This window comes from Homarus americanus, unplaced genomic scaffold (genome assembly GCF_018991925.1).
Source record: "Homarus americanus isolate GMGI-L3 unplaced genomic scaffold, GMGI_Hamer_2.0 scaffold56009, whole genome shotgun sequence".
In the NCBI taxonomy this organism is placed as follows: Eukaryota; Metazoa; Arthropoda; class Malacostraca; order Decapoda; family Nephropidae; genus Homarus; species Homarus americanus.
Window position 1 is genome coordinate 3,253,352 of NW_024739542.1, and position 72,089 is coordinate 3,325,440.

Here is a 72,089-nt window from a genome sequence, read left to right on the forward strand (position 1 = left end):
TTACCATGTGATACTGTAGCTGTTAATGAAGCTTGGTTAGTCAAATGACATGACATCATCTTGCTCGCCTTACCTTAATCCTATTTACGACACTAACTAGGTGGAGGATGGGACACTCCCTCTGTCTCCTGTATGACAAGGTTTATATATATATCTCTTAATTATCGTTCATGTTTCCTATCTTAACACGGATCATGACACTATATTGATAGGGATTATGCCGAAGCTTAACCCAGATTATATTATTTTCACACGTGTTATGTTATTACCTTGATAAAAAATAAAAATAACTCTTGATAATGAAAGTGACTCTACTTTATGAAGGACAGATATGATCAGATGAGAGGGAAGCTGGGCTGGTAAGATGAGTGGGATATTGACATGATAAAATAGGTTCTTACCAGATGAGTGTGATCATAAGAGGAGGGACCGAATATTTCGAGTCTTCCTCTACACATTCTGAAGTGAAACTCGCCGTCAAAAGATCAATACGTGATACAAGTCTTGCCCTCCCGTCCCTTTCCCTTCTTCCACTTTCCCCCTTCACCTTCTTCCCACGTCCACCGGCAAAATAACCTTCAAGTAAGATCCCCCTTTACTCCTCCTCTACAAGAATCACTACACCTCCTCCCAACCCCAGAGGAAAGTCCCATCTGGTGGATTTTTCTCCAGAAGAAATGCCACTGGACAATACTCGTAACTGGATTTATGAAACAAACCCCCCAAAAAATCTGGAGAGATACGGCAGTGAACCTTTTTGCTTCGTCTAGGGTATTGTTGTTCTTGCTGGTCAGTACTCTCTCTCTCTCTCTCTCTCTTTCTCTCTCTCTCTCTCTCTCTGCTTCATAAGAAAGCGTTCATTACAGGAGGATGAGCCAGGATCTACCGGGACGAAATTTAATTAAAGATAACTGAGTTTCATCCCCGCTCTGCTGAATAATTTCACTTCCTTCATGACACAAAAATATCCAGTTCATCTCGCATTACACCTGAACCAAATAAGGTATTATGATGGTTCTTAATACTAAAGCCTTCAATAACAACAGTGGTTTTTCTCTTCATAAGACTTAAGGAATTATGTTTTTAGAAAAAAAAATTGTTACAATAGGTGATAAAAGTTTGAGATCTTGTGACTGTTACCACGAAGAGGTAGAAATAATACCCTGACGACATCGCTATCAGAGGTAAGCACAAACAGCCGGCATTCACCTTTACCTCACTCAGGTATGCTGATGTAAACTATTATTGAGGCTGAATCATAAAAATAAGCCAACACGGGCAGTTATAATCGCCTCCATCAAGTATTTCTAGGAACCTAACTGTGTAATGTCGGTGAAGCGTTAACATTAAAGAGAATATCACAAACCACGAATGTCACTTTCTGCATTTATCTGATGACTACACACAATACCGAAGAGAGGTAATTTAATTAACTCAAGTTCCTTTTTACCTTAATATCTTGAGTATTATTAGAGTTTAGAGGAGCAACACCGAGAGCCTGTGTGCGTGTCTCGCCTGCCATGATGACAAATGCTTCCTGGTGATTACGTCATCACAATAAGATTTCATAACAAGTCACTAACGTCGCTTGGTACACTATCTGCTTGACGCTTATAGAAGTTACGCCAGGCTGACGTTCGCCAGTTCTTCCAGAAATGTACAATAATAATGTTACGACTCATTATAATGATCCATCATCCTAAAGCTGATAGATGACCTATGACAGTGACTGTTAAGCTGATCGGTGAGTTTAAGCTTAAATATTGAGTGAGAAAGATTATTACGGTATCCAAATAAGCAACAATATAAATGAATTCAATATAAACATATAAAATATTTATTGGATAAAGAATGACCTAAAAATATTGACAAGCAGAGGAAAAATATAAATCATTTAAAGACTGAGCAAGTTCGATGTTGTTGGTTCCACACCTGCGTGGCGTGGCTTAGGGGTGATACACCTGGGATTTACCTGTGAAAGGTTATGAATGAAGGTCTCATTAACATCGAGTATCTTGATACACTGTAAGACAAGACATTAATGAAGCTCTCTGTCGTAATGACCGACATTAGTACATGGTAAGATCAGGTAATTAATCTTAACACACAATAATTCCAGGTGATATAGAGACGACCATCCCAATTATGACCACTTTAGTGTAGTGATGTAAGTGCGTGCGTGCATGTGTGTGTGTGTGTGTGTGTGTGTGTGTGTGTGAGATAGATTTGGTCGCTACAATGTAGTGAACGACTTGTCTTTGCTGTCTGATTGTTCCTCAGATATGAACTCAAATTTAGGTCCTTCGTGTTTGTGTTGTTAAAAACCAAATTTATTTCGTCAAAGTATTTTCTAATAGGGACCACATCATAACAGCCTTCCTTTAGACACACGTCCGCTTAATGCCAAGAATATTCTCGTTGTTTGTCATGTTTCTCATTAATTATTTCATATATAAATTTATATCATATAGCGTTAAGTGTTTTCCAGTTGCAACAATCAGTTACCAGCAAGAAAACTACAGCTCTTTTTATTCTGTTTAAAAGACCAATTAGTTGTGTGATACATGGCGAGTTATGTCACACCCACAAAGAACACATCTACACGCTGAATGAATATCCTATCTAAATGGAAAGTATTCAAGTTATCTGACGCATGGAAATAAATTGAGGCAATTTTACCATTTAAACCGAAGCTAGATTGAATTCTGAGCATTATATCCAACATGAAAGTGTGAAGTAATTTTAGTGTTGCATCTTTTATGTCAGAGCTTCACAGAGCCTGCAGTTCAACACCTGAAAGTCGTGGGATGATCGATGTGCTGTTGTGCTGTGAGTGATGTGTGTGTGTGTGTCTACCTCGTGTGTGTGTACAGTAAGCTGCTACGGTAATGTATATCAATCACGATGGGTTTATTAACTATTCTAATCATCGTGGAATTTTTGTACATATGATTGTAGTTGTTCCTTTGTTGGCATCTATACTTTTCCCTACACTGGATAGATGCAATGAAATTTAAATGGTTTTGGGATCTCGTTTTAATTCACACACATTTATAGTGCATTAACATCTGTAGTGACCAAGAGTTAGACTAGAGTACTTTTTTTTTACTCTACAGTTAAGGATGAGTTATAGAAGAGCTAGCCAGAGAGGCAGCTTAGTGCAGGTGTAAGGGACGCTGCTCCATGATAACCCTTGTAGTGATGAAGTATAATCCTAAACATTGGTTCACTCTTATCACATGCAATATTCAACAAAGCTTCCCTCCGCTCACACAACAAAATCTGAAGCTCCCCCCCCCCCCCCAAACCCTCCTATACCAATCCTTTTACAATTCCGAAAATTGTAAAGGATTTAAGGAAAAAAAAGTTTGTGCAAAGACAATTCTGGCCTTGTTATAGAACTAGCAAAGCTGAGAAAGAGCGGGGAACGTTGCGGATTTCTGAACTTTACGATCTGGCCTGGTTACCTCAGTCCTACTTTGGCACCGCTAGTAACACATGACTTCACACGGGTATAACATTATCTGTCACAGTTTGCTCTTCCTGACACGGGTAACCTCCTCAACCTAATCTAACCTAACCTAACCATCTTCCATTATCGCCGTGGTAATATCTCAGTCGGGGAAGATTTTTGGTTCTTGCCTGGACCACCCGGGGGTCCGTGGTCAATAGTAATACCAAGGTGCACAGCCTTGGCACCCATGTAATATGTGTGTAAAGTTTAAGGTCTCTAACTGCTTCCGTTTCAGGAGCTGTGTCTGGAACAGATAGAGAGACACGTCCTTTTATTATTATAGATATATAACAAGACCACAAAGGAATGTTATTCATGAAAATCAAACACGAGATGTATGGTGCCATTAGTCCATACAGCAAGGTATTAAGCTTACAGTGTATATAGTCCTACACTACTTACGAAAGTTGCCTATGGGAGAATAACGACCGCTAATTTACCGATCTTAATCACATCGTGACCATTAATCTGTTAGTTCAAACTCTTGAGGCCACCAATGTTCTTGTCGGATTTCCAGAAAGTCTATACCGCATCAAGAGTTACTGCGTTCACACTTGTCATAAGAGAAGCCTATATAGACAATACCAGAGAGCAGCATTATAAGGCCACAGGTCAACACTGTGGACAGGTGAATGACTGAACACACACACACACACACAAAGAGACAACACTGCGGCCTTTGCATTTAACACAAACTACAGTGACGGGGGCTATTGTTGACGGCCACCTGCACTGCGGTCTGTGAATCATTTAATCGACGCTTCATTGTTCTGTTACATAAGGACTCCGACCAAACATAATGAGGTTCCCTTGTGGGTTACTGTTGTTATTTTACGTTTATATACTTTAATATATTTTTAAATGTATTGGTCGCTCCTGTAGCTCTCTATATATCACGATATATCCCGCCACAGTTGGTTTAGTTATGTTAATAGTTTATTTTGTATCGCTTCACGTGCTATATTATACATCACCTTGTTGACTATGCTGACTGGTTTTTTTCATAACTTGATGAATATGAATCACCATCATGTTATAACACACACACACACACACACACCTACCTACCACTACCGCCATCAGCCACTACTACGATTCCATATGTACTCCCGTTGTGGGCCACACTGCCACAAACAAGCATATGGTGGGCCACATTACTACACACACACACACACACTCTCTCAGGGGCCATATTATACACTCTTGGTTGGTCACATTGCTACACCTACACTTATTGTAGACCAGGCGTAAATTCTGGTTGGTTAGGTTAGGTTAAAATAGTTCACGCAGCTACATGTATACACTTCTTGGGCAAAAATATCACATGTACACCCTTTTGTGGACCCTACATACTTGTTGGTGACATATACACTCTTGTTGGTGACACATACACTCTTGTTGGTGACACATACACTCTTGTTGGTGACATATACACTCTTGTTGGTGACACATACACTCTTGTTGGTGGCATATACACTCTTGTTGGTGACATATACGCCCTTGTTGGTGACACATACACCCTTGTTGGTGACATATACACGCTTGTTGGTCACACATACACTCTTGTTGGTGACATATACACTCTTGTTGGTGACATATACACTCTTGTTGGTGACATGTACACTCTTGTTGGTGACACAGACACTCTTGTTGGTGACATATACACTATTTGTGGATCACACTATCCCACATACACTCTTGTTGGACCACCACAAATGTCATTGAAAAATACAGGATGTGTCGGATGGCGCGGAAGTTTTAATTAAACGTTGATCACACGCCCAGCCTCCCTCCCTCACCTGACCCTCCACCCCTACACTCTCTAATACCTAGTTTACACACACACACACACACACACACACACACACACGCGCGCGAACTCTAAAGATTCCAGGATATAAAATAAATATACACGAATCATAGAAGAAATATTTCATATGAGAGTTTGAAATAAAATAAAATAAAAAAATGTTAGGAATAAAGTAACACTTATCTAAAAGAGCTCATATCCAAAATTTTCTGGGAAAAACGTCAGCTTTTTATTCCATTAATGATGTAAAAATTCCATCCACTCTTAATAACCAAACCTTTTGATCACATTAACTCTGGTAAGTAAAATTTGCGTTTTCATCGAACAGAAGGATTAGATTTAATATTTAAATTAGGATTAGAACCTAAGCTTATTATGTTGCTTATGAAGCCCTAGACCCTACTGGGGTGGGGGGGGTTGAGAGTACGGAGTTTTCCCCGTCTTAAATCTCTCAACCAATGAAAACTCTCTTTAATGATTTTAGGGCGGTATAAATGGGTTAAGGTACGAATTGGGGAAGTCCATGGGGTTGTTTTCAAATAGATCTCTCTCTCTCTCTCTCTCTCTCTCAAATTTGCAATGTTATTTTAAGGTAACAAGAATACTCAATATCTGCTGGGCATAAGTTCTATTTTGGCAATCAGTCAGTCAACCACTCAGTCAGTCGGTCATCAAGTCAGTCAGTCAGAAAATCAGTCAGTCAGTCATTCATTCATTCAGTCAGTCAGTCCGTCATCAAGTCAGTCAGTCAGTCCGTCATCAAGTCAGTCAGTCAGTCAGTCAACAATAGTACTTATTAAACTAGTTGAAGCTGCAATAAACTTCGGTCTTAGGCAACGTCAGTGAATGGCCACTGAGGCTCTGAATTCTTGGGGTAGAGAGAGACCGAGAGAAATAAATAGTAAGAAAGATACAAAGATAGAAGGCTGAGAGAGAGAGAGAGAGAGAGAGAGAGAGAGAGAGAGAGTCTGAAAAACGAGAGAGAAAGAGGAAAACAGAGAGTAACAGAGAGAGAGAAAGATAAATACAATGTTTTTATTGAATTACAAGTAGACAGTAGCCATCTGCCGAGTCGAGAATGCATTCAAACATACATACATTGATGTTCACGAACCATGAATCGTTGCCTTTAATGTGCCGCACGAATTACTATATTAATAGGAATCTAAATTAATTATTCGACATGAGATTAAAATATAATTTAATTATGTGTGAATTTAACTGTAATGGACACAACAAGGTTTTTCGGTCTCTCTCTCTCTCTCTCTCTCTCTCTCTCTCTCTCTCTCTCTCCCACGATTTGATGTCACTGCTGTCACTAATTGCAACTTAAAGGGTATTTTAGACAACGATATACCCTACCATGTCCGAGAAAGGGTAATTTTTAAATATCAAGGTGGTAGATATTGTAGTGAAAGAAACCGTTCAGTGAAAGTAAACTTGACAAAAATTAATTATAAAAGAGCAAGAATAAAACTTGAACCATCAGCTTTTATTATCAGTGAATATTTCCACATACAACTATACATAAAATTTATCTTAAAGCTATTGTTTGTTTTTCAGGATTAACTTTTGTGGGAATCAAGAGCGAGAGAGAGAGCTTTTTTTTCCGGTGTGTGTGTTTAACTAGATAATTATTATGTTATTAAAGCCAATGTTGCTCTTATCTTTGGGTGAGAGCGGTGGGCAGGACAACCTCACATGACACAACATGACACTGAACAACGGGGAATATGACACATCTATCCAACCTTAATAATCGTCCATGGAAACTTATAAACGATATCTACATATATTTCTACATATTATTAACTCTCATGTTTAGATAATCCGAGTAAGACACACACAGATACACATACACCATCCTAAACATTGATATTTTATTATATATACTGTGAACATTGTTTACTTACTAAAATACAGGGCGGGCGAGAAATAACTGACACATGACACGAAGCAAACTCACTCACTACAAACTGTGTGTGTGTGTGTGTGTGTCTGTCTGTCTGTCTGTCTGTCTGTCTGTCTGTCTGTCTGTCTGTCTGTCTGTCTGTCTGTCTGTATGCGTGCGTGTGTGTGTGTGTGTGTGTCTTCACTATAAATATATTTTACATGTGTATGTTCGTTGTAAATGGTGTATGAAATATAATAACAATGACAAAACTATGCAGAGAGAGAGAGAGAGAGAAAGAGATCTGTATGTGTGTATTCTATTCCCAAGTCAGATAAAGAAAGAGAGGGGGAGCGTGTAGAAAAAAAAATGAGAGAGGGAGAGAGAAGGGAAGGGAGAGAGGTCTGTTAGCTTGCGTGACTTACCTCACCCACCACCTGGCTCACTCTCGTCACACGCTCACGTAACAGAATTCATCACAAGGTTACCTACCCACACATTATGTCCTTATGTTTACTTCTCTGCCCACTGGCGTCATCAGGAGACACACTGCCTCTATATTGAGAAATTTTAGACTATTAAATATTGTCTTAATGGAAAAAAAAATAGTATTAAAGTTGATTATATTAACGAAAAGTGCTATTGATGGTGTTAGTGATGGTGTTAGTTATGGTGTTGATTGTGGTGTTAGTGATGGTGTTGATTATGGTATTAGTGATGGTGTTAGTTATGGTGTTAGTTATGGTGTTAGATAGGGTGTTAGTGTTGGTGCTGTTTATGGTTTAGTGATGGTGTTAGTGATGGTGTCAGTGATGGTGTCAGTGATGTTGTCAATGAGGGTGTCAGTGATGGTGCCCAAATAGTGCCAGTAGGGTGCCAGAGTTTCGTTCATTATTCACCATCTGCCGGGTGATGACACCTCATTAATCACGATGGCTCTCATAAACACCTCCATTTGTTTCCGCTGCTGAGTCAGTCTCTCTCTCTCTCTCTCTCTCTCTCTCTCTCTCTCTCTCTCTCTCTCTCTGCCAAGTTGGAGTAGTAACTCACTAACTGTTGAAAAATAAAGATCAGATCTCTATATACACGAAGGTCATTCACTTATACATTATATCTCTCTCAGCTGAAATACTTGGAATTGTAAGTGTGTCTTCTAACAGGGTAACACATGTATGGGTGACGTAATAACCTCGTCAGTAGGAAAAGTTTCAGGCATAAACACTCGTCTTAACATGTTGTTCTGGTATATTTTTCTTCCTTATAATATGAGTTTGAGTTTCTACCACCTGTCATAAATTTAAGGTGCGTCTGCCAATGAGTTCAACATAATTAAAACATCTTTCAATGATCAAATTTCACAGAAAAAGACAAACTATCATGCGATATTACAGGCTCTTGAGGTGAATAGTTTACGCGGCCAGGGAATCTATTCGAGGTGATCCACACTCCCGTCGATCAGGTGAAGCCTCCAGAAATTTGTGTAAAAGACGAGAGTAAAACATTTTTCTTTCGGTTTGGAAGTGGAAGTTTCGGAAGGTTAGTTATTTAACATCTTACGAGATAATCTAGTCATGTGCAGAGTTTGTTTTACGGTGGAGCGTGAGAGAGTAGAAGTGGATTATGTGAAGTAAATCTAGCCTTTAGTGAGTATTACTGGAACACTGAAATATATATATAGTGAAAGTATAAGTTGTGTTAAGTGACCAAAAAAAAGAGAAGGGAGTCATGCTCTAGGAAGAGATATTGAGAGAGTGAAGGTTAGCTGCTGCTGGAAGGTTAGCCATTAAATAGAAACGCTAGCAGAAATTGTTTGGAGGCAATCTTCTCTTTGGTGGAACACTCTAGTCTACAACTTAAGGCTGCCGGAAGTGTGTGTGTTTGAGGAAGTGAACCAGCCAATGTACACCCAATAACGAGTCTCTTAAAAGGAAATTTGCATGGAGGGTAATTTTGTCTAAGGCTGTTGTGTCCGTGTGATTACCAAAGGAAGTTGCTGACTTCTGTTCTCCACGACTACACACACACACACACACACACACACACACACACACACACACACACACAGCGCATAATGGTGGATGAGGACCAATCAGCACGCGTCATATCAACTAAATGTGATGATTCGGCTGTAAAATCCCCTTTTGGTGACGTAAGGATGTCGTAATTATGAGGTAATTTATTTTGCCTTGAATTAAAGGATGATATGATCAAAGATCTCAACGAGAGAGGAAAAGTGAATGAAGGGAAGGGGAGATAGATGGACTGGAGGTGATGAACGAGTGCTGGAGAGAAGCGGCATGTTTTCAACCTCCGACACACACACACACACACTCAAAAGATTAAGTAAAATTCTCTTTTTCTCCTTCTCTTTTTCTCTACATTTCTCTCTCTTTATCTCTTTAAGTTATACGTTTTTATTTTATTTTTTCTAAGTCGTAAATCTTTTCAAAATTCCATAACGTCAGTAAAGGATTCAATTAAAAAAATATTCTCTGGTGTCCCCTTCCCGTGTTGCAAATATCTTCCCTCCCTTTCTCCCTATCTGTCTGTTTGTCTGTCTGTGCTGTATGCAATCAGTTATAAACTATCGGTCCAGATTTTGTTGCTTGCACCAAAAATCTGCATCACACTGGCCATATATTAATCGCTTACAGTGTACGTCCTCTCTATTACACCAGCAAGTCTCGTTGTTGACCTTCCGCCTGTGTCACACTGCCCTGAGGCTTTGTTGGCTATTCCCGACCTGCGTAGAGTCACCAGAGTACTACACACGGGTTTCAGTAGGCGTTCATCCGTTCACCAAAAAACCTACTATGAACGCCTATTTCATGCCACCACAGAGCCTATATTGTCCTGTATTTTACGTTCCTTTAAATTATGTGAGTTAGTCTGAACTTCACACGTTCACCAAAAGCATCACACATACACACACACACACACACACACACACACACACACACACACACACACACTTACACACTCATGTTGAAAAATCACTGTTAGTTGCAGCACACCTTCCCCCGTACACCCCCAACAAGTGTTTTCGTGATCGTCTATTTCACGCTAGCCCAAGTAGAGTAAATAGGACTTCATCAAGGCACTCCGGGTAAACAATCTCCCATTCACGTGTTGATTGACTTTCCCTTCGCCCCCACATACTCCTCTTTCACCTCCCTGTTATTTTTTCACTCGTTCCCACAAAACATCGTTCGGGGAGGCTTGTTGATTCCGGGACGACATAGAGAGCTGCGTTTTACACTTGAAAGGCTGGCTGGCTGGTAGGATGCTGGGGGAGGGGAGGAAGGAAGGGGAATTACCATGACAACAGGTAAACAAAGGTGAAAGAGTAAATTTCAAGTCCTCTTTTGTGTATTTTCCTCGTTTATTTTATTTATTTATTTTTTCATTGGAGTTTATGATTTTTCTTATTCATGTAATTAACTTTTTTTTCTTTTATTCATTGTTCGTTATCGTTTGTGATATTTTTTGTGTGTGTGTATTTTAAAGGTTTAATTCCCTCCAAACGACAAATAAACAGAAAAAACAAATTTTTTCCCTCTCTCTTCATCTTGTGTGTGTGTGTGTGTGTGTGTGTTTGTGTTTTAGTACTAGCTTATTTCTTTTCTTTGTCTCTCCCTTTGAAGTCCATTATTTGTTTTACCATCAATCTCTCTCGTAAACAACCAAGAAAAATTTATTTATTTATTTATTTATTCATTTAATTATTTCCAGTGAGACAAATTTCATATATATTTGATTTGTATTTTCGTTTATTTGGTTTTGTATGATTTTGTTATTTTCTATTCGTCAATCTTTTGTCTTTCTATATATCACTATTTTTTTCATTGTGTATGAGTGTTTTTCTGTTCTTTATTTCATTGGTTTTTTTTTAAATTTGTTTATGTATTGTAACATAGAAGAGTCACTCTTCCCTGTATATACACCGCACATTGACCTCTACCTGTACGGCTCACACCACAACCACCCAAACTACTCGTTATTAACAAGGTAACGAAGTAAACAAAGAGACAGGAGTTGGTTCCTGATTGACAGAAAACCTTGCCGGCTTTTGAGGGGCAGGTGAAGTCTCTCCTGGGCACCCAGGCCCAGCCAGTTCTGCTCTCAACACCACCAGCGGCTACTTGTCTCTCCCTGTTTCTCTGTCGTGGAATGAGCCACTGTTCCAGCACTAACCTGTACACGAGGTATCTACTGGCCATCTAGTATAACGTGTGTTAGTACAGCTGAGTATGTTCTTTTTTTAACTCTTGTATATATGTTTTTTTTGTTTGTTTAGGATAAGTTTATTATATTTAAAAATCACTTGCATATTTTTCCTGTCCTATTACTTATAATGTGTTGGGTAATGTCCTGTTAACCATGAGTGTGGTATCTGCTATTAAATTAAGCCCAGTAATGCTGTATAACTAACCCTTCAGTAAAAAGTCACTAGTAAAGTTTGCAATACAAACAGATTGTCACTTGTTACGTAATTGACCGTGAGTTACAAGGTATTATAACTAAATTATTTCAACCATAAAGCCCTAGACACACACACAGGTAAATAAATTACTTAAATTTTGAGATTAAAATAAACGTAAACGATAAAGTAAAGTAACTTGAGACATTTGCCTTCTTGATTGCTCAGTTTCCGTAACAGTACTTACTTATTTATTTTTTGCTTCTATGTTAGTTTATACTCTTATTTTATATTATTTTCTTTATTTCACAGTTTGTTTGTTCTTATTGTTTATTATTTCTAGTCTTGTTTATCTTCTTATTTGTTTATTTGATTTATTTGGGTTATGCTTGTTTACGTCCATGTATTTTTATTGTTTGTTATGCTCACGATTTTCCTCACAATAATTACTTCTTTAATGGACTATAAGGAGATGAAAGTCCGTTATATCAAGGGTTCATTAAATGTGAAACCTCCATCCAATGAACTATATAGAGATGAAAGTCCGTTATATCAAGGGTTCATTAAATGTGAAACCTCCGCGTAGATGTGAAACCTCCATCTAAAGAACTATATCGAGATGTTAAGTCCGTTATATCAAGGGTCCTTTAACTGTGAAACCTCCATCTAACAGATTATATGGCAAGAGAAATCTATGGAGGTTTAACTGTGTTACATTAAAACTATTACATGACGTCACAGTGAAACAAGTACAGTATATGATATCACAATGAGATAACCACATAATGAAACAATACCATGATGTCAGAGTTGAACAATACAAGACGTCATTGAAACGATTCTAACATTAACATGACGCTACAGTAGACCAGGATGTAGCTACCATCTGTGTGTTGTTGTTGTGTTTCTGAACTGGTTAAGGAGCTCAATTAAGAGCTGTCAGAGCCAGCATGATTGACCAATCAACCGCCGATTTACCCAGCAGTTAGGTTGTGTTTATCAGGACATGTGATTGGTTCTGGCTCGTGACGCAGGAGGCAGTAGTTCTCTCTCTCTCTCTCTCTCTCTCTCTCTCTCTCTCTCTCTCTCTCTCTCTCTCTCTCTCTCTCTCTCTCTCTCTCTCTCTCTCTCTCTCCTTTCACATGACCTTACGTTTGATCAACTCCCAGAAGACGAGAAAGAACTTGTTACCATGTTAAGAGTTCGGCCGGAGTTTGGTGTTGTTCGCCCGTGTCCGAAACTTACTTATGGACAAATATCGGGGGAAGACTTGCCGAAGTTAACAGCTTAAACAAGAACATCACCTCACGACCCTCCTCCCACACACGTCACCTCACCTCCCCCTCCCCCCCCCCCATGCACGTCACCTTACCTCCGTCCGAAAGTTATCCATATGTTACCCTCACCTCAACATCCATGATACATCACTTCATCTCCAATACACGTCACCGTAACTGTTACCTCCACCAACAGCGTCACACTTCCACCAATACCTCACATCCAACGTCACAACCTCTATACAGTACTTCTCCTCCACCAACAGCACCTCACCTCCACCAACAACATCTCCACCAGCACCTCCATTCGTTACCTCTTTTTCCAACAACTCCACATGCCATCACGACTCACTACCTCCTTATATTACTTCAACCCCCCTTCCACACACACACACACACATACACTCTCACTCCCGTTAACAAGACTCATCAGACTCCACGTCGAATTACCGCGGAGGAGTAGGAAAAGGAGAAGGAGGAGGAGGCGTGAACGACGTTGCTCGACGGATCCCTTTTGCCGTCCTTATCAAGTCGATCAAGCGGGGGGAATCGACCCCCGAGTCTATTGTTCCAGCCTAGCCCGCTATTGTTACCACCAGATTGGCTGGCGTCCTCTAGTGACATAATTCTTGGTTTTATTGGCAGCTCGCGGGCCTCGCTCACCCAGGGAATAGGGAATCACCACTCTCATTCTCCAACAATCGTACGGTATTTTTTCCTCGTAACTGGTGATGGTGAGACAACGCTATTATATGTGATAGTCTCTAGATGTTTTTTCGACGACATTTTAATGACTGTTTTCACTAAAGCTCAAGTGAACCGGTTAGAAGGTATTTTACACCTCCAGGAAAGAGAGAGGAAATTTCTTGTACGAATCTTTGCGAAAATCCATACATGTGCCGTTGCTTCAGTGAGTCAGTCAGATGAGGTCCTTTATCTCCTCTTATTGGAGTAAAAGTAAATGTATGAACCTTTGAGATCGAGCGAAATTCGGAAACCATCGGGATTTAGGAAGTAACAATTCGTTTATCGCGTGAGATATGTTGAACAATCTGCTGTGTATTCCAGTTTCATACTCGAGACTGCAATAATTGTGTCGTAGTACTGGATTTGTCTGTAAGTCAATATCAAGTGTAAACGTGTCTAGTGGATGGGAGAGTGTGGTGTAGCGCGAAGCATGGGAGCGAAGTGATGGAGGAAGGTTGGACGCAAATACTCAATATAAAAGAATAGCATTTACTGACATCATTTTCAAAGTGTGTGTGTGTCTGTGTGTGTGTGTGTGTGTGTGTGTGTGTGTGTGTGTGTGTGTGCTTTCTATCATATTATGTGCATCAGATGTAATAGATTAGCGACAATAGATCACTTAGTTGAAACCATTACGTAATGTTTTATAATATTTTTTGAACTTGAAAAAAAAATTAGTTGTAGAAAGTTTAGTAAAAGGTGCAGAGAAGCAGGAGCTGTAGAGAGGATGAAGTGAGGTGGGGAGATATTTCCACCTGTAGCTTCCACTTGGTGTTATGATATATTGTACTCATGCACCTCGTCATCCGCTCGGGTTAGGTTAGGTTAAGTTCCTTCAACAGCAACCCAAATTCCCACAAGGCAGAGCGTGGCCAGATATATCCTCCACTCTAACAATACGACCAAAAATCCACTTTACTTTCCTGTCCGGACGTCGTGTTGATGGACGACCTGTCGCTGCACAAAGTCCCGGGTGTCAGTGATTCTGAGACGGCAAGAGGCTGGAGTCGTTCACCATGATGCTTCTCCCTGATCGTCGCCTCTCTCGAGAATTGTCGTTTTGATATAGTTATTTTTTTATTTACCGGAGTCGTGTCTCTCTCTCTCTCTCTCTCTCTCTCTCTCTCTCTCTCTCTCTCTCTCTCTCTCTCTCTCTCTCTCTCTTGCACTTCCCAAACACCCTAATACCCTGACTCTGATGTCAACAATACATTGTTTACTTACGCGACACATTTGCTCCACTTCGCCGCTAATTAGAGAGAGAAAAACTGCGGCCATTACCCTAAGCCGGCTCTCACCTGGTTAAAGTCCTCTCCTGATGTCGTTAGTCTCTTGAGGAACTCTCATTAACGAGGTAAAATGTTACAATCTCTTCCCATTTAATGTTTTAGTGTAATGTCCCAGTGTCGTCTATTATCATGGTGCCTCCAGGACCTGTGGAAGTGAGAGAGAGAGAGAGAGAGAGAGAGAGAGAGAGAGAGAGAGAGAGAGAGTTGCAAAGACAGACAGACAGACAGACAGACAGAGAGAGAAATGCCCTCGCTGGTGTGCGTGTTGAGGGGTCAGAGATAAAACAAGGTGATATTACCTACTCGCTTTATTTACTCTCATGTGAGCATATAGCTAATGGCTCCACTACCCGCTAGTTACACCACACTTTTCTCATCACTGTAATTACGTTGAGAAAAAAACATGTATTACGCTACCTCTTGTGTGTGTGTGTGTGTGTGTGTGTGTGTGTGTGTGTGTGTCTGTGTGTGTGTGTGTGTGTGTGTGTGTGTGTGTGTGTCCACTATTGTTTAATATATATAAATGTGATCATTGGAGTAGCACATGCGTTGAGATATCTAAAAATAAATTTAATGTCTAGAGTGTAGGAACATAGGAACAATCATTTCTAAAGAGACAACTACTCTCCCCAAATTTTATCTTCATCAGTGACTAGGAACCACTATCACCATCATCACCACCACCACCACCGCTACTAGGAACCACTATCACCATCATCACCACCACCACCACTACCGCTACTAGGAACCACATTCACCACTACCACCGCGCTACTAGGAACCACTATCACCATCATCACCACCACCACCGCCGCTGCGGAACCACTATCGCACCATCATCACCATCACCACCGCTACTAGGAACCCTTCTATCACCATCATCACCACCACCACCACCACCGCTACTAGGAACCACTATCACCATCATCACCACCACCACCACCGCTACTAGGAACCACTATCACCATCATCACCACCACCACCACTACCGCTACTAGGAACCACATTCACCACTACCACCATCATCGTCACCATCACAACCACCACCACCCATTGCTAGACTCCTTTCTCACTCTCCACACCACACGAAGCCAAGGCAGAGAAGACCCACCGTAGTTTTAAACTCCCCTTTCCATCGGCTGGGGGCCATCGTGTTGATAACCAGAGTTTAAAAATAATATATAGGAACGAAAGACACCGTACTACACCGCTCGAAGGGAAGGTATGGCTAAATAACTAACTTATAATTATGGAATTACAGTAGTTCATTTTACCACCACACCTCATCAAGGGCTGTAGTGGGGTGTTTATCAACTCGAAGGAAAGGGGTGTTTTAAACTAAACTGGAGACGTTCTGCATGGAGTCTCCACTCACAACAGCACGAAAATGAAACGACCTCCAAATAAGAACAGTCACTTGAACTCTTGTGTAAGTGTAGTAGCCTCGCTGTGACCCTAACATTTCATAATCCTTGGTTGTGTATACTAATGACTGACTGTTGTATGTCGTTGTTATAATTGGCGCCGTAGTTCAACCTTTTTTCTGAACATGATTAGTATAACGTCATTGTATTTGTTGTTTGTTTTAAAACATATATGTTGTTAATATACTATTACATAATTTTGTTTTGTATATTATTGTTTCATGTGTGTGTGTGTGTGTGTGTGTGTGTGTAATGAGTGAAAACTCGCTTAGAAATATAGGTAAGAGTTATTAGCTGTAGGATTGTAAAGTGAGCGTAGCCGATTAGTTATCTAACCTTTATTATATTCCAAGGGGAAATCTTCTAGAAGCCTCTTCTAAGTACAGCTATTTATTAGTTAACTTAATGACACGGACACATTAATAAATATATCGACGTTACTAGACAATGACTCCCGTACACAAACATGAACGGATACACTTCCCACCGTAAGTAACTCACCCTATGGATCGCTCTGACAATGACTCTCGTGTGCCCTGAGGGGGGCCCAGCGGCTGGGTAATCGTCTACATGTGCTGCTGAAGAGAGTGGTCCCGGCGAGTGCTGGACTCTGTCTCCTGTGCAAGACTGCTGGAGACTTGGTGCTGGAGAGGGAAGTCCTCCCTCCCGACCTTGACTTATGACGAGTGTGTCTCCGTCTGTCTCTGAGTTCTGACTCTCCCTGTGTGTCTGCAGGTGCTGGGGAGAGAAGTCCCCCTCCTGACCTCGACTTGTGACGAGTGTGACTCCGTCTGCCTCTGAGTTCTGACTCTCCCTGCCTGTCTCTGGGATGATGATGATGAGATGGAGAGAGAGCTTTTTGCTCTAAAGATGGAAGACGGTGTAGGAGGAAGGTAAAGTTAGGAAGTGGGAAATAAAGTGGGAGATTTGATAGCAGGTGGGCTATCCACCTTGCGGGGACGGGGTTATGTTTGCCACGACAGCATTTCCGCAGGTTTGGATTTCCCTGGGTATTGTATGATTTGAGTGACGTCGTCTGCGTGTGCTATGAACTCTGAGTTTCTTGATTTGGGCATGTCCGCTGCATAAATGGCGTATAGTGTTGGCGATATGTTGCTGCCTTGGGGTACTTCACTAAGAAGAATGATATTTTGTCCTATGTACTTGTCGATGATGAGTTTGGCGTGTCTGTTGTCGAGAAAGTTGCAGAGGAGCGCCGTGATGCTTGGCGGCATGTTAAGTTGGATGATCTTATATTTAAGTCCTTCATGCCATACTTTATCGAAGGCATTGCTGACAACTCTAAGTACTATGTTGCATTGGTGTCTTTTGCTGGCTGCTTTTGCGATGGTTTCGTATATTAAGGCCATTGCGGTGTTGGTGCCTCGGTTTTTCCTAAAGCCTTGTTGTCTGTGGTTGTATTTATCTTCATACTCTAGGTTGTTTCTTAGTCTCTGGTTTATTAATTTTTCCAGGATTTTGCCAGGTGTTTCGAGGAGTGATATGGGTCTGTAGTTTTCTGCCTGTGTTTGGTTCTTTCCTTGTTTGGGAATGGGTCTTAATTTGTCCAATTAAAATTTTGTCTGGAAGAATCCAGCTGCTATTGATGTATTGTAGATATCTGCGAGCTGTTTGGTCATTGGTGGAGGTATGTTATTGCAGTATGGTTTTGTTTATTTGACTTATTCCGTGTGATTTATTCTTAAAGCCGGCAATTTTTTTTTGATGTCGTGTGTGGTTATTGGGGCATTTAGTAGGTTGTTGTTGTTGTCTAGCGTGTTGAGGTTGATTGTCCTGGATTGTTGTCATTTGTCTGTTTTGGTTCAAGTGTTTTCACCATCTTTTCTGTTTCTCTTCAGAAGTTTCGGTTGTCCTCATCCGTAATTTGGTAAATGCCGGCCCAAAATCTTCTAAATATTGGTTCTTTGAGTTTTTATTCTTAATTTTTTTTTTGCCGTTGTTGTCTTTAAGGTAGCTGTTTTCTGCTGAGTTCGTTCTCATGAGATTTTTAACTTTGGTCCAGAAGGCTTTTGGATCTTTGTAGTTCTGCTTGTGTGTTAGTAATTAGGTGATTCCAATTCTCATTGTACTTTATTTTGCATCTTGTAATTCCTCTTTGAGGTTTCTATATAATACTGTGGTGTGTGGGCCCCAGCAGTGTGTTTATATGAATTCATATGTTTTAGTGAATCTAGTTTGAATGATCTTTTCCTCGTGCGTTAGTTGTGCATATGGAAGTGTGTGATATGTTGTTTTGGGGATGTTGATTTTCACGGCTGTTGTGATTTTTGTATACCTGGTTTCTAAGGCAATATCGATTTCTGGGAAGGAGCTGTCGGCCCCTTATATTGGCGGTGTCAGTCAGGCAGATGTCGTCACTAATTAACAATAATCTGGGTGAGTCGAGACAGCTGTGTTTGATCAGGTGCGTGGCACAGGCTGGAGGGTAGCTTCTTGAGTTAACACGGTAATAATGCCGGTTTGATTAATCACGCAACGGTGAGAACTATGTTTCATTGTGACTGTGACCTCTGCTGGGTCAGGTCTTAATCTCACTTTAATTACGAAGGGTGGGTCAACTTACGTGGGTGTACACCTGCGCTTCCGGTCACTGCTATATGTGTTGTTTTCTCTGGGCTATAAGCTATGATCTGATAAACAATCATTACATATGTGTGTGTATGTGTGAGAGAGAGAGAGAGCCGAGTACGTCCAGCTTGACTGGGGGAGGGGGGTGGGGTGGGGGTGGAGCTATATATGAGTTATTTTAGTGGAAATTCAATCTCTCTTGATGTGACATTTTCATCTTGGCGGGAAGAGTTATGTGACGGAGCGATAATGGATCTTGAGCCCTCCCAGAGAGAGAGAGAGAGAGACTAAATAAAGGTGGACTAAAACATAGTTATACAAATATGTTAAACAAATAGAAAAGAACAGAAAAGGATAGACAGATACAGACAGAAACTGTGTTGGTGAGAATATTAAAACAACACTGAACTTAAAAACACTATCTGGTCCTATAAATTAAACAAACCTCAAGCAGTGTGTGTGTGTGCGCGCGCGCGCGTGTGTGTGTGTGTGTGTGTGTGTGTGTGTGTGTGTGTGTGTGTGTGTGTGTGTTCACTAGTACTTGAACCAAGGAGCTAAGACGCCCTCACTCACCTCTCAAAGCAAGGGGCTCACTGAAGCTGAATTAAATGCCTTCCTTTTAGAGGGATGGAAGTGTGGGGAGTGTTAGTGTGCTGAGAGAGAGAGAGAGAGATCCTCCCCCCTCTTGCCGTGACATCAAAGCGAAATTCTTGATTCATTCCCAGGCAGGATGATGGCGTTGGTGGGAAAGATTAATTCTGATTTTAGTTCCCAGTGAATTCTTTACAGGTAAACTATACAGGTAGAGAGAGAAAGGTGTGAGTATAGTTATAGTGATGTTCATCTTTGCATTTAACATTACAAATAAACTTGCCATATTCCAAAGTAAGACGTAAAGGTGATATAGGTAAACAAATAAGTATGAAAACAACATCAGATCGCCGTTTAAAGTGAAGAGATAAATTATGATAGGAAGCAAATAGTGATAAGTGAATTTATGGTGGTAAGGCGATGATGATGACGATGATGTTGATGATGATGATGTTGATGATGATGATGATGATGATGAAAGAGAGAGAGAGAGGTTATAGGTGACCTGGGAGATAACAAGATGCTAAGTTAATCTCTTTAAAAGCTATGTCAAACGAGTCCTTCTCTTTATCGTTGACCCTCCACTTGGTCACCCAGGGGAGTGGAGCGACACACACACAGGAACAAAAGGACCAAAAAAATTATCTCCGTAATGGAAGGTAAACATGTCCCCCTTCCCTTCTTAAGAGAGTCAAAGAGAAGGACGAGGAAGACGGATTCTAAAGGTTGGTTTGGCTTGAATTCCTCGACTACTCTCAGGTATTACAGTGGAAGTGTCTCTTCATCACACAGAAATCTTCATATAATAATAATCATCATCATCATCATCATCATCATCATCATCATCATCATCATCATCATCATCACGGTGGTCCTCTAAGCCTAAGGATAGTGACGATGGTAAAATATATTGTATACATATAGTGAAGGTGGTATACACGACGTCGTACACCCACTGAACCAAGGTAACTGATCACTATTGGGTATTGGAGGACAAGAAGTATAGGTCACCTGAACAACTTTCTCTACTTTTCCCCACCCCAAACTAGCGTATACAACATTAAGAATCTATTTCCCATTCACATATATTCTACGTCTTTTTTTTTTATAATGTTGTGAATAAAAACTAAAAACAAACTGTGTGTTCCCGTGGACGTGTTGAAAAGTGCCTCTTGTTATTATGGATGGAATGTAAACTGTGCAAAGTTGGAGGAACAGCTAATATTATACTAACCTTTATTTAGCTCAGTTGTTTGCTTGTTATGTGACAACTATGCCTAACATTGCTCCCAACTTTTGTTATAATGTTCTGTACAGTTTATACCTGCCACACAAAGGGAAGAGTCATTGTCTGTTTCGTGTGGATTTCATTTCGATTCATTTTCTTCATTTCATTTCAATAGGATTTCTTTGGGGGCTTAAATTTCAGTCTGGCAAATGTTTGCCCAGTCTTTCCATTCCATTGAGGTTTATATTTAGGTTTATTCTCAGTTTATTCAGTCGTTTCTCACTGAATGGCTTAGACTGAGTAAATTGAATACAATGGATCTTTGTTTGATAACTTATAGAAAACTTTGTACCTTATGGGAGTATTAAAACTTAACCACATACAATACGCCATTATCTTTTTTTTTGTCATTCTCATTTATTTTTTATACATGGTGTTGATCCATATGGATTTATAACGTATTATGTGGTATAATGAATGGGTTTTTTTCGGGTATTTGTCTTAAAATCCGGAATTTCGATTTGGGTAAATTTTATAAAAGGAATTTATTATTGGCAGATAAGAATTTGTTTGAGATATTTGGTTACTGGTGAACCATTTTAATATTTGTTCTATTCACAGACCATTAAAGGCTTACGGGGAGTAAAGTGCGTGAAACGAGGAGGATTGCGAAACGTTGAATGAATATTGAAAGGGTGAATGCATGACTGAAGAACTTTAAGAGGCTGACATTATTCCTTCCTGGTTGGGATTGTTATGTTGACAACATATTCAATATATTCCTGTAATATTTGGTTTACAGTATCCTATTGTTAGAGATCATTGTAAAGAAAGAATAATTACTTGTGTCCTATTTGTTCGTATGTATCATAATACTTTTTGGGATATGTATAACTAGAAAGAGAAACTTTTCAGTCGTATTTATACAAGTGGCTGAAATACTTCGCTTATTATAGTTCACATCTATATCTCAAAACATCTTCACCGCTATACTGTCCTTTTAGTGGATGCTAAGTCCTTCATTCACAACACAAATTTTATTCTTTGGTGAAAAGGTTGAATTCTATTCTCATATTGGAACATGAAAGTCCGTCATTAAATTTATAATTCAATAGACTCCCTCCAGTTCAATGTAATTACTTATCTAAAAAGGTTTTTTAAATGTTATTCACATACGTGAATTTAAAGGGGACTTATATGGAAATACCTATAATCTATTCATTAAAACATAACATTTTGAAATATTTTTTAGTTGAAAAAATTATACTCGAACTTTAAGAAATTAACACTTTCTTTAATGAGGGGGGGGGGTTGACTGCTTCAATAATATCAAGGGCAGTACTGGGTCGGTCACCCCAAACAAGGTCATGACCGAAGAGTAATGCAAGGAACTGTTATTGCCCTTTAATACTGGAGATGAGATAAGTTCTTCCTATTTCTAGTTTCTCGCCTTTAAAAATAAACGTGTGTTGCGCTGCTCCTGACCAGTGAGGTGAGCGACCTCTCTCCTCCTTGACAACTCTACAGGTTTAGTTAGCGAAAATATTTTTAAAATAAAGTAATAAAACCATCAAGCGAGTGGAAGGAATTACATTTGAACAAAGATTTAATGATCAGAAAGATGAAACAAATAATTTTACGTTCTACAGTATATAAATAAAGCCTACCATGTCATGATATGAACAAAAATACGAAACAAACAAAAACAGCATTGGTTACCATTGTCTCAAAATTTTAGTTTTCCAGTCAAAAAAGTGCCTGAGATATTGACCAAATAAGTAAACAAGAAAGAAAACAAACAAACGGAGCAACCGCATAATATTCAGCTCTGTACGTCTTTTCGCCCGGCACCTGGAGACGTGATAAGGTAGTGGGGTGATAGGCTAAGCTGACCTACTTCCCTTACCCAGTGTGACAATAAGCCCTACTAATAAGAACGTCTCCACAGGGATACCATAAGCATACTCGTATATGACTCTGCAATGTGTATTTTCTTATATCGAATAATTTTTACTCCTCCGAAGACACAAACTAACAAGTAGTTTAGAAAATACACAGATTGTTTGTTTACAACCAGCAGATCAGTTGCTAAGGCGCTGTGACGTCAATACTTTGCCATTCTGTTGACTAGAATGCGAGTCTGTTTTCAAGGAAGATTAGTAAGTGTGCTATGTACTCACATTGCACACAAACAAATACACGCAAACAATGACACATAATAACCACGCAACCACACGCAGAACACACACACACACAACACGAAAACCCACTCACATTAACACACACACTCACAGTCATAACCGCATATACAGACATTAGAACAGGGGGTAAGCCTTTGTTGCCTGCCATTCCCTCATGAATCAGAGAAAGCAAACACGCCTCACTCTGCATTAATGTTATTCATCGCTCTCTGGAAATGGAAGAAGATCGCAGACAAGTAAACACCGAAGGCATTATCTCGTAAATTCCGAGTGTAATTTCCGTAAGTACACGTTGGATATAGATAACACAAAATGCATCCGCTATCTTTTTTTTTGTGGGGGTATTTTCGGCTATCAGTGGCTATAACTCTCACCTTACCTATCCGTGGGGGGTCATTACCGTATGTATATAAAAACTAATCGTACGGTAACGAGCACTTTATCGTGTAATTGTGTTAGAAAGTGTCGTGCCCTCCTGATAATGTTCGTACAAGCAAAGACGTACTTGTCGTTTTTCTTTTGTTTTAAAATTCTTGGATAATTTTTATGTAAAGATACGATTAGTGTCTTTTTTTTGTACTAAGACTCCTAATTGAAAGTTACATGATTTTTGTATTTAGTTTTTTTAATTAGTTTCTTAAATTTACAAAGCAACGACGTCGGATCATATTCAACGGCATTTTTGGAGAGTTTGTGATACACGTCATGTTATGTGAAATAAGCCTCGTCATACTCTTGGCTTGGCTCGTGATTGACTACAGTGATTTTGGAGACCAGCCAAATTACATCTCCTTACGATTTCAATATTTTCTTTTATTTCTTTGACATTCATAACAAAGAAAATTTTATTTGTATCACGCCAGATCGTTGCATGCATACATCTACAATATATCGTAACTATGATGTATTCAACCAGTAAAATAAAAACTATACAACTAAGTATTTTTATCGCTAATATATTGGAATGCAAGCGGCGAGAAAGTTGTCAGACACTTCTCTAAAAGGAAACACAACTTAAGCAAATTTGTTTTACTGTACTGTATGTACTAAACAGACTATCATTTTATTTTCATCTAAGCAGAAAAATGTTTTGTTGTTCATCTATAGAAAGACTGTACTTTATCTATGTCACACGAGTTGACTCTCTCTCTCTCTCTGTGTATATATATATATATATATATATATATATATATATATATATATATATATATATATATATATATATATATATATATATATATATATATATATATATATATATATATATGCATGCTTTTAAACTTATTTAAATTTTATGCAACTGACTTCTCGCCATCAGACGTCAGCAGAGTAACTATTCAATCAATGGCGGATATTTGGGGTGATTTAAAATGCTTATTTATTATGTAACAACAAAACAAGTGAGGCCATAACATGGTCTGACTTCTGGTAGACACTTAACATTCAAAGCGGTTCACTTCATCCAATCACAGTCCTCCAAGGAAAATGGGCGTGGCATATTATAAATTATCATAATAAACAGATTAACATGCTTTGATAACTAGGCCTAATTAATTATGCGTTTCATTTACCGATATTAATATGTTTAGTGAGTCTATGTATAAAAGTTTTTGATGTTCGGGTGGGTCATTATCTGTGTTTTTGACTATGTATAATTTTTGTATGTGTATGTACTACAGTATGTGCGTGTTTTTGTGCGTTTATGATGACTGTGTGTGTGCGTGTGTGTTGTAGCATTAGATGATCCAGGAATAGAGTGAAAACGCCACAGAACAACCAATGGTATAACAGACAACAGTGCAGCAGACAACAGTGCAGCAGACAACAGTACAGCAGAAAACAGTGCAGCAGACAACAGTACAGCAGAAAACAGTGCAGCAGACAACCGTGCAGCAAACAACATTCCAGCAGACAACAGTGCAACAGACAACAGTGCAGCAGACAATAGTGCAGCAGACACTGCAGCAGTCAACAGTACAACAGACAACAGTGCAACAGACAACAGTGCAACAGACAACAGTGCAGCAAAGAACAGTGCAGCAAAGAACAGTGCAACAAACAACAGTGCAGCAGACAACAGTGCAGCAAAAAACAGTGCAGCAGACAACAGTGCAGCAAACAACAGTGCAACAAATAATAGTGCAGCAAACAGTACAACAAACAACAGCACAACAACAAAACTGCAGCAAACAAAAGTGTAGCAAACAAAAGTGCAGCAAACAACAGTGCAACAAACAACAGCACAACAACAAAACTACAGCAAACAACAGTGCAACAAACAAAAGTGTAGCAAACAAAAGTGCAGCAAACAAAAGTGCAGCAAACAAAAATGCAGCAAACAACAGTGCGGGAGTGAGGGGCGGGACCGGGCAACAGTCGCGGGCAGAATACCAAAAGATTCCCGTAAGTCTTAACCAGATCTTAAAATTTACGAGTCTTCAGACGTGAAGAATTTTTTCCTTGGGAAGTGGAATTGAGAGAGAGAGAGAGAGAGAGAGAGAGAGAGAGAGAGAGAGAGAGAGAGAGAGGGGGGGGGAAATATTGTGAAAGAGAAAACAAGATATAAAAGAAGAGACAAAAGAAAAAAAAAGAGAGAGAGAGAGAGCGACAGTTAAAAATTATCGGTTTCCAATTCACAAATTTCAACTAAAAATCCTTTGCCAACCTATATGTTGAGACCAAACGTTGCATTAAATTACAGGAATTACACAAATATTTCAAGGGTATTTTCTCCTCCCAAGTAGTTTTGTAACTATGCCAGACATTCACAGATATTGGAGAAAGAAACCGTAATGTGCTCACAAGAACCGGTTGGAGGTGACACATAGCCGGTTACCACAAAGCTTCATTGATTCCGACCTTGTATTTTCCTCATAGCTGCTGGGGATGTGAGACCGCCGCCAGATGGTTCACTTAATCTACCGAGGGGAAAAAAACTATATCTTTATTAAATTTTAAATATGAGTCCAATGTTCTTTTATTAGAAGTTTACTGTCCTAGTCGATAAAGTTTTGGGTAGGTTAGGTTAGGTTAGGCTAGGCTAGGTTAGGCTAGGCTAGGCTAAGTTAGGTTAGGTTAGGTTTGTATATATAACTGTAACTCATTTTAAGTCGGATTATAATGTTAGTTTAGATTAAGTTTAGTTACATTAACTTCCTTTACGATAGGTTACTCGAGTTATGTTAGGCTACATTACCTATTTATAAGTTCGGTTGCTAGGGTTAAGTTAGGTTACATCATCATACTTTAGCTGGGCTATGTTAGGGCAATTTTGGTTAGGTACCCTGCAAGTCGTTAATGCTCGGATATCGTGATGTTATCCTCGGCAAAAATTAAAGAGCTGTCGACAAGCGTAAAAATTAAGTTTAATGTCCAGTGGTTAAAGACCCTGGCTGTTGAATCACATTAACATCAACAACAACAACAGCAGCAACAACAACAGCAACAACAACAGCAGCAGCAACAACAGCAACAACAACTAGATTCTTGTCTCTTTATATCGCTACTTATCTCTCTACATCTTTATCTATCTCTCCATCTATCTCTCCACCTGTCTCTATCTCTACCTTCATTTATCTCTCTCTATATATTTACTCATCTTTCCACCTGTCTCTCTACAGTACAACTCTTAACTATCCTTCTGTCTATCCACCATCCATCCAGTTGTATATCTCAACACGACAACTTGCTGCCTCTGGCCGGATTATTCAGTCCACGCGGGCAGACCTTGAAGCAATTCCAACTGCACCGTCAGCAGCTTCCTTGCTCAAGCTAAAGTCTTCAACTCCTCAAAACATCACCAAACTATCGCTCTCGTATTCCCCAAACGTTTGTGTGTGCAATTGAAGCATCAGTTAACGAAATGGTCTAAAGTTTCTCTGAATGCCAAGGTTTTGTAAGCCAAATGTTGGACAGACGCGGAGGAGTGCAGTTGTAAATCACGTATGCTGGCAAAATATACAGGCAGACCCGAGCTGATGGCGGTGTATTCTCCTTGCAGGGAATGCGGAGTTGATTTTGTGAGGTATAACTGTGTGTAGCTCGGTAAAATATGTAGGTGTGTCTGTGTAGTATGTGTACGAGTATGCCTTATGCAGTACATGTGCAGCGAGAGCGGCGGATATTTCGACCGTCTACTTCAGCGGTGTGACAAGAACAATTAGAGAGGGAGGTTTTGTGGGAGCGCCAAGTGACATTAAGTGACGTGGCCAGGTCTTAAGCTCTCAGGTGAAGTCTTTTGAACAGCCACCGAGGTGATTAATTCAGGGAACTATTGACCTATTTGAATTTTTTCAATCAAATCATATTCTACGACTTTCTTCCAAAGCTACAACTAGATTTGTACATTATGGATGAATCATTCCAGTTAATAATATAACCCAACTCACAAACACAGGTGAGTTATCTCAGGCATGACTTATGACTATTTAATGTTCAGTGAGCCTAACAGATAAGTCTGACCAACATACATTATCACAACCATCACACGGTGTGGTGTAAATACCAAGTTTGGCCTCACATTTTAACTTTTGGTGAACATTAAACAAGATATTTTTTAAACATTGTTAAGGGTAACTAAAAACTATATTAATAGGTTCTTTGGGTTCTTGTCTGTATATTCCTAATCCGGGGAACAATTCAGAGTCGGGGTGCAATAAGGGTTCGCCCCCTTACACAACACACATTCATCAATGAAATAAATATTCTATAGGGTGAGCTCCATAATACAGAGGGTATCAGTTTGGTGAATTAATTCTACACATGTGAGTGTGAGCTTTAGGGAACAACACAGCGGCTATAATAAACAGTGGAGGCTTATATGTTATATAATGCTCACAGTAACTCAGCTTTGTGAACAAAATATTAAGATAAAATTTTTATTAATCCTGTAGATTTGGAATAATAATCCACTTAGAACTCATGTTAGAGTAAACATTTGATACTTAATAATATAATTCTAAACATTATTCTGTTTAACTTTTAATAAACAATTAATTGAAATAGAATGTGGCAAAAAATTAAGTAAAGTTGTTGAAACAATACAAACCAAAATTATATTAAATGTATTGTAAATGAAAATACATCGGCTGTTCCATATTAAATAGCAAAGAATAACACACCATTTAATGTTTTCAATTACAATGAGTTTCTAAATAGTAATAATACAGTACATAGGTGTAGGTGTGTAATCATAACACGGAGGCAAAGTAAAATACAAAATAATACAAATAAGTGAGTATTTAGAAATGTAAGTTAATATAATAAGTTAGCGTAATGAACACATACATTTTGTGACCACAGTGCTGAACATTATTAATCTAAGCATGTCCATAAATGTGATCAATAAACCTTTCACTGCTACAGGGAACATTTAAATCTGTCATTTTTACCCTGAACTGTACTAGAAAAACAGACGCTTGGTCCTTGACGTCAACCAACCAATTCAATCTCCTCACACGACTTCCCTCCTTCTCCTCTCACACGACCTCCTCCTCTCCTCTCACACGACCTCTCTCTCTCACACGACCTCCCTCCTCTCTCTCACACGACCTCCTCCCTCCTCCTCCTCACACGACCTCCCTTCCTCTCCTCTCACCTCCGACCTCCTCCTCCTCCTCTCACTCGACCTCCTCCCTCTCCTCTCACTCGACCTCCCTCCTCTCCTCTCACTCACGACCTCTCTCCCTCCCTCCTCCCTCCCTCTCTCTCACTCGACCTCCCTCCCTCTCCTCACACGACCTCCTCCCTCCTCACTCTACCTCCCTTCCTCTCCTCTCACGACCTCTCCTCTCTCTCACACGACCTCCTCCCTCTCCTCCCACCTCCCTTCCTCTCCTCTCACTCGACCTCCTCCCTCCCTCCTCACTCTCCTCCTCTCACTCGACCTCCTCCCCTCTCCTCACTCCCTCCCTCTCCTCTCACTCGACCCCTCCTCCCCTCTCTCCTCTCCTCGACCTCCCTCCCTCTCCTCTCACTCGACCTCTCTCCCTCTCCTCTCACTCGACCTCCTCCCCCTCCCTCCCTCTCCTCTCACTCGACCTCCTCCCTCTCCTCTCCTCGACCTCCCTTCCTCTCCTCTCACTCGACCTCCCTCCCTCTCCTCTCACTCGACCTCCCTCCCTCTCCTCTCACTCGACCTCCCTCCCTCTCCTCTCACTCGACCTCCCTTCCTCTCCCTTTATGACTTGTTTGTATACTATGTGTTATTTTTTGAAGTGTAATCATGAAAGTTGTGAGTTTATCTTATTCTGTCATTACTTCGACTCTGAGTGTGAGTTACTATTAAGAATAAGAAGTAAAAGATTAACACTGTTTAGATAGATATGTTAGGAACAGTAAAAATTATCAATTATTTGTTATATATTCATTAAAATATCAAGTGATACAAAACACCAAGAACCAGAGGAATAATTTGACTATAAAATAAAACATTGTGAGTTAAAACGAAGTTATACGAAAGGGAGAGGAAAAAATAGAAAGAAAATCTCATTATATTTTCTATTACCGTGAGAATGGAAACAGGAGGCGTAGAGTTCTTTATGCTTGAGAAATGTGAAAAATAACAGGTTGAAAATAGAAAATAGATCGGACAGGATAGTGAGATTTTGTGTTTAAATTGCCTGGTAGTTGTGAAACCCAGGTGATTCAGTACAGTGCTTCATATGTCGTAACATCAAAGCACACCTATAATCTGATAACTAAACTATGAAACTCTGTGGGACTAAAGAGAAGAGAGAAAAAATATTTGTTTATAGTTTTCATGAACGACAAATTTCATAAATGAAAAAGAGAAATAGATGACAAATTTGTGAGAAAAATAATGAGTGTTTAGCGAAATTAAAGAAATGTATGAAGCATCGGATTTTAAAGAATTTATATCTCATTAATTATTTCCCCAAAAGATAAACCACAGAAAATGAAATTGAGGGAAACTTAATAGAATGAGATAAGGAATAGACTCCAGTACATTTACTACGGTATACTTAATATAAAAGTGTTTAAAAAGGGCAGCAAAGACTAAATCAAACTACAAACCAAATTAATGTTTTGCCACTGATATATTTTCCCTTGTTAATACTAATACTTACCAACAGCCAGACTAAACAAACGATTACCAACAGCGGTGAGAACATAGAAGGCTCAGCATAACGCGCGATCTATGAAGCCAATATTAGAATCTTGACCTCTCCTTCTCCTTATGTCTCTCTCACCTCCCCCCTATGTACCTCTCTTATATCTCACTCCTCCTCCACACATTCCATTCTTCCTCACGCTCTCCTCCTCCTCCTCCACATATTCCATTCTTCCTCACGCTCTCCTCCTCCAAACATTCCATTCTTCCTCACGCTCTCCTCCTCCACACATTCCATTCTTCCTCACTCTCTTCTCCTCCAAACATTCCATCATTCCTCGCGCTCTCCTCCTCCACCTGCTGGCCTCCCTGTCATCCCTACTTTTACCTGGTACCTGTCAGTCATTAACTCCCGGCTGGTGAATTTAATGAACCTGCTCGTGATAAATATTCATGGTAAAGAAATGCTTCGCCTGTGTTCACTTACCGTCGCGTAAACTGCTTCTTTTACTAGATACCTTTCAGCTTTTCAACAGTAAGAGGAGAGACTTGATTGAAGTGGCTTTAACTGCATTGGTTAGCTGAAGCAAATGGTGTGTGTGTGTGTGTGTGTGTGTGTGTTTAAACTGAAAGTGGACATCATATCTTTTTCGTTTAATTAATAGCGTATCTGTCTAGTTTAGATAAGGATTGATGACCTACAGTACTTGTTCCTGTTAATTAATCACGTTCAGGGCCGGATTCAGGAGTGGTCAAAGTGGGCAGCTGCCCAGGGGCCTCCACAATCTGGGGGCCTCCACATATTACAATATTTTATTTATTTGTTTATTCATTTGGATTATTTTTATTTTCATTCTTTAAAATTCATGTTTATCTATTCCATCACGTAAAACTATGTTCAGCAAGAAGCGTGATAGAAATTAAGCTAGCTACTCCTTGAAATTCATGAATACCTGGTTTTCCTATGAACCGTATATCAGGGCTGGTCGACTTGAAACCACATGAATGACTCCAGTCATGTCTCACTTTTGTGTGTGTGTGTGTGTGTTGGGAATTTGTACACTATCAATAAATATACAGTTAATTAAAAATATCTCAATGTTCTAATTTCCTCAATATAACTGCTTATGGCTTCAAAATTCTCCAAAGAAGTGTTAAAATTTCAAAATTTTCCCGGGGGGCTTACAGCGCCCCCCGGAACTCCCAGATGTTTAGGCTCGCTTCACTTGCCACCCCACCCTCTTGGGTAGTCATAATGAGGGGGGCCTCCACAAAGAGGCTGCCCATGGGCCTCCACAGGTCTTAAACCGGCACTGATCATGTTTGTTATCTTTCCACTTATTTAATGGTTTGTGTAACTTAAGGTGACCTGTTCACTTGTCCACTTAATGAATGAATTGTATATCTAATGTGTAAGGGGGAATGATGGTGACACTTGCTGTCTGAATTCATAGTGAATGTTTATCGTTCTACTTAACGAATGATTTCTTATCCATCGTAATTGGTCCAGTTTAATTGTTTACCGTAATCAATAACATAAACTATCAATTAGTGGTATAAGTCGTTAGCATTAATTAGTGGTTTATAAATTCATCTTAATTGTTTACCTGCTCATCATACATAGTGTTTTACCTCGTCCCTCTTAGTTAATTATTCCATTTACCTGTTCATCTTAATTAATGATTACCCATTCATATGATTTAATAGTCTTCTTGTCTTTATTAATTAAAAAATCAACGGTGTGGTGTTGGTATCTTTCTTGAAGTTTTTGCCCCTAATTAAAGTATAACATTCTACTTATTTATCGCTATCAAGGAAAAATGTTGTATATACGCCTATCGTACTTAATTACGAATGATAAATAACTGTTGTAATTAATTATGAATGTTGTTATCGATGTAGGTTACCAGCTGAGTTAACCGGGTGAAGAAATAAGAGCTGGTGTATGCCCATTAGCCGAGGCTACCCGCACCTCCCTACCAAATTTCAGCTATATCTGCAAAACTGTGAAAATGCATAAGGAACACACACACACACATATCTATATATATATATATATATATATATATATATATATATATATATATATATATATATATATATATATATATATATATATATATATCATGTAGATCCACAATGAAAACGTGGATAAGATAAATCTTGACAAAATCACACAAAGGGAAACAACTGAGCACCTTAGCTTTCGTCTTTATTCAAGACATCTGAAGATGACTTGAATAAAGACGAAAGCTAAGGTGCTCCGTTGTTTCCTTTTCCCGTGTGACTTATCATATATATATATATATATATATATATATATATATATATATATATATATATATATATATATATATATATATATATAGAAGGTATCTTATGCATATAGCTTAGTCTATCTGATTTATTTTCTTAAAGATTATGGTAATATTAGAAGATTACTTATAAACTTCATTGGAGGTGATAATATTCGTTAATCTTAATTCAAGGCAATTATTCAATATAAATATCTTAATTAAAGGTGAGTAAACTTAATTAGGGGTGATTACTCTGACCTTGAGTCTTAATTCCAGGTGATTATTGTACCTATTGATTCTAATTAAAGGTAATTACTCTACCTGTAAGTCGTAATTAAAGGTGATAGCTCTACCTGTAAATAGTAATTAAAGGTGATTACTCTACCTGTAAGTCGTAATTAGGGGTGATTACACTACCTCTTCAGTCTTAATGATGTGATAAATCGACCAGTGTGTAATAATTCTCCGTGTAACTTTACCTGTATTCCATAATTAAAGGTGAATGATCTAACTCTCATTTCATTTAAAAGTAAATATCATTTTGGACAACGAAGGACGTACTTATTTTACATTCAACTGATAATGAGAAGACCATAATATAATTGTGCAATATATCATACCATTCCAGCAGTATTATTAATATTAATTCTATAACTCCGGTTTATGAAAGAGCTGGGTGGGTGAGTGGGGTCGGTGGTATGATTATTGGAAGTGTCTAAGCCATGGATTAAAAGAGAGGGAGAGAGAGAGAGAGAGAGAGTTATCTGGCACACCTTTCCCTGTGAGATAGTTTCAAGAACGGGAGTGATAAATATTTCCCAGGGTTGGAGGGCTAGACTACCCGAGTGACGGCTTTGTGTTAAAGCCGAGAGTATGACTGATCATGTGTGTGAGAGAGAGAGAGAATTTGTTTAATTGGTGGCAGAGAGAGAGAAAGAGATTCGCTGAAAGTGAATATATGTACGAGAGAAAGTGTGTGCATGTGTGTGTGTGTGTGTGTGTGTGTGTGTGTGTGTACACCTGAACTGCCGTACATAATTCACCAGCTGGAGGTCAACCCACGTAACCTTCTTTATGCTGGAGTGTGTTTTTGGAATCTGACCTGGAATCCTCGAGCTTTGTGAAGAGAGAGAGAGAGAGAGAGAGAATACCGTCCAGCGTATATCACAGTCAGGATAGGACCAATGAACATAGCAGATTCGTTGTGAACTGAGACCAATCAGAGCACGCCATCCCCGCATTTGCCTATGGCATCGTCCTCCCCTCCTGCCCCGGAAGCCTCTGTAAAAATTCTCGGTGAACAATTTGTGTGAATGTGTCCAATAGTTAGGAAACTTTTGAGAACCTTCCCTGCCAATATTTCCCCAACTCTGCCAGCCGTGTATCTCTGGGGAAAAGGTGAAATATTTCTTCATAACTTAAAACTCCAATTTACTTGGAATTTCAAATATTTATATTAGGTTATGCAATTACTAAAAACTTTATATATATACACATCAATAAGGCCCTGCATGGGGTGGGCTTTCACCCCCGGCTCTCATGACCCAGCTATCTAAAATTTGGATTATGTTGCGAGCAGGGTGGGGTGACCCTATCTCTTGCGGGGCGGGACAAGGTGGAGTAGGACTGGGTGCAGTGGGCATGTCAAGTTTGCATTATGGGCCGCCAGGGGCTGAGTGTGGGTACAAATATTTTACATGGAACAAGTTTGTCTTGCAATGAAATAGAGTTGATGAATAACTACAAAAATATCCTCACTAAGTTACTGAAACAAGACACATACACAAGTACACATAACACATGAAATGAATTAATACAAGAACAATTTAATTTGGTACATATGTAAAAAAAAAAACTCTATAACATCGTGTGTAACAATGGCCAATGTGTAACACTGGTGCCAGCACTCCAAGTCTGACGTACCCTGCCTGTGACCCTCTACTTAGCAGGTGTTCTGGAGTTAGTGTCAGACTACACGAAGAAACATTAAAATAAACAGTGTTCTCCCTGTGAGCATGTGTACAGTCAACGGTATAAACTCGCTTCAACTCTAAGTGTAAGATATGAACCAGATGATCTGGTATCATTGCATAGTGAAATTTGACATATTTGCTTTTGATGACCAGTTATAATCTACCAACTCTTCACCATGTAGTGTTACCTGACCAACTGGCTCATATCATGCACTTACGGTTGAAGCCAGTTTATGCTTTTGAAAATTATAGTTTCAGCTCTGTCCGTTTCTCCCCCACCCCACCCCAACAAAAATAGAATTAAGAGTACCTCCAACCCTATGAGTAGTTCATAGTGATAAAAACTCTTCCATTTCCCCTTATTACAATGACCACATCCCAGGTTTTGGTGAGACTCACCCACCCACCAGGGTACAATGTTCTGGGATTATACTGTACTGTATTTTTTTTGGCGTTTTGGTTTAATATTTGGATGTAATTGTAGGACAATATTCTTTCAGTCTTGGTCTTTACAGTATTATTGGCAATGCATCAGGTTGAATAACATATTCTTAACAAAATATATTCAGTAAAATAATATATATATTTTTTTATACTGAAACGAAAATGCCAGGATTGTGGAAGGTTAGCCAAGCTCATTATTCATCTGTTGTTTTACTGGATTATCAAGCTTAATAGGATACTCGAAAATCCTAACTTTCTACTGCTAACTTTTGCACATGGTTCATACTCACGAGCGGGAACGTTAATCTAAATGCTAATGAATAGCAACGTCCGCTATTAAAATAAGAAAACAAGTGTTCCTTTGGGGAACTTAAGCAAACTTTCGCTGCATAGAGACTGGCTAAGCAGACGGTACATGGCGGCAAAATATAGCTGTTGTTGGACTAATGAACAGTAAGCGTCCCTCCTGTGACCTGTTGCCTCAGGCTGCACATAACTGCATCTGAGGAGGAAAACTACATACTGCAGGCGTCCAATCATTGCAATAACGAATGACGCCATCAATACTCACAGTCCGTTTTAGATCATCCACGCAACAATTGTCATAATTTTTCCTTTCTTGTTAGAAATCTCATAGACATTGAGAGCCAGGCTGAACGATCTACAGTAGTGCTCGAGCAATTCTACCCGACCGACGCTAATTTCCATACATGGAATAAATATGAGAAACATATAATGATTTTACGGTTTACTTACACTTTCAAAAGTATTTTTTTTTAATTTAAGTTGTTACCTGACATTCCTGTTACAAGTATATTGCTTCCGTATAACACCAAATGACAGTAGTATCGGTGAGTTAACTTTCCACATCACCTTGACTATGGTGACGCTGATCTTATATACAGCGGGAAAGTTATCAAATGTTCGGTCTTAACCTTATTTAAAGTTCGATCGTGTATGCTCTAAGTTTAGTGATAGCTTTTGTTTAACATTTGATGAATTTAACAGTTTCAAATAATGTACCGGGTGAAGTATGGACACAAGTGTAATATATAAAGATTGTCTAAATATGGATATTTTATTAACCCTCAGAAGGGTATTTTTGAGGCATTATAGAGGAGGAGGAGAAGGGTCCAGCTGACTCATGGCCTCTGGTAAACTATCAACTTAGGTATCAACTGCAAACCTTTGAAAACAGGACTATAATGAGAATAAATCTGGCACCGAGAATGACAAACTTAGCCTCAAATTTGCACCGAAAAACCTTATTTTTTCTGTTACGTTCTCCCATAGTGCCTTTTGTGTTTACGCAACAATAACATCACAACCCGTGTTTACATTTTCACAGCCACCCGCCCGGCTGGTGATTCATCAAGGCTTGGCTATCCATCAAGTACAATGTAGACTAACGATGTTGCTCTGTTTTCACCGGTTTCCTCCGCCTGATTATTTTTGTCATGCCTACCACGTACTACAAAAACATTATTACTAGATGAAAGAGGAATACAGGTCACCCAATGGTATTATTATATTGTTGCGTATGTTACTGTGTATCGGGCGTGCAGTATATACGGGAGTAGGAGCAGCAGTATAAACAAGTCAAGTTATTTTACTGACTGACTTTTGTCAACTTATACAAAATGATAAGAACATGTTTTAATTTTTTGTCTTATTATATAATATAATCAGCCAGGTGGGAACCATACTTCATTATACATCAATATTCCCACAATATCACCTTCACTGTGTTACACTATATTTTACCCTAAGAAAAAATATATATCACCTTGACAAAACATATTTACAACCATAAAAGCTACGACTGCCTATTGAGGATGATAATAATGTTCTCGACACAAGAGTAAACATATCGTGCAAATGTTGTCGATTTGGTGTTGTTTACAGAAGCATTATCCTCAGTACAAGAACACTCAGGACACGCGCGGCTCCTTACTACACTGTTTACAAACCTATGACAAGCCTTCTCTCTCTCTCTCTCTCTCTCTCTCTCTCTCTCTCTCTCTCTCCTCCACGCTCCGATTCACAAAGACTCTTGCAATGATTTCTCTCCCTAACTAGGACTGAGAGAATGAGTCTAGTTACGAAAGCATCTCATAGTAATTTCAACGACATAACGATATACTAACCACCGTCTTTAAGTCTGGTTAAAATAGGCAATTAGATTCATTCTTTCTTCTCCATTTACGGGTAAATTTAACCTTATTATATCTTTGAAATCTGGAGCACTATCTTAGGACTTATTTCCTTACTTATGGCGCTGTTTTCCTGGGGACATCAAGGATTTCCATGACTGTTCCTTATACACCTGTCTATCTCGCCTATGTCTCCCAGCTTCACTCTCCATCTTCCTTTTCTATGTAGGCTTTGGTCTCCCTCGTCTCCGTGTGGTGTCTCAGCCAACACTTGCATCATTATTCTATCCTCAATACCCAATGCATCACATGACCCATCCGCTTTCATCTAATTGTCTGCATCATATATCAACCCACACTCGAGTTACATCTCTTTCGTGTTGTATCTAAACCTCACCTCCCATAACTCCAAGAATCCATCCTATAGAACCATTTTCAAACATTATAAATGCTAATTCTCAAGTCCATGAAGTAAGATTAATCATTCTAGCGTCTCATACAGTTGAAGTTTAGTATGAATATCAACTATGTGATTGATAAGAAGGTCATGATGCTTTTCACCACCTGAATATATGGAGGCAGGTAGGTAGGTAGGTAGGTAGGTAGGCAGGCGGGCAGGCAGGTATTCCGTAAAATTATCAGACAAATTTTCATTGATTCAGCATAAATTACTACATAGACAATGTAGGTATACAAACAATGATAAACAATAAATCAATTCAACCAAGGATACTATTACATCATTCTACCCTAATGACGATGGTGATGTATCTTGACTTAGTCTCCTGTTAGTCTTAGTTATTTATAAAATCCAAGAATATTACAACTATTTTTACTTTCTATCAAGATTTATCAAGTCTCTTAACTTAATTAAAAGCTGATGAAAGCAGGTGCCGGCGTGAGAGAGATACTAATGTGAACAATCTTTTTGTATACTCTCTCTCTCTCTCTCTCTCTCTCTCTCTCTCTCTCTCTCTCTCTCTCTCTCTGGTACACATCTTGACGTCATCTTTCACTTGAATGTCACACAAAGTCTTTGATCCTTTACGTGTGTTGACTGGACGAGGGATGACCTTAGAGAGAAGATGGGGAGAAGATATTATGATAAAGGAGATAAAATTAGAAAAGAAGAGGAGGAGGGGGAGGAAGTTTAAGAAAGAGGAGGAAGAAGGAGGCTAAAAGGAAGAGGAGAGAGGCTTAGATGAAGAGGAATGAGGAAGGGAGAGGCTAGGAAGAAGAAGAGAGAGAATAGGAAGAAGAGATAGAAATCGCCCAAAAAGGTTAAAAGGTTAAAGATTACGTGGTGTAATTGTTTTGTTTTCCTCTCTCTCTCTCTCTCTCTCTCTCTCTCTCTCTCTCTCTCTCTCTCTCACCTGAATCACCTAGGTAAAACAGAGATAACAATGGAACTCTCACGTCGGCCATCTTACAGGCTAAGAGCTGTTGTCTTATCTATGATCATTTCAAAGCCAAACCTTTTAACGTAAATGAAAGAAAACTCCAGTCCCAAATTCTCTGTCGGTGTTACAGTTTTTATTCAACCTATAAAATGGGTGATTTTTGTTTACTTTATTTCCATAATACATTATAACAGAAAACAAATTTAAATTAATACGTAAAATAAAAATCCATCGGTCGGCCCCTGAGGCATGACGTCATTCAGAGTACTCGACAAAAACATTCAACTCAACAAAGAAACTAAAAAAATACTTAATGATAAAGGTAAAATATTTTCAGTATAATAACAGTTTTTTTTCCCTTCACGTTATAGGTAAATTAATTTAGGTATTAATCAATATAAGTTATGAATATTAAGCTAACGCCTCACGACACTTCGTTCAGCCCGAGTCGACTGATCTCTTCTCAATATGCAAGTTGTCGTAATTAATTTGGGTAATTATTCGAGCTTGTAATTACGTCATCAGAGACCCAGTCAAATTTCACTGGTTTTATGCAACAACTGAAAAAAATGGTGTTTGTGGGCTACCCTGTTCAGGCGCCATGCTGTCTGTTCCTCATCATCATCATCATCATCATCATCTTCATCATCATCATCATCATCATCATCATCATCATCATCATCATCATCATCTGTTCTTTCAGCGGTTTATGCAACTTACCTTCGCTTACCCATGTTGATATAGTCGAAATATGTTGATTGTTGGTGGCTTCTAATTCTCCTGTAAAGAAAAATGTCAAAGTGTATTAATTTGTAAACTCATTTATATATCAGATATGGGAAGTACTAACGACGAGGAAGAAGACGATCTATAACAGAGATGACAACACACTTCCCCGGGGTACATTTATAGGCACATCAGGTGACATTCAGACTCTTCTTCATTTCTTGGTCTACTCGATGACACTGGCCCAAAAGGGAGTAATCAAGGAAGCGTATGACTTATCTTGGTATCTGAGCGCCTGTTTTATCAGTCCCTTGATGTCAGACCCACACAAAGGCGCCGGCGATTCCTCGTCCAACAACACCGCTGATTTAGAGGCACCAAGAGTTTGATAACAAATAGCTGGGAGATTAAACAGGAGTCTCTCTCTCTCTCTCTCTCTCTCTCTCTCTCTCTCTCTCTCTCTCTCTCTCTCTCTCTCTCCTCACCACGTTCATATACTCAATACAATCTCACTCGCCCTCCTCCCCTGGGTCTATGCTTCCCTCAGAGTCATTGTTGGGGGAGTTTTACACACATACACACACTCCATTCATCTGCATATTACTGCTTCTACAATTCAATTTTTTTTTCTCTTTCATCCAGTGGCTCTTAAATGGGATTAACTTCATGAATCCATACTCAACTTTTATCTTGGATTTACAGCAGTTTAAATCTTCCGCTAACAATAGTTCCTCCCAAATCTGACTCAACAGAGGTTCCAGATTAGGTGAAAGACAATAAGTCAAAATTTTCAGTAATTATATATATTTTTTTTTAATTTATTCTTATATTTACCTGCCAATCATGTGAGGTTTAATCCATAGTTACTGTTCTTTCATATACCGTATACATATATAGTATATAGGAAAGACTTAACTATATAGAGTACAAGTCAGAGTCTAAGTAAATATGAGTACAGACCAGGATCTAAATATATAAGAGTACAGACCAGGACCTAACTGTATAGAGAGTACAATTTAGAATCTAAATATACAGAGTACAAGCCACCTTAAGATCTTATTAACACGAACCATAACACACACTCACATTCACAACACAAACATCACATAAACAGAAGCAGCTCATTCAAAATCATCATTAGTATATTGTAAATATTTCCTATGCCTTCCTTGTGGGGGTGTGCAACAACGTGTTATCATATCATGTTGGTATACTATTTGCAATTGAGGCTTGTGTTGCAACTTTTGGGGTAAATACACTCATATATTGCTCCAGGTTATTAAAATACAGCAACGTATCAGTCATTGGGAGAATTGTTGTTGAAAATACAGAAGTAATGTTTTGTTGTGTTTGGTTTTGTTGTGTGTTGTTTGTGTGTGTGTGTGTTTGTGTGTGTGTGTGTGTGTGTGTGTGTTTAGTCAGTGAGATAGTGGTGATAGGGCTAGAAAGGGGGTTAATAGACAGATAGACAGAGAGATAGAGAGAAAGAAAGACAGATAAACAGAGAGAGAGAGAGAGAGACACGGAGAGAGAAACAGACAGAAACAGACAGAAGAAAGAGAAACAGGCAAATAGAAAGAGAGATGCATCACATGTCAGAGATAGTCAACCAGAGAGAGAGAGAGAGAGAGAGAGAGAGAAAGATAAACTATCATCTCAAAATAAGAGACCTTGTATCACATATTGGGTAGAGAAAGAGAGAGAGACAACAGACAGCCAAACTAAACTAAACAACTCTTGACACTAAGTAAACCTTACACACACACACACACACACACACACACACACACACACACACACACACAAGTAAAAAAAAACACAAACTTGGGTTCAACTCATGACATCCCTCCTGTCTCTGATAAAACTTAAGTTCTCTTCGGAATGACTCAATTTATATACAAGTGAGCGAATTCCGAGTAAGATATTTCACTGCCATGAATAAATTGTGACCGTGTATTGGTGAAATTCAGTTTGATGAAGTTTATAATATACAGACAGCGACCGTGTTTAGATGGGAGCAAGGAGGGAGAGAGGTGAAGGAGGGAGGGAGTGAAGGAGAGGTGAAGGAGAGAGGGAGTGAGAGAGGTAAAGGAAGGAGAGACTGAAGGAGAAGTGAAGGAGGAAGTGAAGGAGAGGTGAAGGAGGGAGGGAGTAAGAGAGGTAAAGGATGGAGGGAGAGAAGGAGAGGTGAAGGAGAGAGGGAGTGAGAGAGGTAAAGGAAGGAGAGACTGAAGGAGAAGTGAAGGAGGAAGTGAAGGAGAGGTGAAGGAGGGAGGGAGTAAGAGAGGTAAAGGATGGAGGGAGAGAAGATGATGAAGGAGTGAGGGATGGGAGGAGAGGTAAAGAAGAATTGGAAGTGAAGGAGATGATGACGGAAAAAGGGATAGGAGGAGAGGTGAAGAAGAGAGGGGTGGGAGAGAAGGAGAGCTGAAGGAGGGAATGATGGAAAGATATAAAGAAAACAAATAAGTGAGAAATAAAAAAAAGAAAAGAGGAGAATGATAGATAAAGCGAGGTTAAACGATAAATAAATGCTAGGTGAAAGAGATACTAATTGGACCGTGTTTCATGACTTCTTTTGCAGCGTTGCCATGTCTTTCATAGCCGTTTCTCTCTCTCCTCTACGGCTTATCCTAGTTCAGTCATCATCACTGTGGTCAAAGAGGAGGATTATCCCACGTTAATCCTTCAGAAAAATCCTTTACGATCCCAAACGTTTCAATTAACTTTGTGTGGCTTAAACTAGACATAGAGAGAAATAGACTCTAAGCGCATAGCTATATGAGAAATCACGAATATATTATCAAATAGTTTTACCTCCATCCCCTCAAACACCAAATTCATATGATGGTTTTCCAGCTCTTCTGTACCCGCTGTCCCCTGAGATCAGGATTAAGGAAGGTAAGGTCTGTCCCCTATGGTATCCGCACGGGGAGCCTTTGGCCAATCGTTCTGAAAATGAGCTCCATTGAACTTGCACTCGTTCTCTTCCATACTCTTTCATCTCTCCCTTCACCATTTGTACCTTTTCTGGAACCAGTCTTGAGAAAGTACCACCCTCTCAGAACCGTCCACCTTTGTATGAGGGGTGGAAAAAAACATTGATTTTATCCTTTTGTACCACCTAGAACAGCTTGTTTTTATTACTTTTATGACCTACACCACAGCAGCTTTTATCATAGAATAGTACTTGTTGTTAACTTTCTTTCTTACGGTCACTCCACTGTACACTTCATGATTTACAAGTTTTCTGGCTGATGAAAGAATGTACAATATGTCGGTAGTGAACGTTATACAGGTGTTGCTACTGAGAACTTTGGTAGCTAGGTTGATAACGTAATTTATATATGATAGAAGAGATGAGGAGAGGAGACAAAAGTTGAAGAGAAAAGTGGAAGATAGAGGTGAGGAAAAAATAGAACAGAACGAAACAGACGTGAAGAAAGCGGAGGAGGGGGGGAGGGGAGGGAAGAAAGAGTGTAGATGAGAGAGAAGATACGGAGGAGGAGGAGGGAGAAGTGAAGAGGGCGAAGGAGGGGTTGAAAGTGAGGGGAGTAAGTGAAGAGGACAGAAAGGAGTTGAGAGAAGAGGGGAGAAGAGGATGTATAAAAAGAGGAAGAGGAGGTGACAGAATGAGAGAGAAGACAAAAGGGTAGAGTAGATGGAAGAGAGGAAGAGAAGATGGAAGAAGTGATAGAGGGGATAGGGTAGATGGGGTGAGAGGAAGGAGGAAAGGCTGGAGTAGGTGAGAGACAGGGAGGAGAGAGGAGGGAGGAGAGGGAAGACTACGGATGAGATGGAAAGTAAAGATGTTAGATTAAGATGAAGGAGATTTTGAAGGGGATGAATAAGAAAACTGGGAGATAAGGAAAGAGAGAGAGAGAGAGAGGGGTGAAAGATGAGAGGTGAGAGGGGCACAGGAGAAAGGTGGCGGGAAGGTGAGAGTGTAACAGGAGAGAGGGTGAGGGGAGGTGAGATAAGAGGGAGGGAGACAGGAGAGAGAGGGTGAGGGGAGGTGAGGTAAGAGGGAGAGTAACAGAGGAGAAAGAGAAGGGAAGTGAGGAGGTGTGGTTAACGGGAGGGAGAGAATGATGGGAGGTGAGGGGCAAAGAGGGGAACATGAACACACTCCACCGTGGTAAATTGTGTGTCAAGAACAGAGGGGAGCTTAGACACACCTTCCCCTCTGTCTGGTCAAGTTAGGTTAAGTTAGGTTAGGTACGGTTAAGTTAGGTTAATATAAGTTAGGTTAAGTGAGATTAGGTTAAGATAGGTTAGGTGAGGTTAAGTCAGGTAGAGTAAACTTAGGTTAGGTTGGGTTAGGTTGTTGCCAGTTAAATTAACCTAGTTGGCTGTATTGGCCGGATGTTGAACCAGAACTTTGAATTCTCTGAAAACTGTACATTAAGTTTTCCTCTTAACTCTTACATCACAACCAATGAATCTAATAAGTTTTTTAAGTCCGTTATTCTTATTGGCTGACTGCATGGTGGTTGTCTGTGGCCGAGAGTTTCCCATGGACCCAAGTATTCCCACAAATTCATAAGTTATCCTTGTTTTGATTCTGATGCTGACCGGATTTATACACAAGTCCCACCGTAACACAAACAGATCTATAGGTCAGTAGTAATCCTTCAATCTACAATGTTTGAAAGACGTGAACAGGCTGTTATTCTCGGAGATTCGTACCATGAATATTCCTCTCACCTAGTGACGTGAGAACGCATGAAACTGGCTCGGTAGCGCTTAAAACATGAATATGGAATCTCTCTCTCTCTCTCTCTCTCTCTCTCTCTCTCTCTCTCTCTCTCTCTCTCTCTCTCTTTTGCTTCTGCCTCTTTTTTCACTCTATATTCATGGTAGATAAATATTTCAACAGGATTTACTTGTCTCCGTGTAAAATGTCGTATTTCAACACTGACCTTGTAGTGTAGCGTGAGTTAACAAGAGTCGCTGTGTGCTGTGTTTATCGTGTCTGCTCTTGGTACATCACATGAACAAACAAGAGGAATGTAAGTATATAAACACTCTGAGACAATATAAGTTTGTGTACTCATGCAAGAACAGTAAGTCGTATTTATTCTGTAATTAGTGATACTAAAAGAACGTGTACACATAGAAGTGTGTACATGAGAACTGTAAGCATCTCTGTGTATATGATGAATTATTAGTAAGAGTTTGAAGGAGAATTTTAAGTATGTGTACACGCAGTAGAACAGAAAATATGTGTACATGTAGGATAGCACTAGTGTGTGTGTGTGTGTGTGTGTGTGTGTGTGTGTGTGAACAAGGAAGGTCGATCCCTCCAGGTGATGTTATTATCAGGAAGGTAAATAAGAGGAATATTAGTGCACGGAGCGGGAGAGAACAGGAGACTAGGGTGATATTTTAAGATACAGTTTTACCTAAGTGAGTAAAATAGAGGAAGAAAGAAAGCAAATTGAGAGATACAAGTCTGTGAAATATACTGCTTTTTACTGGGATTGCATGACTGAATATTTTCATTTAGTTTGGTTGAATGTCTCCTGAGAGAATGAAAGAGATGTGTGAGAGACAGAGAGAAGTCTATCTTTAAGCTTGTTGCACCTCAGTGGATTACAAGCTGTGGGGAACACGGAGGGAGTTGTTCTCCTTGTCTTCTTGGTCACGGTCTCGGCCAGTGTTAGGTGTTGTCACGGTCTCTGCCAGTGTTAGGTGTTGTCACGGTCCCGGCCAGTGTTAGGTGTTGTCACGGTCCCTGCCAGTGTTAGGTGTTGTCACGGTCCCGGCCAGTGTTAGGTGTTGTCACGGTCCCGGCCAGTGTTAGGTGTTGTCACGGTCCCGGCCATTGTTAGGTGTTGTCACGGTCCCGGCCAGTGTTAGGTGTTGTCACGGTCTCGGCCAGTGTTAGGTGTTTCAGTGTTGTCACGGTCCCGGCCAGTGTTAGGTGTTGTCACGGTCCCGACCAGTGTTAGTTGTTGTCACGGTCTCGGCCAGTGTTAGGTGTTGTCACGGTCCCGGCCAGTGTTAGGTGTTGTCACGGTCCCGGCCAGTGTTAGGTGTTGTCACGGTCCCGGCCAGTGTTAGGTGTTGTCACGGTCCCGGCCAGTGTTAGGTGTTGTCACGGTCCCGGCCAGTGTTAGGTGTTGTCACGGTCTCGGCCAGTGTTAGGTGTTGTCACGGTCTCGGCCAGTGTTAAGATAATTGCCGATTAAGCAACTGACGTGTTGGCAAAAAAGCGAAAACTTTTTGTTATTTTATGATTACACATTAAAAGAAATTAATTGGTATGTGGTAGAATTTACTCTCATTTAAGACGTCGTTCATCATTATAAGATAGCCAAATTATACCTAAATAGTAGGTTAGGTTAGGTTTTTTGTGGAGTTATTCATTAATAAGCATTATGATAATGTTCATGATCGCTTATGAACAGTCAGAAGTTAAAAACACATTAATACATAAAAGCTATCGCTCATCAGTAATTATCCCTATTTAGCATAAAATTATACAGAGTCAATGTTTCTATTCGAGAACCGTAAATGATTACTATATTTATGGTCATTGTGAAGAACTTATCAATGCTCGTCGCAGTGACCAGACTTTATTCCTGTTTATTGCTCGTCCTATTAAATATATATAGTGAAAAAAAACATTTACAAACTAAATCAGTAACAACAACAACAACAATTCATGTGTACTGTATGGTCCCATTATTAATCTTAACTACCGTCGACGCTGGGCACTATAGAGTTCATCACTGTGTATGTTAATGAATTCATGTATTCATAATAATGCTGAGTATTATATTCATGAACAATTATGCTCAATAATGGACTCATCATTGTGGATTGGTGAACAAGTATACTTTTTGCAGCACCAAGTGTGATGTTGATGACATACTGTGCTCACCAGAGCTGTCAGCAGTGTGTTGGTGAAACGTAAAGAATCTATAACAGCAGACATGCCTACCACTCAGACGCTGTAGTGTTTTGAGAAGTCGTCATTACACTTCGTCAGAGACCTTGACGTCACCGGCGGCCCCAGGTATAAATAGAACATCACTTGATGGAGGACGACACTCGTTATTGTCACAACGTGGGGAGCGGCGGGGACACCTTGGCACCGACCTCTCAATTTGGTTGCCATGGTTTTCAAGGTCACGGGTTCGATGTGGTGTTTAGTATTTGGTGATGAAACTTGACATGTTATTTGTTTTCATGAAGCTGCAAAATACTTTTTATATAAACTAATTGAAAATAGACTTATAAATTTTCCAATGGAATTCAAAAAATACTTTGTGTCTTAGTTATCAAGAAGGCTTCATAATTCAAGGTATAGTTTATTTGTACTGACTCCAATTAGTACCGGCAACAAGCACAGATATGTAAGAGGGAGAAGCTGGGGATCTCATGTGGACGAGTTAAACTTAAGAATTAAAAAAACATCTTTAGTAATTTGAGAATTAAAAACAAGTTGCCACCAATTAAAGCTTCAATGTAAGAAGAGATTTAGTGCAGCCAGAAATATGACTGAAGATTCTAAGTTGAATGAAGTGAATTAATATGTCAGACACGAAGGAGCGCTCCACCTCGCTACAGGAAAACAAACAATAAAATTGGTCATTAAAACACGGGAGCGACCAGCACTTACTGAAAAAAAGATGGGAACTAAAATAAAAGAACATCGAGGACCATCTTCAGGTACTTTGACGAGAAAAACAACAGAAAATAACCGATATGTAAAAGAAAAAACGAAACTATAAGAAAAATTACATTGTGGCTGTAAGGACAAAGGCAAAAGAAAGTTTACCATTGGCAAAAAGTTAAGAGAGTTTTATGCACATCTCCATAAGATACAGAATGACGGGTTGATGTTATGATGTATTATTGCCATTAAACAACTAAGGTCTTTAAGGACATATTCTGAAGTTAGGTCATACGCTGGTCATCAGTTTTGAAGGCATAAGAAAGATGCATCTCTCTGACAAGATTAGGTTAGGTTAGGTCAGGTTAGGCTAGGCTAGGCTAGGTTAGGTTAGGGAGACGTGCTTGATGCTCTCCTGCAAGACTCACTTCGTCCCAATAAAAGATATAGAACTGGGAAAGGCAACTCTGTAAGATCAAGTATCATTTGTCATAAAAAAAAGAGAGGATTTTATTTTTTTAACAGTTCTAAAATAGATACAGTACATTTATAAACAGTACCATACAATGAAAACAATCCTAAAAATATAGCAAAAAATATACACTCACTGGATATAAATTATTACACCAATAAACCTCAAACGAATACTACTTTTCCTAATAATTCAAGAGAAAGAGAATAGACATGATTAAGAAGTAAAGTAATTACACTAATTAATATACAAATTGTCAAAGAAGTCCCCCCCCCCCCACACAAAAATTAGCTTCTTTCTTAAATAAGTGACTTTTCATACATTTTTACCTGTTTGAGCCAAGAGCAATTGGCAGCCGTGGTGAGGCGTATGTCCTGCCTTCCCACACACTCCCCCGGAAATATTAGATGACATTCGTGCGACCTGAGAAAGACAATGAAAATTTTTAAGAGAGAAATGAAATATTACTATACACCACAATGGACTGAACGAAGGCATGGACCATCAACCAGAAATAGACAAAACAACAGAGAAAAGATGGATTATGAGGCATCAGTCAACCAGTTTCCCTATAATCAATCATTTTAAATCAACCGTATGGATAAATTATTCCCATATTTCGCAAAAAAGTATAAAATAAGAAAAATTAAGCGGAGGAAATTTATCAACATCAACAACACGTGGGAAGTAAAGGTGAATATTCGGTCACTGTTAACGCCTTTGTTATCAATATCTCGTATTTCATTTAAATCCCACTGAACTACGACTAACTAGGATATAACTCTACGAAAGATTTAAATTAACTGTCTAATACCAAGAAACTCTGGATTGTGAGTTGTATTTGGAGGTAAGACTTGGCTGAGTTATGTATTGTTATTGGTCCTTCTGTTATTAATTAATCATTACACTTTGTTATAACGAAATACAGATACATGTAATTAAGAAAGTAACAAATTCTCTTGGTTGATAATTTTGTTTACTCGGGTGATTTAGAGAATTTTATTGAGTGAACATGAAAATTCGCTCCACACGCCTGATGGTGTAGTGAGGATAGAGCACTGTACTATATTGGCAATAATTGTGATGATGCATATTGGCCCTACATGTTGGCTCCCCTGGCCCTACATGTTGGCACCCCTGGCCCTACATGTTGGCTCCCCTGGCCCTACATGTTGGCTCCCCTGGCCCTACATGTTGGCTCCCCTGGCCCTACATGGCGGTGTTTATCCCTTCATTATTTTGCTATTTTCCTTCTTTTTTTTTTATCAATTTGACGAAAGTTTAACACAGTGTCATATATTTGAGGTGATAGTTTTACGATGATGTGTTTCTAACCAGGCCGCTAACAGGGGTGACAAGAGCGCGAGGAAGCTTTACTGCCGCTACAAACTGGTTTTCAACTACAGTACTTCACGTGTCTACTGCTGTGTGCCCGTCAGTTGCCGATTCTCATTTTATCCTTTGTGAGCAATAACGGACTTTTCTCTCTGTATAATCCGTTAGATGGGAAGTTTCATATCTAATGGGCCCTCGATATAACGTACTTTCATTTCTATATAGTTCGTTAGATGGAAGTTACTCATCTAATGGACCTTCGATATAACTGACTTGCCTCTCCGTGTAGTCCGTTAAGTATGGGTTTCATTATAATTTCATTCATATGGATGGTCATTCAGGAAGTTGTTTGACTGATAATTCGTCTAGACAATGTTTTATTCATTACTGGTCGATAGTCAATGATACCTTCGTTGAATCCTCTATCCTGTAATATGACGCAGTAAAGTTACATATAACATAAAGAAAAAGTTGAGATTCAGGAAAGAGTGTGGCAACCATGCCTCGAAAACTCGTTGTAGTGTACTGGATGGAGCCTTTCAATTCGCTCTCTCAGTGTGAAATAGGTTTGGACGTTCTCGGTGTCTTCCTGTGTCAGGTGTTTTGCTGATGACGAAATAGATCTGAGTTAAACCTGACACAGTTAAAAGGCAAATAGTATACATGAGCTGAATTAAGTTAAAAAAAATTAAAATGATCGCGGAAATTTAACGTGTAAAAAAACAGATTTACAATCCCTAGCTTTTACAGTTTAATAATTCGATTTATGAGGACATCAGCCACTATATATGTTGAGGACAAAAAGTACCATCAAGAGTATAATTAATCCAACGATATTAACAGCGGAATCAAAATTGGCTGGAGTGCCTTTGGAATATTAAGTCTCGACCTAAAACAACTCGTCTATTGGTTAAAAAAAAACACATTTGAGCCATAAGTGCTACCAGTCATGCACGGTTGTGAAATGAAAATACAGAAACTCCAAGCTATTAGAAGACGCATGCAAACTTGTACAGTATACCAGAAACAACAAGATATTAAAAAAGCTAATACAAGGAAGAGCGGGCTGGCCATTATGACACGAACATCCATCCACCAGTGAACTACATAGATCTTCAATAGGATCCAACGAGCTAGAAGAAAAAATTCAGGAATACATCAATTACGAGATGAATAGATGAAATCAGGGACCTTCAAGGCACTGACACCCCACGACACAAGATTGTGGAGGTAAATAATTGAGGCTTTCACCCAGTAGCAAATGGCCAAAGGATGGTGACGACGATATAGAAAAGAAAAATATAGGAAGCGTTTCAAAATCTCCCTCTGTCTTTTTGAAAAAATATCCGAAACGCTACAATGGATAAACGTGATATATGGTGATTTTGAAGTTAATGTAAGTGTCATATAAACAGTTTTTCTCTAAATGTAATAACGTGTACCGAGTAAGCCCACGTTTTGAATTGCTAACAACAGACAACATTAAAATGATAGAATTAGTCTTGACAAAATGAGACAAAAGCTCAAGGTAGGACCATTTTGAACCTCCACGTGTGAGATATCTGAATTAATGTTTAAATAAATATTTTCCCCTAAGAACAGCTATTTTTTCTTATGACATCATCAGCAGTATATTTTTTCCGTATTTCAGCAAAACCGTCAAACTCTATTTTGCATATATCAATCACTTTCTAAATTAAATAGTTTTGTGTTTATTTGGGTAAAATAAAGTTAACATTTAGGAAGTTCACCACACATAGTTACAGTTTCCTACTCCTTAATGACCTGATTGAGGCTTGCAGTCCTAAATATAATACCCCCACCTCTGTTTATGTTCATTTATCACTAAGTTCTAGTTTATAAATTTTGCCCAGTGTAGTGTGAGACGACTAGATGAAATTATGGCTTATGTTTCAATAGTTACCCCCATAAAATAATTGATTTTTTTTTCCACTATCAATCAAACTCTAAGAACCTGTCAAGTCCACATCTTCTGTAGTCCCCCAGAAGTATTGCGCGTCTCAATACATTTCAACCTTCACCTATATCAATAACATATGTTGGCTAACTTAGGTCAAAATAAAGTTATATAAAGTGGTTTTTCTCAGGCAGCACCACACACACACACACACACACACACACACACACACACACACACACACACACACACACACACACACACACACACACACACACACACACACACACACACACACACACACACACACACACACACACACACACACACACGTCCCTCCCTTCACCTGATAACTCGACCAAACTTCACCACAAAGGCGTCAGTCACTCCTGGGCCAGACCGTGAAAAAGATCGGTCCGCAAATACCAGGGTCCGAATTCTCCAAAATTCATACGGGTGATTTTTTTCTCTCTAGCTGAAGCAATTTTTATGCTTCATTTGTGTCGTCAGAGTCGTAGTTGAGGGACCACATGTGCTGCCATGATACTATTTACCCCTCACTCTACATGGATTACGTTAAGTGTAGGTAAGGTTAAATTAAGCTACGCAAGTTAGTTTATAATGAATTAAGTTAGAATTGTACGCTACGTGTAGAAGTGACACCAGCGAGTACAAGGGTGGATAGGGACCAATCAACACACGGCATAGTAGGCAAAGACCAAAGACCAATCTGTGACCACATACGCGTGAAGGCCGCCAGATCTTGGGTAGCAGGGCTGACACACACAGATAACGTAACCAGACAGCAGAGCCTAACACAACCCTTGTTGCTGACAGCCAATAATGCGTCTCTCTCTCTCTCTCTCTCTCTCTCTCTCTCTCTCTCTCTTTTTCTCTGTTTTCTTTCCCCCTTCCTCTGTATTTTCACTACTACTTTATCTTCCTTCTTCCTCTTGCTCTTCCTTCGTCTCATCGCTCTTGTTATTTATCCTTCCTCCCTCCCTCAACATCTTCTTCCCTCTCCTTGATTCTTACTGTTATTCGTGTTCCTGCTCTATCTCCTAGTTCTCCACCCACTTCCCTCTCACACACACACACACACACACACACACACACACACACACACACACACACACACACACAAACAGTAAACACTCGTCTTCTCAACTTATAATTACTTCCCTCACTTATAAGTCTTCATTACTCTGAGGAGTGTCTCATTGCCTCACTTTTTTGGGTCAAGATCATTACTGCTTCTCTTATACTGTGTACATTTTTCTTGTCGGGGTTTGTAGATTGATTGAGTAATATCATATCGATGGAGAAAACAAACACACAGTCTAGTCTATTTCCCTGTTTTACTCCGTCTAAATCAACTGGTGTGTGTGTGTGTGTGTGCGTGTGTGTGTGTGTGTGTGTGTGTGTAATGGTCAGCATGCTCGTCTCGCAAGCGAGCGGACCCGGGTTCGATCCCCGGACAGGGTGAAACTATGGGCAAGTTTAGTTACTCCATTTGCCTCTGTCTACCCAGCAGTAATTGCGGACCTGGATGTTAATAGATTTGCGGATCGTATTCCGGGGTAATGGTTAGCCAGTGCAGCTGGCGAGTTATCCAGTCTTCTCGGACTATTCCTTGACACTGGGTCATGCAACTCGTTAACTCAGGGTTTGGTTGTTGTGTTGGCGACAGCTTCAACACCTTTAGCAAATTCACGCCGAGGTGGTCCTTGGGCCGGTCATCCTCGCTACACGAGGGGCAACCATTATTTATTATTATTATTATTATTATTATTATTATTATTATTATTATTATTATTATTATTATTATTTATATATATATATGTGTGTGTGTGTGTGTGTGTGTGTGTGTGTGTGTGTGTGTGTGTGTGTGTGTGTGTGTGTGTGTGTATCTGTTCGTGTGTGTGTTTGTGCGTAAGTCAAGTTTTACACAACTCACAGTGGTGGTAGCAACAACTTGGAGCTGCCTCAGAGACACTCCTATTTCCATCACAGATATTATTGTGAAGCTCAAGCGTGTTTACAAGGAGATGGCGTTAAAGATGTGTGTGTCTGAAGGCGAGGGTGTTTGTGTGTGAGTGACAGAGATGGAGTGTTTGAAGGTGTAGGTGTTTTTTTTTGTTTGTTTGTGTGTGTGTATGTGTGTGTGTGTGTGTGTTTAGATCGCCATTTATGTGTGTGTATGTGTTTGTCTATACATTAATTTACTCTTACCAATCACTGTTCCCTCCTCCATCAGCTAAATTATAACCGAATGTAAATGACTCATTATCTTTCTCTCGTTCCCGATTAATATAAATGTAATTATCTGTAATTACATTTTTAATGAACGTAGCTATGTACTGGGATGTCAAAAACGTGCACACACACACACACACACACACACACACACACACACACACACACACACACACATAGAAACAGCTACCTAAACACACAAACTCTCTCTCTCTCTCTCTCTCTCTCTCTCTCTCAGTTCAGTGTTCCGTAATATAGTGGGTGTCGTGTTCCGTGTTTAAGCCTCACGCCTGGCCACTCCCTTTGTCGGTACACGCTGGCCCCGTTACGAGGTGAGGTAGTATAGTAAGGATTTGTGTATGTATGTTTGTGGCATTGTGTATATGTATGTATGTATGTATCTATGTATGTATGTATGTATATATGTATGTATATATGTATGTAATGTATATATGTATGTATGTATGTATGTATGGCGACCTGTGGTGCAATGGTCAGTATGTAGTGTGTATGTATGTGAGAAAGAGAGAAGTGTTTTACCCATCCTGAGAGTAAAGAGAGAAAGGGGGAAAGAACGATTGAAATAGAATAGGAAAATGAGAGAGAGAGAGAGAGAAAGAAAGAGAATTAAAGGGAGAAAGAGATCGTGAGAAATGTAGAGAAAATAAAAACAAAATAGATAACGATAACATAAACCAAAAATAAAATAAATATACAGTGTACGTACATAATATTACTAAAAATACATGTTAAATGAGAACACCTGAAAGCCTGAAGCATTTTGGGGGAGGGGGAAGAGATGTAGTAGTTATTGAAGATATTTCCCATAATGAGGAAAAAAAATATCTGAATTTCTTTGAATTGTGTTTGAAGGGAAGGTGGAGGCCCGAGGACGCTGTAATGAAGGTAATTATAACGTGTGGCCAAGTGAGGGGAGGGGGGGGAGAGAGGGAATAAGAAACTTTATGCCAGTGTCTCGATTGTATTTTAAAACCAGATAGAGAAAATAAAGAGAGAGAGAGAGAGAGAGAGCGATAATAAGACATAGAGACTGAGAGAGACATAGACATTTCATACCGAAGTGTCTCCCATTGATCGGCTGGCTGCCTAAGAGATAACCCTCAACTGGCTCACCGCTACGTCTCCCCGACTCGATGATAAACTCGGGCAATACCCCGGAGGCCGGAGATAGCTGCGGCTATATTGCTTTTATGGCGGCGTTATCATGGAAGCGAGTCCATATCACGCTTCACACACCCTTAAAAAGACTGTGGTGGCTGCAGTTGGATGGACCAGTATTGAATTACGAGCAACCGGGTTCATTTATTGTGGTATAAGTGAATTGTTTACGCTTGAGACCGAACCAGGATGTAACGAACCCAAAGATTTATAATAATTTTTATGAATCTATCTCTGTAGTGCAGCTTTGGGGGAGAAAATATAAGCGGTCTCGTTCCTCTGCTTGGGAGAAAATCATTATTTATGAATCATTTAGAAGTTATCTACCTATCACACTTTAAAGAGATTAAGATACATGTGTTTATATTTCTCAAGTTAAGGAAAATTCTTAATGTATCGTAACTTATAGACCGTAAGTGATATGCGTTTTTGCCTTGTTAATTAAGATGGGAATTTTAACGTATGGGTATTTGACATCTACAGTTAGCGGGAAACAGTTGTCAGGTAATTCATTCTTAACCATTTGTGTAGGGGTTCCTCTTTGTGCTGAATAAGGGCGTCTAGCGTCACCCAAAAGATATTAACAGTGAAGGAGGTGAGTTAAATATTATTCTCTAAATAACATGTAATATATCGACCTGGAATTTGTGTTTGAAATATATCCACAAAATTATTTATTCATTGATACATTTTTTTATATAATTATCAGTTTATTTAATTTTTTCATTCAGTTTCCAATTTATATAATATCCTATTTTTCTATGGAATTTGTTTTATATATATCTACCTATATATTTATATGTTAGTTAGGTACTTATATATCAATTATACATTAACATTCCTAGTTGTTTGATTTTACATACATTTATCTATACGTTAATTTTTTTTTTCTAATTTTCTATTGAATAAAAATGTATCCACTTATATCTTCAATTATTATTTTATTTTATTTATGCACTAATTATACACTCATCTAGTTATCTATTTCCATTACTCTTTTAATCTGCGTATTTAAATAATCTTTAAGTCCATATGTATGGGTTAAAAAAAGGTGTATAATGCTTTGGTGTGTCGTGATGGGGTTCAGTTCAGACGCTAGTGATGTCTCGTACAAGCGAAAACTTTCCCCTACTTCCTCCTGATTTCTTATCCATAGTTGTAACATGTTATAGTAGTGAGGGATATATCGTCGTATCGTCTCGGGGTGGAAGTGAAGAGGCAAACGTTGCTGATTGCTCATCTTGATGTCATTTTTATGGTAATGTAAACTTAACGAGGTAATTATGATGCCAAACTCGGAGGTAGGAAGGAAGGTGTTGCCTCCAGGTTTAGAAATATGAGCTTAATGTGCCGGAAATGAGGGGCTTATTACCCTGTAGGTGTTTTGCAGATACACCTGTGTGGGAGGAGAGGGAGAGAGAGAGAGAGAGAGAGAGAGAGAGAGAGAGAGAGAGAGTGAGTCAATATGATATAAACAGAGTAAAAGATAGACTGGTATGAAGGGGGAGAGAGAGATAAAGAGAAAACGTTAAAAATACAGGTAAGAGGAGAGAGACTGATAATGGTGTGGGTGGATGATATCATTTGAGATAAGGAGAAAGTATGTGGAGGTTTCAGAACTGTGGGTGGAGGTAGATAGTGTAGACAGAGAGGGAAGGTTTTTGGTTAGAGTTGACGTGTGTGGGGTGGAGAGAGTGATGGAGAGGGTGTGAACGGAGCTGGTGGGTGTGGGTGGAAGTGGAGGGTGTGGGTGGAAGTGGAGGGTGTGGGTAGAGCTGGAGGGTGTGGGTGGAAGTGGAGGGTGTGGGTAGAGCTGGAGGGTGTGGGTGGAAGTGGAGAGAGTGGGTAGAGCTGGAGGGTGTGGGTGGAAGTGGAGGGTGTGGATGGGAGAAGAATTGAATATGAAGAACATGAGTGGATATGGAGGTGGAGAGTGAAGTTAGAGAGTAAGGATGGAGGCGAAAGATGTGGGTGGAGAGAATGACGGACTTGGAAGGTTGTGAATAAAGGAGGAGAATGTAGATGGAGGGTAGGAATGGTGAATGTGAGAGGAGGTGGAAGATGTTGATAGAAAGTGCGGGTGGAGGTGAAGGGCGTGAGTGAAAGACGTGAGTGAAGGGTGCGAGTGAATGAGTGAACGTGAGTGAAAAGACGGCAGAGGTGAAAAAGACGTGAGTGAAAGAAGAAGGCATGCAAAGTGCGCGAGTGAAAGTGACAGTGAAAGAACGTGAGGGGTAAGCGAAAAGGTGGTGAAGGGTGTGTGAGAGCGTGAGTGAAGGGCGTAAGTGAAAGTCGTGAGTGAAGAGGAGAGGCGCGAGTGAAGGGCGTGAGTGAAAGACGTGAGTGAAGGGTGCGAGTGAAGACGTGAGTGAAAGACGTGAGTGAAAGCGTGGTGTGAAGTGCGAGTGAAGTGAAGACGTGAGTGAGTGAAGTGAAAGACGTGGTGAAGGGCGTGAGTGAAAGACGTGAGTGAAGGGTGCGAGTGAAGGGCGTGAGTGAAAGACGTGAGTGAAAGACGTGAGTGAATTGTGCGAGTGAAGGGCGTGAGTGAAAGTCGTGAGTGAAGGGCGCGAGTGAAAGACGCGAGTGAAGGATGTGAATGAAGAATGTGAATAGAGGTGGAGAATGTGGGCAGAGGATCAGGTTACACTTCACCACACAGGCCGTATTGATTGCCCTAAGGCGGAAGTAAGCGCCATATTTTCCCTCCTTTGCCCCGCCGCAGAAGCTGAGTTTAACCTCCGATAACTTCAGGAATATTGTGAATTTAAGCAATATTTGAGCCTCACGCACCTCGACTGGGAAATATCCCTCCTTCCTCTTACTTGGAATGGGCAATAGTATTCGTGTCTGACCTGAAGTTGGAAATATTACCTGGTTTAGTTCACTTGGAGTGGGCAATATTACCTGATTTAGTTCACCTGGAGTGGGCAATATTACCTGGTTTAGTTCACCTGGAGTGGGCAATATTACCTGGTTTAGTTCACTTGGAGTGGGCAATATTACCTGATTTAGTTCACCTGGAGTGGGCAATATTACCTGATTTAGTTCACCTGGAGTGGGCAATATTACCTAGTTTAATTCACCTGGAGTTGACAGTAACATCCCCTTACCACCTGGAGTAAACAATTTTGTCTTCTTTCCCGACCTAATTGAGTCAGCAATATTATTCTTTTGTCTGAATTTTGGCTGGTAATATTTTTTTCACTCTCCTCCTGGAATAGATAATATCATTTTGGTATCCGACATAGAGTGGGTAGGATTTCCTTATTATCCAAACCGGAGTAGGGAAAATTATCCTCTTATCCAGGTGAGAAGGTGAGAGAGGACGATTTTATCCGAGCTCGTGTGGGCAATATGGTTCATTTATTCGATCTGATGAAGAAATTGAAACCTGTTATCCGACTTTGGAAGAGAAATTTTATCCAGTTGTCCGATCAATAATGGGATAAATATCTTGCCTAGAAAAGTCTAAATGTAAGAAATTTGGATAAAAGTTTAAAAATATAAAAATCTTCTGTACTACGCATATCAGGAGCTGTTAAATCCTTTGCTTGGCTCAAAGCAGGAGAGAGAGAGAGAGAGACAGAGAGAGAGAGAGAGAGAGAGACTGAAAGCTATCATGGAGAAGGGTAGGGTTTTGTGTGACAGGGATTACATATTTTTTCACATTTTTTCTAGTTTTTTATCTTCTTTAATCTGTCTCTTTTTCTTTCTCTCTCATTCTCTCTTCTATATCCCTTTCTCTTAAGTACACACACACTCTCTCTCTCTCTCTCTCTCTCTCTCTCTCTCTCTCTGTATCTAAGGGCCAGCTCAGACCACGGAGGTAAAGGACACAGTGATCGTAAACCCCAATTTTTGGTTGCCAGGCGACGCCCTGATGTCCCTGTCTGGTGGTGGTTGGCCAGGGTGCAGCAGGGGGAGGAGGGAGGAGAGAGGCCGAGAGGAAGAGAGTGATGGAGAATGGGGGAAGAGAGAGAGGGAAAGAGAGAGAGTGAAAGATAGAGAGAAAGTAAAAGAAGAGTGGCCCCAACCCCTGTGTTTATATAACGGAACGCATCGCCTATATACACTTCCCTATGTGCCTACAGGAAACTATGATTGGATAATATAAACAATGTATTTTTTTTTTATTCAAGCATTTTTTTTTTTTAATCTAACATGAAATAAGACGAAGTAAAGGCTGGAGAGTAAGAGACTTGTGCTAGTTTGAGGGAGTAACTCAGTCGCCGATAGACACATGGCTATTGACTCGTGAGGTTCGTTAGCGCCTGTTAACAATGGTCGTCAAGTGGTGTGACTCATGGGCAGGAGGGAGTAGAGACCAGTAAGTGAACCCTATATTAGAATCTTACCTAAACAGAAAGAAATTTTTAAACCCCTCGTGGATACACACACACACACACACACACACACACACACACACACACACTGTATACAGGCTCGCATTTTTGGTTGTTCAGTATGGGTTTGAGTCTGAACGCTCGTACTTGAAGTTTAAACATGAATTATGAACGGTTTTTTTTATTTTATTTTTATATTACGTGCTCTCTGAAAAAAAAACCCAGATTAATTCAGTAATGAGCTTAAATCTACACTAAATAAAGAAGAGATGTGGTGAATGTATAAATGTATTTCACCACACACACACACACACACAAGATATGCTGCACAGACAAAGACTCGCACGCACATACAGAGAAAGAGAGAGTCATAAACAAGGGGATACACCTACGGACAACTTCTCCACACTTAGTTTACGTGGCCATAAAGAAAGACTGGGTATTGCATTTCCTTTCACCACAGTAACGTGATAAGAATCTCTTAAGGAAACACCTCAGAGTAACTCAAGTCTCTTTCGTCCTGTTAATCAAATGAAATAAAATATAAAATGTCCGGTAGGAGGAGAGTTAAACACACTAAGCACTCAGTTGTTTATTAATTTTCGTTTTATTTTATTTTATTTCATCTCTCTTTAATATTTCATGGTTGTGATAATTTTTGTCTTTTACTTATTTTATATTTTTATGTTATGTGGCTTTGTGGTTATAGGAATCTTTTTGTTGTTGTTGTTATTGTTTTTCTTTATAGTTTGCTCTGTTTTTTTTCTTCTTCTTCTTCTTTAATCTCCCTACCTTCTCTTCCATCTCTTCTTTCTTTTCCTATTTATTCTCTTCTTCCTTTTTTCTTCTACTTCTTTCTTCCGTCTCCTCATCGTCGTTCTTCTTCTTCTATTCTTATTCATTTTTCTGGATATTTTTTTTTAATTGTCCCTCATTCCTCTCCTCCTCCTTTGGTCTAACTCCTCCTCCCTTTCTTATTCTTCCACTTTTCTTCCCCCTTTTTCTTCCTCCTCCTCCTCCTCCTTTCTACTATTCCTACTCTTTTTCCTCCTCTATCTCTTCCTCCTACTCCTTTCTACTCTTCTTCCTCTTTCTACCTCTTCTTCTCCTTCTCCTCCTTCATCTTTCTCTTTCCTGTTCTTCTCCTACTACTCTTCCTATTTTCCTACTCCTCCTCCCTCCACTTCACCTCCACTTCCTTCTTATGCTTCCTGTTCTCCTTCCCATCTCTCTCTTTTCCCTTCCCCTCCCCTCTTCCTTCTTCTTCTTCCTCTCCTCCCCTCCATCCCCTCCCCCTCTCCCTTCTTCTCCTACTCCCCCTTTTCCTTGCTCTTCGTCTATGGGACAAACATGTTGCAGCCATATGACATCGAACAGGTTGATGAAGTTGTTTTTTCCCTCAGTTCTCGTCGCCAGAATTTCCAGGATGCTAATCAAAAGTCGAGATGTGACTCCCCATTGTTCCTTTGTTATTGCGGAGGTAGTGAGGGTGTGGGGTCCGCTCTCTCTCTCTCTCTCTCTCTCTCTCTCTCTCTCTCTCTCTCTCTCTCTCTCTATTTGTTTTTAATTTCCCCGTAACGTGAATCAGAAGTGTGTGTGTGTGGGGGACATAAGTGAAAAATGGAACATCTTATTCCTGCCTTATATGGTGAAGACATATTTCTGTGAACGGTACGACATCTTTTCTTGAACCTGTTGTTGGTGTGACTTCTATCAGGTTATACCAGGAGTGAGAACAAGGGTAGGAAATTGGCCTCCCAACATCTCACGAGTGTTGGTGGCTCTGTTATATCACACCCCGCCAATTCGTGTCCAAGCTTTAGATAAACGTCCATGCCTGCTCGTCTATCTTATCCAGGATTTGAAGATAGGATTGGGAACAGGCCATCCGGGAGAGCGGTGCTTATTCTTCATGTAAACGAACTTGTGCCCTATACAGAATATTGCAGCATTTACCATCTAGCTTGCGTATGAGATGCATCTTAAGCAGTTAACATGTTCTCTGCCATCCATGTAGATTCTGTACTTTACTCTTCATTGTTAAAGTCATCTCGCACCAAGAACATTTACTCATTCCACTTCATGTTGTCTACTAACTCACTGCCATCATCTAAGTTTCCTTAACAGTAGACAAAACTTGCTATACTCTATCCCAGGTTGATATATCCCAAAGACAGTAATTTGCTTTTCCCGTCCAGTACATATACTTCATAGGTCGTCAGGTATAATTTGCAAAAGATCGCGGATATAAACTGCACCATTTGAACCACCTCTAGGATCCTGACCCCAAAGTCATTCATCCAGAGGACGTAAGAATCCTTCATAGATTCCTACCACCTGAAGCCATCGTGTGTCTGGTGCCACACATTGGAAAAATCATCAGGAAATCGGCAGCAGATCATCCTTCCATAAAATTAAACCATCCACCATTAAGTTGTGAGGATTCGTCAGGAGACTTTCATATTCTGGATGTTATTGACAATAAAATCGTAGCAGAGAACAACAACGACACCAGTCAGTATATTCTAACTTCTACTCGCCTCTTTTTTTTTATGGACGGACACCAGACTTAGCTCTTTCCTCACATAAGGTCATTTCCATAGTTCAAGACGCGTGAAAAAAGTGCTAGCTGGTCCACACAACCTCTTAGAAGTCTTGAAATTATCTCATCAGTCCCTGTGATATACCCGCATAAGATGTTATAAGAGAGTATCTTATTGTTTCAGTCTTATCTCAAACAACCTCGATGTGCTAAGTAAAATCTGATCTGGAAGCTGGAAAAGTTGGCATTGTGGGTCTGAGTCCTTGCATCTTGGCTGTACAGTAAAGAGCTAGTAAGTTATCATTTACTAAGTTAATGCTGAAAGTTTAGTGAACAAAATTGTCGTCTCTGGACCTTATGATATTAGAGTCGACTCCTCCTGAGGCTAAATCTTTTTCTTGGTGTCTCTTTCCCACTGAATTATTTCTTCTTCTTTTTTTCACTCGAGGTATTACCGTGGAGGTTCTTCTTTGTGGACAGATGCGTCTTCTAGGTTTAGTATATAACACCAGTGAAATACGGTGCTCCTTCTCTCACCACACAAGCACCCATTTCCAAGTTTATGGTCGTGTGCAAATGAATATACGAGCCTGGTTCCCGCCGAGGACATTCATTTTTATATGGGTGGGTATATATTTCAGCGTTTATACATATACTGCCTCCAACCTTACTAACGCTGGTGTTTGTTTGTGTATATTAGTCTCATATGTTATAATCATCAGGAAGAGTGTTGGTAATAATCTTGAGAATAATACCAATAATACAGAAATAATAATAGTACTAGTAATAATAATAATAATAATAGCTGCTATTGTTGATGCTGCTGATTTAATGTTGTTATTGTTGCTATTTCTGCTTTTATTATTGTTGTTTCTGTTGTAGTTGTTGTTATAATTTGTGTGTCTACTGTTTTTTCTTGCTGTTTCTGTTACTTGTGTTTCCCTCTGTTGCTGCTCCTTCTACTGTTGCCTATGGAGGTGTGGGAGAAAGTGTGTGGAAAAGAAAAAAGTGAGAACGTGTGGGAGAATCCATGAGAAAATGTGTGGGGTAATGCGTGTGAAAGTGTGTGTGTATGTGAGAAAGTAATATTGAGAGGTGGGAAGGACGCAGACTGTACAGGCAGAAAGAATAACATAAGAGAGAGTTGAGGAAGCTGAGGAGAGAGAACTTATAGAACACACACACACCACACACACACACACACACACACACACACACACACACACACACACACACACACACACACACACACACACACACACACACACACACACACACACACACACACACACACACACACACCTGTCTCAATCTCCACAGGTTCAGTTCACAAGCTGGGGATGATAACCTGGACAGCCTCTCTGGCTGTAGGTTTATCATCAATATTAGCCGCTGCCACCCATAATCAGGATCTACTGGGTAATCCTGCTGGTCTGAATTACCCAGACTCACTCTATTATTAGACGGGGGATGGCGCTCTAATACTACATAAAACAAACTTTCCTATAATAGAATCTGATCATTAACCTAACCTAACTTAACCTAACCTAACCTAACCTAGCCTGAACTAACCTAACAAAACCTAACCTAACATGACCTGACATGACCTGACCTGAAATGACTTGACCTAACCTGACCTAACCTGACCTAACCTAACTTAACCTAACCTAATCTAACCTACATAAATACAAATGAAAAATAAATAAATACATAGAGGCACGCGTCGATAAAAAATAAATAAAGGAGAGAGTGAAAAAGACAGAAAGAGAAAGGAAACAGACATAGAAAAAGAGGGACAAAGGAACAGAGACAGACAAAGAAAAAGAAAGAGAAAAAATAATAGAATCAATCAGTGGCAGGTAAGTGTATCATTATGTAAGTGTATCGGTAGGTAAGTGTATCAACAAGTAAGTGTATCAACAAGTAAGTGTATCAGCAGCTAAGTGTATCAGCAAGTAAGTTTATCAGCAGGTAAGTGTATCAGCAAGTAAGTGTATCGGCATGAAAGTGTATCAGCAGGTAAGTGTATGAAACTGGAAGTGTATCAGCAAGTAAGTGCGTCAGCAAGTAAGTGTATCAGCAGGTAAGTGTATCAACATTTAAGTGTATCAGCAAGTAAGTGTATCAGCAAGTAAGTGTATCAGCAAGTAAGTGTATCAGCAGGTAAGTGTGTCAGCAGGTAAGTGTGTCAGCAGGTAAGAACAACAGAGTCAGAACAAAAAAATTTATACTAAAACTCTTAGACAAGATCAACACTCACTCACAAAATGCACCAACTTCAACATAGTTCAGTGAGGACGAAAAATAAACATTCCTCCAATATTTCCTTCTTTTCCTCTTGTTCTTTTTCCTTGTATAACAATGTTTATCTCTTTAGTGACTATTTTAGATTAATTTGGTAATTTTATGCAATATGATGTAGCGGGGCTTCATCAGTTCAATACCAGCAAAGATCATATATTGGCGCTGGATTAATCCGTTCAAAGGGTTAGAACATCGTCATCGTCAAAGGGTTAAAACATTATCATCGTCAAAGGGTTAAAACATCGTCATCGTCAAAGGGTTAAAACATCGTCATCGTCAAAGGGTTAAAACATTGTCATCGTCAAAGGGTTAAAAAATCGTCGTCAAAGGGTTCAGACATCCTCGTCGAAGGGTTAGAACATCGTCGATAAATGGTTCAATCATTGTCATCAAAGGGTTAAATTATCATCGTCAAAGGGTTAAAAACATCGTCGTCAAAGGATTAAAACATCGTCATCAAAGGGTTAATATAAGAAATATATTACGTTTCGACAAGCAACTCCAGTCATTCCAAAAGCAATAACGAAATTTTGAGCTGACAGAACTTTAATTCAGCATTAAAAGATGTTATAAAATATTGAAGGAGAATTAATTACATTACAGTTCCAGGAAGCAAATACTAAAGTGAGCTTGTAACGAAGGAAAGTGTAATTCTAAAAGCTATATTTGGTATGACAAACATTGTAAATTAGTCCAGAAACATTTCATAGAGGATTTGAGATTATATAACTGCATTCAAGTAAGAAAAACGCTAAAAATATTTCTACACGAAAGAAGTCAAAATTGAAATTAAAAGGAAAAAATAACTCGCATCGTAGTTGCTGGTAAGAAAGCGGAACCATAATAAAAAACTGGGATCTTACTGTGAAAAGATTTAAGGTGTTTATACAAGTAACAGAGCGAGGAGAGGGCTGAGAAAGAAAATGGAGATGAGAACGTTTCATTTCCTTCCCTGAGAGGAAAGTCATGGTATTAAAAGCATGGCATTTTAGACAACGTAGCTGAAGATTATGAAACAGCAGTTGGTATAATACAAGGAAAAGAAGAAAAAATCCTTATTTATTCACAATCATAACACACAAAGAAGCAGCCTGTGACCTGAGTTTAAAGACAAGTATGGAAGATCGAGGTCATTTGTATCTCTATATGGCACAACTGAAATAGAGAACGTGCGGGAAAACCATTTTTAAACAGACCAGGAAAAGAAAGTGTAACATACAGTAGAAGAGTTGCACTTCCCTGTATATACACCGCACATTGACCTCTACCTGCACGGCTCACACCACAACCACCCAAACTACTCGTTATTAACAAGGCAACGAAGTAAACAAAGAGACAGGAGTTGGTTCCTGATTGACAGAAAACCTTGCCGGCTTTTGAGGGGCAGGTGAAGTCTCTCCTGGGCACCCAGGCCCAGCCAGTTCAGCTCTCAACACCACCAGCGGCTACTTGTCTCTCCCTGTTTCTCTGTCGTGGAGTGATCCACTGTTCCAGCACTAACCTGTACACGAGGTATAACGTGTGTTAGTACAGCTGAGTATGTTCTTTTTTAACTCTTGTATATATGTTTTTTTTTGTGTGTTTAGGATAAGTTTATTATATTTAAAAATCACTTGCATATTTTTCCTGTCCTATTACTTATAATGTGTTGGGTAATGTCCTGTTAACCATGAGTGTGGTATCTACTATTCAATTAAGCCCAGTAATGCTGTATAACTAATCCTACAGTAAAAAGTCACTGGTAAAGTTTACAATACAAATAGATTGTCACTTGTTAGGTAATTGGCCATGAGTTACAAGGTATTATAACTAAATTATTTCAACCATAAAGCCCCTAGACACAAACACAGGTAAATACATTACTTAAATTTTTAGATTAAAATAAACGTAAACATTAAAGTAAAGTAACTTGAGACATTTGCCTTCTTGATTGCTCAGTTTTCGTAACACAAGTAATAGTGTGTGTGCTTCAGAGTGTAATAATCTCCACCAAAGATGACAGCTGCTGTAATTATGTGTGTATTCATGCGCGTGAGTGTTTGCGAAGACCTACAGTACATGTGCACGTTTGCTCCAGAGTGTAATGATCTCCACCAAAGGTCACAAAGCCGCGGGAAATGTAAAAAAGTGCCAGCTTCATTAGCATTGAAATCGTTTGATTTCAATATTCGATGGAGATTAACATCTATTCATGACCAAAAGCAGGATTGTAAATATCTCTATCTGTTTGTTTTTCTGTCAATGTACACCTGTCTAGTTGTTTATCATGTATCTATCCGCCTAGAAATCATCTATCATTTATCTATTTATTATCTACTACCTCTCTCTCTCTCTCTCTCTCTCTAAAAATATATACAGAGTGTTCCGTAAATACCTTTCATAAATTAGGCGGAGTTTCAACATATGACATACTTGGTAGGAATGTAATGAAACCTATATGGGGTGTATATGAAACACCCAACACACTGCGCTAATGACGTTTATTAACAATAATAAAGCCATTTGATTTGTATTGGTATTAACATTTAGAGGAAATGTTCAAGTTCCGCCCCTCTGCTCAATGTAGGCCTCAGCCCGTGGCACTAGTGAGTGTCACACACGTTCAAAGACCCCAGGGGTGTTGTGAATGTTTGTCACACTGTCCTGTACACGGCGCCACAATTCCTCTCGGTTTGCGAACCACTGTAACATACACCTTGCTTTTTATGTGACCCCACAGGTAGAAATCAAGGGGATTTATGTCAGGTAACCGTAGGTTTCATCACATTCTTACCAAACCTCTCATGTACTGATAGTATCTATGTATAGTACTCTTTTATGCACTTCTTATGACACTAAGTCCTCTTGCTAGATTTAACAGACATCAGGCCAAGAATATTTTAAGACTCATTGACCATTTTGAGATCCAGTTGGGTAAGATATGTAATGGTGTAAATTTTAACCAAAGTACTCCCTTCGTTGACGGTAGTTAACCTTCCATGTTACAAACATGGATGGAACTTGTGTGCATGTCCTTAACAAGACAAGAGTGTTTATTACTCCGATAAAATTCTTAACATTCTGACCCTACAGTAAGGTAACTCCTGGAAGTCACAGGTCACACAGAAGAGTAATACTGATATGAAATTCAGATTGAACTTGGTTGACCTGGTGGCTGAAACACTGAAGCCAGATATGACAAACCAAAACAGATTTTAATGGCATAGATTTGATATTTATTTATCACTCATATTTTGCCGCGATAAGAGACACTACCTAATGAAGTTTAAGATAGAACAACACAATTTAAAGACTCATTTTAGAGCCTCAGATGCTGGACACGAACACAGTATACAACAAACTTTTTTCTCTTGGATCGTTCTACTGAAATGCTGGAACGTGTAACTGAATCCTCTGAAGTCTCTGTTTGCCTCAGTGAGTCGAGGGTCCCGGGCATTTTTTGGCACCCCAGCCTCTCATGTTCCCTGACGCTACACACCCATAACAGAATCCGTGGCTGACTCAGGTTCCTATATAATTCGAGAACCATCTTTGCCTCCATCTTTGTATCGTGACACATGTACGGCACTTTGGACACTTAACCTATTGGGTGACAATTTATCCCAAGATTATGATTACCACATCAAGGTGATATAGTTCTCATTATCTTTAAGACGACCTCTACTTCTACATGTTGTTAGTATGTCTTGCTTTCTCTCTCTCTTTATCAGTCTGTCTGTCTGTCTGTCTCGGGTTGTCAGGCTTACTGTTAGTCTCTCTCTCTCTCTCTCTCTCTCTCTCTCTCTCTCTCTCTCTCTCCACACCGTTACTACTGGGTCTGGGTCGAGGAGGGTGATGTGCGAGCGTGCCTGGGCTAGTTAACCATGAAATATAAATGAAGCTCTTTATATAATAGCTCCCAGGGGAAATTACACGGTAGAATTGGTAGGTTGCTTGCCGAGCGACTACTGCCAGACCAAGATTGATACTGCAACGTAGACATTGTTTACTCAGCTGTTTTTTTTTTTATATTTGTTTTTATTTTGATTTACTTGCCAGCTTGTATAGTGTGTTATGCCTCGACTTTCCTGTTTGGTTTATTTTACATGCATTGACTGTAGTGTTTTGTCCGGAGGTTTTGTTTTATTTTTTATTTATTTATTTATTTATTTATTTATTTGAGAGAGAGAGAGAGAGAGAGAGAGAGAGAGAGAGAGAGAGAGAGAGCATGCAATGTTTTATTAATTTTGTATTTTAGAGAAGATACGTATTATATCATCCTGTTTTAAAATAGAAAATAAAAGCACTTTTTTTTTCCTTTTTTTTTAAATTAACTTTGATCTAACAAGACATAATATGAAATGTTACTTTAGTGAGAGAGAAGAAAAGGTGTTTCATGGGACAATTTTCTTTGATTTAGTAGGAAAATTATATTGGTTTAATTTCGTGTTTTTTTTTTCTGCCCGAGAATATATTATTGTGTCCGCAATATCCTCATCATTTGGACCCGTTAGTGCATAATTTATTCTGTTTTATTTTATTTTTTTTCTTAATTTTCGAAAAACTATTTAAATTATGATGTTTTATATAATGTGTTTTAACCTGACACACTTCCATACATAATCATTAACATAAACAACACCTGTAATGAGTTTCCCGTGTGTGTGTGTGTGTGTGTGTGTGTGTGTGAGCTGGATTAACTTCAAGGTAATTTTCCTGGTTGCACAATATGAAAAATGCATTTATTTTTATTGTTGTTGTTGGAAAATACGAGTATAAATGTTTTAACAAATAATTCCTCGTCCTACAACCTGTATTTGGTACATAAATACTATAAACTACTGCAGAATCCTAATGTTTTCAGCTGAATTCCATTATATGTTTTGGTATTTTTTCATAAAACAATTTTTTTTTTTATCTTTTCTCGAAGGATTTTTTTTACATGTTAAAAAGAAATACAAAAAAAATATGTCTACCACTTTGTAACTTGATACAACTTAAATCTATATGGAAATTAGTCAGTTTATTACCACCCTTAAAATTAATATTACAAAGATTATATAGTTAAACCTTCTGTATCTATAGTCATGATGGTGTGCAGGTCAAGTATTATTTTGGCATAAACTATATATAATAAACTATCCTTAATTTCGTCACTTTATTATGATTGTCTTTAAGAAACGGAGCTTTGAATTTTATAACAAACCTATAATTTAGTAAAACACGTATGATACTAGACAATACACTATGGCTCACTTCACTGCCTCATCTGACGTCAACACACACTTGGCTAAATCCCACATACATTCAACATTGACTGAGTAATACTTGGTTCCCTTAACGTGAGAATATATAAGTAGTATTAAACTAGAATCTTTTGTACCCTTCTGTTTTGTCCACCAATTTTATATTAAATTCCTCACATGACGCCATCAGCCATTCGAGCTACGTCAGACATTTTTGCCAGGTTTATATTTTTTTCCCTTGAACGAACATAAATTATTAATATAAAAAATGAAACCTAAGAACTTTAGTAAGAGAAAAAAATAACTAACCTTTGGAACTTTTTTTCCTTATAATATTTGACGTATTTCATGTCTAGGGTAAAATTAATTAGACTTGTCAAGAGGCCTTACATCTTGGTTGCTTGATATTAATTTATTATTTTTCATCCTGCAGGTAAAAGATCAAAGACCTTTTTACTGAATTACATTTCATTTCATTAGGGAATTTTTTTAAGAGGGTCATTTCTTTGTGATCAATTGTATTTTTTTGCTAGTCGTCTCGTGAAGCACTAACTGAGCTGTTTAAGGTGAAACTATGGTTATGATTTATTATTATTATTATTATTATTAGTAGTAGTAGTAGTAGTAGTAGTAGTAGTAGTAGTAGTAGTAGCAGCAGTAGTAGCAGTAGTAGTAGTATTGTTGTCATCGTTAATTCCTTAGTGGATATGTGAACTATTTCCATTAAGATAAAGCAACAAAAACAAAAAAAAAGTAATTCACACACACACACACACACACACACACACACACACACACACACACACACACACTTGTTAGCATACATGACAATTGAATACTAATGTGGTTTTCTATTAACTTTCTATGAGTCTTAAAAGTAAATCCTGCAATGAATATGAGAATAAATGGGCGTTTTTTATAGAGAGAGAGAGAGAGAGAGAGAGAGAGAGAGAGAGAGAGAGAGAGACAGAAGGAGAGAGTAAACAAGATAGAAATAAAATTAAAAGGAAAACGTGCTTGAGAAATACAAAGAGAAAGAGAGGGAAAATGAAAATTAATATATATGTGAGAGACAGAGGAATTGATAGATAGATACAGGAAGACATAAAAAATAAAGAAAATGTGTATGAGAAAAAGGCAGAGAGAGACCAACAGACAGACAGACAAACAGAAATAGAGAGAGAGAGAGAGAGAGAGAGAGAGAGAGAGAGAGAGAGAGAGAGAGAGAGGTGGGTGGTGATTCCTGAAAAAAGGAGGTAATTTTGGTAAGCCATAAAGGAGGGTGTGTCTTCCGGCAGACGTGAGCTGACGCAACACATTTTCCTCTTTCTTATTCTCACTTCCTGTGTCTTTTTATGTGTCATTTCTTCTTTATTTTATGTGTTATGTGATGCTCTTTACTCCTGGATCTATGTGTATGTCTATTTCCTTACTTTATGTGTCTCTACTGTATGTGTCTCTACTTACTATATGTGTCTCTACTTTGTGTTTCTCTTCTTACTTTATGTGTCTCTACTGTATGTGTCTCTACTTACTTTATGTGTCTCTACTTACTTTATGTGTCTCTACTTTGTGTCTCTACTTACTTTATGTGTCTCTACTTTGTGTTTCTCTTCTTACTTTATGTGTCTCTACTTTATGTCTTTTCTTATCGTATGTGCTACGCTACTTTTTATGTATCTTGTAATGTATTATTTTTTTTATTTTTTTCATATTTTATTTATTTCCTCCATAATTTATGTTTCGCTTTCTCGTTTTATCTCTATTTTTCTTCTGTGTTATCTATTGTATATTTTTCTTTTATCATTTTATGTTATATACTTTTTCTTAAATGGTTCTCTCTATTTTATGTCTCATTAAATGTTTTATTTCCTCGTGATTTATATATTTCATAATGTGTGACTTTCTCAGAATTTAATATCAATTTATATTCTAAGTCCAATTTCCCATCCGACGTTCTCTCTCTCTCTCTCTAATCCCTTACCCTCTCACCCTGCATCGTCACTGTGCAACTCTCCCATTACTCTCACTTCCCACAGCACCAGCACCCTGACCATGTGGGCACCAGTCCTCTCCATCACCCTCCCTCCCTCTTATTCTCTCTCTCACTCTCTCTCCATTTCTCTCCTTCACTACCTCTCCCTCTGTCTTTTTCTCTCTTTCTCCATTTTTACCTCCCCCCTTACTCCTACCCTCTTTCCCTTCACCCTTCCGTTCCTTCCTCTATTTGTGGCCTCACCTTCCCACCCTCCCGCCCTCCCTCCTTTCTCCTTCCTCCACCTTTCTCCTCTTAATCTCTTTTCTTAGCCCTCCCCCTCTTTAACTCCCTTCTCATCCCTTTCCTTCACAGTCTCCCCTTTTCTTCCCCTCTCCTTACCCCTTCCCTAGCCACAACTCTCCCTCATCCTTTCCAATCAACCTGTGAAGCGGAGGACGTGCTCAAGTCCCCTCTCTCCACAACCCCTCCACGTCAGCAGGTACCCTCCACAACCCCTCCACGTCAGCGGGTACTCTCCACAACCCCTTTACGTCGTAAGCAGATACCCTCCACAACCCCCCACGTCAGGGTACCTCCACAACCCCTCTCCACGTCAGCGGGTACTTCCACAACCCTCCACGGCAACCCCTCCACGTCAGTACAGGTACCTCCACAACCCCCTCCACACGTCAGCAGGTACCCTCCACAACCCTCCACGTCAGCAAGTACCTCCACAACCCCTCCACGTCAGCAGGTACTCTCCACAACCCCTCCACGTCAGCAGGCACCCTCCACAACCCCTCCACGTCAGCAGGGGCCCGTCAGCACTGGTGGAGGGTGGGGTAGGGGCCAAGAGTTAGGTTCATTTAGTTTTACGCCTGGCGGTGCTGGGGAGAATATATTATGGCTGGGCTGATACAGGGTGGGAATTTCATGGCAAAGGTTATTATCATAGGAAAGCTTACCTCCCCTCCTCTCCCCACTCCCCACTCTCCTCTTCCCTCTTACATCTCATCTCTTCCCCTCCTCCTCTCTTTTCTCTCCTCTCTTTTTACTTTTTCCCCTCTCTCCTCTTCCCTCTCATCTCTTCCCTCTGCCCCTCTTCTCCTCTCTCTTCTCCCCTCCCCTCTCACCTCTTCTCCTCTCTTCTCTCTCCTCTCCCCTCTCTCCTCCCACCCCTCACCTCTTCTCCTTCTTCCCCTCCTCCTCTCCCCTCTCACCTCCCCCCTCCATGTAATCCTCTCCTCCTTCCTCGCCTACCACTTTTTCTATCTCTCCTTCCTTCTTCTCTCAACCTCTCAGCCTCTTCCGTCCTTCCCTCTCAATATTCCCATTACCTTCCTCCCCTTCTTCCTTCCTCCCCTACTCCTCCTCCGCTTTCTTCTTCTTCTTTATCGTATTTCATCTTCTCCTTCACACTATCAATTCCCATCTCTCTCTCTCTCTCTCTCTCTCTCTGGTGTTACCCATTACCCCTATGTTATAAATCTCACATTTTATAGGCCGTAAACCAAGCAATGTATCAGCATCGTTCTCGTTAAAATTAAAGTAGGGAGTTACGATCTGTGCTATGGGGCAGGAGAGGTGGTGAATTTGTTAACATTTGTATTGATAACTGGAGAGTCTGTTATGATATTGTGTTAGAGAGAGAGAGGAGAGAGAGAGAGAGAGAGAGAGAGAGAGAGAGAGAGAGAGAGAGGATGGATGTGTATCGAGTAGGTAATATGATATTTGTATTGATAAGTTAAGGTGGTCTCAATTTAGCATAATTTTTATTTTATTGTACATGCCTAAAGAGACAGACATACAGACAGACATAATAATAGACAGACCGAAAGACAGATATAAGACAAAGATAAAGATA